Raw genomic sequence first — 72089 nt, 5'->3', positions numbered from 1 at the left:
TTATGTACTGTACATAATTGCATGTGCTATTCATTTATACAACTGGCAGTGTGGTGGGTTTGTTTACATCAGCAGCACCACAAACTCCTGAGTGATGCATTCCGCTATGACATTACGAAGGCTCTGATGTCACTGGACAATGAGAATGTTTTAGCTCCATTATAACCTTATGGGACCCCTTACGTATATGCAGGCTGTCTTTGACCAAATATGGCTATGGCATGCAGGACTGTATACAAGTATCAAATGTTTTCTTCCATTTTCCTTTTAGGCTATTTTTCTCTTCCAATATATCCTTTTCCCTTTTTTTCTACAACTTTTATGTATTATTTGGATAACTTAAAAGCCTGTTTATCAAATATGAATGAGATTCTGAGGTGATATGCACTAATAAATTTTAATAAAATGTTTATGTTGAATAATTTCAATTATAGGATTCATAACTAAATACAAAGGATACCAAAAAACATTAATACGAGGTCAGACAATTAAGTGCGCGAACTTGTTGCAACAATGTTGCTAACATTTTTTGATATCAGAGGGATTATTCATTATGAAGTTGTACCAACTGGTCAAACAGTTAACCAAGTTTGCTATGTGAAAGTGCTAAAAAGGCTGTGTGAAAAAGTTAGACAACGTGAACTTTTCACCAACAATTCATGGCTCTTGCATCACAACAATGCACCTGCTCATACAGCGCTGTCCATGGGGAGTTTTTAGCCAGTATACAAATAACTATTGGAATACCCTCTCTGGTCACCTGATCTGGCCCCTAATGATTTCTTTCTTTGCCCAAAGATAAAGGTAATATTGAAAGGGAGATATTTTGATGACATTCAGGATATCAAGGGTAATATGATGACAGCTCTGATGGCCAGTCCAGAAAAAGAGTTCCAAAATTGCTTTGAAGGGTGGACTAGGCACTGGCATCAGTGCATAGCTTCCCAAGGGGAGTACTTCGAAGGTGACCATAGTGATAATCAGCAATGAGGTACGTAGCACTTTTTCTAGGATGAGTTCACGATCTTAAAATTGTAAGAACTCGTACACATTTTAAGAAGGAAAAAATTATTAAAATTGTAATACTCAGGCTCATCTGCGTCAAACCCTGGAAGGAGAAGAACCTAGAAAGTCAGACACAAAGTACGTTATGGGCCAGATCTGGAAGGTGCCCAGCTCATATCCACTTAGGTCCCATTTGCTATGACAGTCACACAACACAAGCCATTTTGCACAATGGCTACCTCTGCTCTACCGTGAAGCTTAATAGTGTTAGATGTTTATAAGGATCACAAGACTTAAATATTTTCATTTCCATTAGAGAAAAAATTGGATCATATAAAGGTGAAAATAAGAGTTCCATAAAATAATTGTTCTGGTTGTTGCCCATTTTTAACAGAATTAGTTATGAACTTGTATACACTGTTTTACATACTTTTTCTGCTTATTATTAGATGATACAAACTGTTCTGTGCCACTAAGTAGTCTTCTAAAACATGATGCTTTTTAATAGCTGGAGAGCATTTCACCCCATGAATATATCATGATTTATGTTACCATTATTGAACATTTGGATTGTCTGAGCATTCTGGAAAAGGGTCTCAGAGAATATGTCCACCTCCACCTCTTTCTCGTGTTTACCAGGGGCCTCAGCGGATCACTTTCCGAAGTAAACTTTACTGCCAGGAACACTGAAGGCCTTGAACGTTTTGTCAAATCTTTCTCTGCCACACCCACGGTTTCCAGGTCCCTCTTTCCCCCTAACTACTCTGATGGGAAGGTTTTATGAGATCCCATTGAATTCCCCTTGTCACCTGCTCTTCCTTACAAGGAGGACAGCACAAGCCAGCTCTTGCCAAGAAAGTGCCTCCATGGGGCTGGCACAGCCTTCTCCAGCACTGACACTCCATGAAACAATGACCAGCTCTTCAGTAGAGATTTCCCAAGGAGCTTCCAAAACGTCCTTCTAAGAGTGATATTAAGGCAGCCCTCAGAGGCACATGGCCTCCGACAGAGCCCAGAGCAACTAGAGTGGTGACTGACTGGAGCAGCATCAAAGGGAGAAAGTGGGAAGTGCCCAGCATCAGCTGGCAAGTGCCTGAGCAGAAGATTTGCATTGTTGGTGGCATATGCGACTCAGGGAGGAGGTGGGAAAAGCACAACTTTAATGTCCCAACATCCCAGAGGACTAAAAACTGTAATTGACGGAAATGTAAGAAAACAGTCCAACGTAGACCTAACCAGCTATGGATATTGTGAAACATATCAGTCTTATTAGTACAAATATCACCATTTTTTATTAAAATAAAAACGATTAAAAACATGCAGGTCCCTATCTGCTCTCATATATAAGGTCGGACAATTAAGTTTGCAAACTCATCCTAGAAAAAGTGTTACATAACTCACTGCTGAATATCACTATGGTCACCTTCAAAATACTCCCCTTGGAAGCTATGCACCGACGCCAGCACCTAGTCCACCCTTCAAAGCAATTTTGGAACTCTTTTTCTGGAATGGCCACCACAGCTATCGTCATATTACCCTTGCCAAAAAGGGGAAGGCAGGTAGGCTTCAATCCTAAAGGGATAGGAAAGAAAAGAAGTAGGCAGCTGGCATCTTTCATGCCTTGTTGGGATATTATTGAATTGCAAGGGTTTAGGGCTCGGGGGTAATGCAGTGCCCAAAGCCCCTCTCCTTGTGTCCTGGTTCCCATTTCTGATGCCAGTACTGACTCAGCAGATTGGCAGATCCGGTGTTGGCTTGGATTACTCTATCTTCCCCCAGGTCACTGGCAGTTGGTGGGCAAACCTCCTCAGCAGCGTGGGTGATGAAACCTTTCACACCAGCAGGAGAATGGGACTGTGAACCCTCAAGCCCCACCCACCTTCCTTCCTCTCGGGGGGCTAAAAGTCTGGCACGAGGAAGCACCAACAGCCACTAGCTGGGCAGCCTTCCTGGGAAGATGCAGCTGCTCCTACTGCTGCTGGCCTTTCTCCTGCCCTCCAGGGCTGGGGCAGGTGAGTAGCCCAACCCCATCCCACATGCGCTAGAGTGTGACGGCTGAGGGACTCTCTAACTCTGTGTCATTGGGCACATTATTGAATCCACAGTTCCTCATCTACAAAACAGGAATAATAGCAAGCCTACCGCGTAGAGTTAAATTAGTTAGTGTCCATGAAATTGGGGATTGCACCTGGCCTGTACATAGTACAAGCTCTATAACTGTGCTCTGTGAATTCATTCTGCAGCTCATGTGTCAGAGCCTAAGAGACAAAGATACAGTTCCAGCAGCTCATGTCTAGATACTTAAAAACCGCTCCCATGCTGGCCATGAGCTGGACTCAGAGGGATCAGGGAAGCTCCCTGAGGAAGACAAAGTACCAGGGAACTTCAGGGAGAAACCACTCCAGAGGTTCCAGATCTGGACAGCAGAGATCTCTCCACAACGTGAGGTTAAGCTGGCCTTGCCTGCAGCAAGGGGTGTTCTCCTTTTGGGGAGGTGGGAGCGAGCTGAGGTCACAGTGGGGAGCCAGCAGTGTTTCCTTGAAAACCTTGGAGCCCTCTCCCACAATGTGGTACCCTGCAGACCCCAATTCTCAGGGCAAATACTCCTTCCCCGGCATCACCTCTCCAGCCTCCACATCTGCTAGCTTTTCTGGAGCCACCAACTGTGAGGTCAGCAAGCGCAGAGATAAGTGCTGAATTCTTCCTTCCAGGGGAGATCATCGGAGGCCGAGAGGCCAGGCCCCATTCCCACCCCTACATGGCATTTCTTCTGACCCAAACACCAAAAGGTCCGAGCGCGTGTGGGGGGTTCCTGGTGCGAGAAGACTTTGTGATGACAGCAGCTCACTGCTTGGGCAGGTGAGGAACTAAGGAGCTTCTGGGCTATCCATGAGGCAGGCCCGGAAAGTTAACGAGAGCATCTGTCTGAAAGCAGGTGTCCAGCAATAAAGGGTTGAAGAGACTGGGTAAGGCCTGGGGGGCAGAGAACAGGCCAGAGTAAATGAGGACTGAAGGAGGAGATGGAAGTCACGCGTTGGGGATCAAAATATGAATTCAAGCTAATTCTCAATGTATTCTATAGGAAGCAAAACTTAAGGTCACTGTGTCCCCCACCATCCCCAGCTCATCCCCAGGGCTTTGGAGAAGCATAGAGCAGAGAGAAGTCATTTCCCTCAGGTGCAGTCTTGCTGCCCCTGAATGTCCACCTGCACTGCAGAGCTGGTGGACCTCAGCTCCCGCAGCTCATACCTACCTCTAGGCCACCATTCCTTTGCAGCCCTATACATGTCATCCTGGGGGCTCACAACATCAGGAGACGGGAAAGGACCCAGCAGAGGATATCTGTGCTCAGAGCCATCGCCCATCCTGGTTATAATGACGATAACAACCTGAATGACATCATGTTACTGCAGGTACCATGTGCCTGACCCTCTGGTCTCCAGCTGAGCTGGCTCCCCTCTTGTTCTGTGACCATGGAGGAGGAAGGAGGGGCAGAGTCCCAGAGGGTGGTGGGGGACGTGCAGTGAGTGCTGCACAGACACTCCTTGACTACTTGCTCTCTTCGTGCCAGCTGAAAAATAGAGCCAGGCGGAATCGATTCGTGAGGCCAGTGGCTCTGCCTCGGAGACAGGCCATGCTGCGTGCTGGGAGCATGTGCACTGTGGCCGGCTGGGGCCAGGTCAGCCTAAACAGGGGAACAGACACACTCCGGGATGTACGGCTGCGCGTGCAGCGAGATCAGCAGTGCAGCGGTCGCTTCAGGTTCTACACTGGCCGAACGCAGATCTGTGTAGGGGACCAGAGGGAGAAGAAGTCTGCCTTCGTGGTAAGACCACGGAATCTGCCAATGGGCCCGAGACAGAGGAGCGTGGGCAGAACAGGGCAGTGGGAACAGACTGCATCCCCACGAGAATCCCAACAGCCTCAAACTGGGAGCCAGATCAGAGTATTGTGGGGGCTTTTGCCTACCAATTTGTTCCGGGGCAATGGTACACAGGACAAATGAGTATATATATATATATATATATATATATATATATATATATATATATATATATATATATAACATACATATATATATATATTTGTATTCAGAGTTTACCTTTGTCATGTTAAAGTATTAGGTTAGTACAAAAGTAATTGTGGCTTTTGCAATTATTTTTAACCTTTTAAACCGCAATTACTTTAGCACTAACCTAATACCTTTACTTCAGTTGAGCTAGAAACAGTAACCATAGCCAGGGTTCAAGCCAAACCAATTAAAGATCCAGAAGCTTGACTTCTGCAACCCCAACTACCTCCCATCTCACACACACCCAACAACTGAAGGAGCCCACCCACCCTGCCTCTCTGAGCTTCAGGCCTTAGGGCAGCAGCACTGGGGAGGCCTGGAGCAAGTGTCCTTCCTCTCATCACCCACAGGGAGACTCCGGAGGCCCTCTGGTGTGTAACAATGTGGCCCAGGGTATTGTCTCCTATGGAAGTGGCATCGGGACGCCTCCAGCAGTCTTCACCAGAATTACAAGTTTCCTTCCCTGGATAAATAGAACAATGAGGCGCTTCCAGCAGCAGGGGATCAAACTGAGACGTCCCTCCTGTGACTGACTCTTCTGTGGGATTGACGCCAGCTCCAGCGTGGTTCCCAGAGCCATAATAAATGTCCATGCTTAGAGTGTATGTAACCTATTTCTCATGTGTTCTTTAAACATCATTCATTACATAATGAATGTATCCAGGACTGAGTCTGAGCTACTACAGGGAAATGGGGTCTTTCCCCCAGACAAATGAACTTCCCCACACACCACCCTGGGGGATAGGATGAGCTACTTCCCTCCTCCAACACATCCATTCCCCATCTCCCCTTCTACCATGTCCTCAGGGTGTGATGGAAGGACAGGGTGTGATGTCTTCCAAGGGCAAGGCTCTCTGCTCTCCTACCATACCCTACCAGAGACTCCCCTACAGATATTGAAGTACACTTTAAAACGCTGTGCCACTGGTATGTGTAGGACAGGCAGACCAAAGGGATTAAATTGAAATTCCATACAAGGTTCAATTTAATATACGGCAAAAGTGGTGTCTCAAATCACTGGGAAACAATGAACTTTTCATACATGGTATTAAAATACCTAGATAGATTTGGGGGGGCCGGGGGAAGGTAAAATTGGATCCAGTCCTCACATTCTAATCCAAAATACGTAACTCTCAAATAGACCACAGATGTAAGTGCAAAAAATGAAACCATGCAAGTCCTAGAAGAAAGAAAAAGATCTCTTTGCTTTAAAAATAGCTAATAAACACCCATGTTCACAGCAGCACTATTCGCAGTGGCCAAGAGATGGAAGCAACCCAAGTCTCCATCAACAGCCAGAGTCCTTCCCGCAAACTCTCATGCCTCCCAATGCCCACTGTAGTATAGACCAGTGTCCTCATTTTCAATCTGACAATGGTCTGCTTCCTGTTTTGATACTCTAAAGTTACATAAACTCCACCCACAACATTGCCTAAATTAACAAGAGTCTTACTCCAAAGACTCGCCCATGACTGTCTACCAATATCACATTTAAAAAACAAAATTACTGAAGTCACAGAACTTAAAATCACACTTGAAACACCTTCCTAAGGCAACTGTACAGAATCAGCTGGGAGGTTCTACCTCCATCAAAATGTTATTTATTCCTTGCAATGTGGCTCTGACCATCTGAACTTTTGCAGTTTCCATACTCTAAATGGAATAATCACTGAACACATATCAAATCCAACTGGCTACATACAGAAATGCCTTGGTAAATTTGACCACTATTTTACGGGTATTTCTTGTCAGAAAGCCATTTGCCTAATATTCAGTGTAAGCCATGTATTAACAATGCATCTTTGACAATGCTCAGTCATGCTGTCTATATTTGCTACCACCTAGCCATAGGAATTATCTATTGCTTGCATGTTCTTGGGATAACAGTATCATTATTAAATGTTTGCATTAGCAAATAGAAAGAATACTTGATATAACAATGTGGTGTGTAACAATGTGGGGCAGGAGGGAAGGTGGAAGAGCCCCCACCCAGCCCTTCCTCTCTGTGACATGTACTTAGAGTCCCAGAGCACCACCCAGTCTCAGGACTCAGTCCCCAGGAAACACCCAGAGCAGACCATCTCACGTCCATGTCTTTCCCTGCCAGTCAGCACTTGCAAGGCAGCTCTCTGCCTCCAGCTGCCCTGCTGGAAGGGTTTCCACAGACCTCCTGGTGCTCACCTCCAGAAGATGATTCTTTAATGACCAGCCCCCATCAGGCTCACCACCTCCCACAAGCTTGCCTGAACTCATCCTCTTCCCCCAACCTCCAGGATGAAGCCGAGGTACCTCCTACATTCTCCTGAATGTGTTCAGATGGGATACAGGGGACTGTGCATTCCTCCTCTACCCTTTCTACAAAACTCACTGTCATGGAAAGAATGGTAGATGCAGGGGAAACATAAGCAGCAACGGTGATGGTTGCAAAACAATGGGAATGGACTTAATGCCACCAAACTGTACACTTAAAAATGGTTAGTAATTTTATGTTGTATATATTTTACCATAATTTAATAAGTCCTTTTTAAATATCCCTTGTGATATAAAAAGTCCAAATTTTTAATGATAGTAGATGTTATTTGAAGGAAGTGGGCAGCAGCCTCCTCTGCCCATCTCCAGCATTGTTGGAGCTGCTTTTCTCTTTTGAGCACTCTGTTTCCAGGTCACCACCACATCTGGCTAATGTCACAAACCTCAGAAATAGTTCCATCTTAGCCTTTCCTTCCTGTGAACATGACACTGAAATAATTACAAATTGTAAATTCATTAATGATAACCTCACCAGAGCATTCAAGCTTCTCTACTGGCACAATGGCTAAGCCCAGGCATAGCTGCCTTCTGCCCTTGGTCAGAGCAGCAAAGTCAAGATCAGCTATTAATAGATGTGGATCAGGTGAGACAGGGGAAGAGAGAAGCAGGAGAGCAGAGAAAAGCAACTGCCTGCCAATATTATCTGGACCCCTGGGGAACCCTGGGACAATGAGGGCCTGAGCCATGTGTGAGGTGGAAGTGTATCCCAAGGTAGTGTATCCCAATAGCACAGAGGAAAATGATCTATCAGAAAAATGTGACAACACTACCAAATGTACAACAAATCAGCTACAGAAATTGTGAGAACTCTCATGGTTCTATGCAACAATATGCACTCAAATGATAAACACCTGCTTTGGGCCAAAGTTATATTCTTTCACATTTGGTTTTCTATGCTTCCAAAACTTCATAAATCTTGTTTAATAGGTACTTAATAACCTTGCTTTTTTTTTTATTTCCATTTGCCTGACATATCCTCATCCTTTCATTTTCAGTCTGTGTGTATCTTTTGATCTGAAAAGGGTATCTCATAGACAGTGTATGTATGGGTCTTGTTTTCTTATCCATTCATCTACCCTACATCTTTTGATTGGAGCATTTAATCCATTCACATTTAAAGTGACTATTGATAAGTACGTATTTATTGCCAATTTATTATTCATACTTATGTTTCTTTTCTTCTTCTGAAAGAAGTCCCTTTAACATTTCTTGTGATAATGCTTTAGTGGTGATAAACTCCTTTAGTTTTTTTCTTGTCTGGGAAGCTCTTTATCTCTCCTTCAATTTTAAATGATAGCCTTGCTGGGTAGAGTAATCTTGGTTGTAGGTGTTTGCTTTTGATCACTTTGAATATCTACTGCCAATCCCTTCTGGCCTGAAACATTTCTGTTGAGAAATAAGCTGACAGTCTTATGGGAGCTCCCTTGTAGGTAACTAACTGCCTTTCTCTTGCTGCTTGTAAGATTCTCTCTTTGTCTTTAACCTTTGAAATTTTAATTATGATGTGTCTTGGTGTGGCCCTGTTTGGGTTCATCTTGTTTGAGACTCTTCATGCTTCCAGAACTTTAATGTCTTTTTCCCACACCAGATTAGGGAAGTTTTCTGTCATTATTTCTTCAAATGGGTTCTCAATCCCTTGCTCTCTCTCTTCTAGTTCTGGTACCCCTATGATGAGAATATTGTCATACTTGACATTGTTTCAGAGGTCCCATAAACTGTCCTTGGTTTTTTTGTTTTGATTTTTTTTTTATTCTTTTATCTTTTTGCTGTACTGATAGGGTGTTTTCTGTTACCTTATCTTCCAAATGCCTGGTTCAGTCCTCTGCTTTATCTAATCCGTTGTTGATTACTTCTAGTGTATTCTTCAAGTCAGTTATTGTATTCTTCATTTCTGACTGGTTCTTTTTTATGGTTTCTCTGTCCTTTTGTATGCTTACTATCTCTTAAAGTTCTTACCAAGTTCCTTGAGCATCCTTATAACCAATATTTTGAAATCTGTATCTGGTAGATTGCTTGCTTCCATTTAATTTAGTTCTTTTTCTGGAGTTTTCTACCGGTCTTTTACTTGGGACATTTTTTATCTTTTCATTTTGGCTGCCTCCCTGCGTTTGTTTCTATGTATTAGGCAGATCTGCTATGTCTCCCAGTCTTGGCAGGGTGGCCATACCACATGTTGTATGTGTCCTGTGAGGCCCACTGGTGCATTATCCCTGATCACCTGAGCTGGGTGCTCTAGGAGTGTCCCTTGCATAGGCGTGTGTGCCCTCTTGTAGTTAACTCTTGATTGCTGTTGGGTGGGAATGACCCTCAAGCTGACTGGCTGTTATGATTGGCCATGCCCACAGTGTATGAAGTGCTGTTTGGGGACTGACACATGGAGTGAGATTCACCCCCAATAGGCTCTGGTGCCTGCCAAGACACCTTTGGGTGAGCCACTTATGGAGCCAATCAGGTGGTTCTCTGTTGCAGTCTGAAGCTGGCCACTGGGTGTGTTGGTTCTGGAGCCTCCTGGGAGGGGCTCCAATGCAGGCCAAGGTCAGCTGCTGCCTGTGACCAGCCCAGGGCTACCTGGTAGGAGCTACGGTTGGTACCTGCTTGTGCCTGGGCCCTGGAGGCACATCAGAGAGGCCACACTGTGAACCAAGGCCGGCTCTCACCACCAGGCTGGGGCAGTTCAGCAAAATATTCAGGGCACCCTGAAGCCTGTTGCCACCTGCTGGATACACATAAGACTCAGTCAATAAAAGAGCCTTGAACACTATTCAAGGTGGTAAGAGCAGGGTCTCAGCGAGTCACCAGTGTGGGAAGAGTAGTATTCACCATTTTAATGCAGATTCAGATTTAGTGCCAGTGTTGAGCCTGGGCCACTCAGCAAAAGGAACAGGGCACACCAAAGACACCCACCATCTGCCTGAGACCTGCAGACCTTTGAGAGTTATTTAAGAAAGACTGAAGCATGTGCCAATGATGGCTTCCTGCTTCTACAAGACCTCCAGCAGTGTGCAAGTTGGGTGGGACTGGGTCCCAGGGAGTCAATAGGGTAGAGGAAGCAGAGTTCACCAGCTTCAGATTTGGCCATGTGGGGGAGGGCTCAACACAGGGACAACAGCGGCTGTCCCTCCAGGCCTCGCTCTGAAGCCACAAAACTCAGTTTCTCCCTATATGTCTCTGGTGCCTCCCAAGCCATTGTCCCCCTGCCCAGGGTGAGTGTCTTTGAGCGATGAGTCTCTGCACTGACGCTTTGGGTTTCCAGCAGATTTCTGTCTCATCTGGATGGATGGAATCCCCAATGATTTTCACCCCCAGATGTTGTAGCGGGCTGCTCTTTCTGGTACTGGAACACTGGGTTAAGGAACCCCCTGTGGGGCTGGGACCCCTCACTCCTCAGGAGGGACCTCCACAGCCAAGATATTCATCTTGATTCTCAACCACCACACACAGGTGTGGAGCCACCCATTCCATGTTCCTGCCCCTCCTACCAGTCTTCCCGGTGCTTCTTTTTTATACCCTTAGTTATAGGAGTTCTGTTCTGCTAGACATCAGATCAGATGGTTCTCCATATTGATTTTTCTATAATTAAGTTGTAATTTTGATGTGGTCATGGAAGGTGATGAGCATAGCATTTACCTACTCTGCCACTGATCGGAACTCCAACCCTAAAGATTCCAACACATAAACTTTAGCATTTCAGTGACTAACACAATAGAAGTCTATCTCTCAGTCACACACAGTCCGAAGTGAGTTCTACTGGTGAGTACTGCCCCCTTTTATTTTCAAGTGTCCCAGTTTGGACAATAAACCTCAGGGTCAGCCCATGTGAAGGGACCCAGACTCAGTCCCCTGAAATGGTTTCCAAGTCCCCCAGGCTCATCTGTGTCAAATCCTGGAAGGGGAAGAACCTAGATGGTAAAGCACAGGAATATGTTATGGGCCAGATTTGGAAGGTACCCGGCTCATATCCACTTACATCCCATTTGCTACGACAATCACACAGACATACCTCACCTCAAATGAAGCTGGATAATAGTTTACCTATGTCCCTTGGAAGAAAAGAAAACTTTTTTGCTCAACTGCTACCTCTGCTCTACCATAATGGTTAATAGCATTAGTTGTTTCTAAGAATCACAAGCCTTAAATATTTTTCTTTCCATAAAACTAATACATTTCCAGTAGAGAAAAACTTGGATCATATAAAGGTGAAAATAGGAGTCCCATAAAGTAATTGTTCTGGTTGTTGTCCTTTTTTAACAGAATTAGTATCAACTTGTATACACCGTTTTACATTCTACTTTTTCCACTTAATATTAGATGATATAAACTGTTCTGTGTCACTAAGTAGTCTTCTAAAACATGATACCTTTTAATAGCTGAATAGCATTTCACCCCATGAATATATCATGATTTATGTTACCATTGTTGAACATTTGGATTGTCTGAGCATTTTGGAAGAGGGTCTCAGAGAATATGTCCACCTCCATCTCTTTCTCATGTTTATCAGGGGCCCCTGCTGATCACTTTCAAAAGTAAACTTTACTGCCAGGAACACTGAGGGCCTTGAACGTTTTGTCAAATCTTTCTCTGCCACACCCACGGTTTCCAGGTCCCTCTTTCCCCCTAACTACTCTGATGGGAAGGTTTTATGAGATCCCATTGAATTCCCCTTGTCACCTGCTCTTCCTTACAAGGAGGACAGCACAAGCCAGCTCTTGCCAAGAAAGTGCCTCCATGGGGCTGGCACAGCCTTCTCCAGCACTGACACTCCATGAAACAATGACCAGTTCTTCAGTAGAGATTTCCCAAGGAGCTTCCAAAACGTCCTTCTAAGAGTGATATTAAGGCAGCCCTCAGAGGCACATGGCCTCCGACAGAGCCAAGAGCGACTAGAGTGGTGACTGACTGGAGCAGCATCAAAGGGAGAAAGTGGGAAGTGCCCAGCATCAGCTGGCAAGTGCCTGAGCAGAAGATTTGCATTGTTGGTGGCATATGCGACTCAGGGAGGAGGTGGGAAAAGCACAACTTTAATGTCCCAACATCCCAGAGGACTAAAAACTGTAACTGACGGAAATGTAAGAAAACAGTCCAACATAGACCTAACCAGCTATGGATATTGTGAAACATATCACAGTCTTATTAGTACAAATATCACCATTTTTTATTAAAATAAAAACATTAAAATCATACAGGTCCCTATCTGCTCTCATATATTTCCCCTGTCCATCCAAATACTCTCTCTATTCCCACTATCTGGTAAACAGACTTTAAAAAAAAATTTTATTGCAAATACGTGTATACAGACATGAAAAGTGCACAAAACATAAATGTACAGTTAAACAATAATTATAAAGCCAGCACTATGATTTATGTCAAGAAATAGAGCATGGTCAACATTCCAGAAATCCCCCATCATGTTTGATCTTCCTGGTCAAAATGCCCTCTCTGCGCTCCAATCCCAGAGTTAACTACAATTGTAACGTTTGTGATAACCACTTCCTTGCTTTCCATCAGACTTTTACCACCTATGTATGCATTTCTATCCAATATACTTCTTTTTGCTTGTTTTCAACTTTATATAAAGAGAATCCTACTGAATGTAGTCTTCTTAGGTTCTTTCTCTCAACATCATGTTTGTGAGATTCATTTGTGTAGCTGCATGTATATTCATTTTCATTGTCATGCAACATTCCATTATATGACAATTTGACTATCCATGCTGCTGGTGATGGACCTTCCAGGTGTTTCCAGTTTGGGACTGTTATGAATAATGCTGCTGTGACATTCTTCGACATGTATCTGATGGAAATTTGCATGTTTCTCTAGGGTATAAACCTAGAGTGGAGAAAGGACCCCCGGTAACTGTAATTGGTATCTCACTGTGATTCATATGGGTGGTTCTATCCACTAAGAGTAACAACCAAATTTCATATTTTACTGGCCACTTTAATATTCTCTTTTGAAATGAGCCTGTTCAAGTCTTTTGCAAATTATTCTATTATTATCGTTCTCCTACTGATTTATAGTTCTTTACATAATATGAATTTAAGTCCTTCGTTAGTTATGTGTGGTACAAACATCTTTGTCCCCTCTGCAAGTTTTTTTGTTTCTCTCAATTTTAATGTTTCAAATTTATCAATCTTTTTCTTTACGTTTAGTGTTTTTACGTATAGTGTTTAACATCTTTACCTATCATGAAGATATTATTACATTATATTTTCAAAACGTTATTCACACTTGGATCCATAATCCACCTAAAATAGATAAAGGTCAAGTTTTGTTGTTGTTGTTTTCCACATAGAAAATATGTCCCTACAGGACACCATTGTCCTAGCACTATTTATGGGGGAGAAAAAAGAAAATATTCTTTTCCCCTCTCTCTGCCATGAAACCTCCATCATAAATCAAGCCTCCATATATGTGTGCATCAGTGTTCAAATGTGTGTAGGACCGAAATTTTTGTCTCATTAGTCTTTGTCTCCATGGCACCATCAATACCGCACTATATTCATTACTTTGGCTTTATTTGCTAAAGCAAGACCTCCCATCTTATTCTCATTCCTTAAGAGTGTCTTGACTATTGTTGGCCATTTGTTTTTCCACATATATTTAGAATCAATTAAGTTCTATAAATTACCTCTTGGGGGAGCGGCTGGATGGCTCAGTTAGTTAGAACGTGGGCTCTGAACAGAGTTGCCGGTTCGATTCCCAAATGGGCCAGTGAGCTGCACCCTCCACAACTAGATTGAAGACAATGAGCTGCCACTGAGCCGCTGGAGAGGTGGCAGGATGGCTCAGTTGGTTAGAGCGGGAGCTCTCAACAACAAGGTTGCCAGTTCAATTCCCGCTGACTGGACTTGGAGCTGAGCTGTGCCCCCCACAACTAGATTGAAGGACAACTACTTGAAGCTGATGGGCCCTAGAGAAACACACTGTTCCCCAATATTCCCCAATAAAATTTATTTTTTAAAAAACCCTCTTGGGTGCAACGAATCTATAGATCACTTCTTAGAGAATTGACATTTTTTAAAAATGTTTTGTTGTCTAATCTACGAACATGCAATATCTCTGAGTGTAGGTCTTCCTAAGTGTCTCCTAATACAACTTTATAATTTTCACCAAAGAGGTCCTGCAGATCTACTTTTAGCTTTATGTTTAGTTATTTGATAATGTTCATGACATTTAAATATTCACTTTTTCAAATTTTCATTTTCTAACATAATTTCTATATATAGAGAGAGAAAAAAATAAGATTAATCTTAAATTGATTTTGTGTCGAGCAAATTTGTTAAACTATCTTAATAATTATAATTATTTATCTGTGATTTTTTTGCCATTCTCTATGTACACTACCATATTCTTAAATAATGACAGTTTGTCTCCCTTCCTGTCCTTACACTTTTCACTTCTATTTCCTGGATAACTGCACTCAATAAAATCTATAGCATACTGTTGAAGAGAAATGATGCTTATGACTAAGCAGTTGTCTTTGTATTGTTTTGCTCTGAAACAAAAACTATTTAGCATTTCACCATTAAGTGTAATGATTGCTGTGGCGTTTTGTGGATATCTTTAATGAGATTAAGGACATTCTTTTACATTCCCAGATTGTTAAGAATTTTTTTAATAAATTAGGGTGAATTTCAGCAAACGGTTTTGTTTTGCTTCAGTAATCATATGGTGTTACTTCTTTCATCAATGTGATGTGTTACAGCAATTTAGTGTCACATGAAAAGTCACCCATACTTAGGATGAACCCAAATTTGTCATGATATAATGTCTTCTTATTTATTGATTTGGTTCACATCAATATTTAAATGATCCTGGCCTGTAATATTCCTTTCCATATTGTCTTCATTGGATTTCGCATTGAGGTTTTGCTAGTCTCATAAAGAAGATGGGTAGCATCTACTTTCCAGAAGGAATTGTGTAGCATTCTTTGAATATTTCGTAGAGATTTCCTGTGAAGCATTGTGAGCCTGGGGTTGTACTTGATGGAATATTTCTGATACTGAATCAATTTATTTAATCTTTGTAGGAAAATTCAAACTTCTTGAGTATGTGTCATTAAGTTACATTTTCTAGGGATTTGTCAATTTTATGTTGATTTTCAAACTTATTGGCTTTCCATTGACATAAAATAGCATAGATATGATTTATACCTGTAAATATAGATACATATATCTCCCAGATACAAACCCTTAGTTGTTCCAAATATCTTCTCCCACACTCTGGCTTTACTTTTCACTGTCTTAATAGTGTTTTTGATAATCAGAATTTCTGAATTTTTACGTATATCGATTTATCTATTTTTCCTTTATAATTATTCATGATGAGTGCTTTTGATGTCTTGTTGAAAATGTTTTTCTTACTTTTAGTTCATAAAGAAATTCTCCTGTCTTATCTTATAAAAGTTTTCTTTTTTTAACCTTTAAATTAGTTAACTTGAGGTAGAGTTAAATAATCAAGATTCATCTTTTCCCCTATATGCCCAACAAAATTTCCAATACATTATTTTCATCATATAAATCACTTTGAACTCATTTTTTATTTCCATGATTTTGACTTTGACTCATGATTTATTTAACAGTTTATTTCTTCAATTTTAAAAGTATAGGGATTTTCCTGCTCAGATTCTAGTTAGAAGTTTCTAGTTTAAATTCATTGTGGCCCACTACAAATGATGTATAATTTTAATCCTCTAAACATTTTTAAGACCTAACCTATGGCCTAATCTATAGTCACTTTTTGGAAATATGCTACATGTGCTTGTAAAATATATAATCTGCATTTGTTGAGCAAAGTAAACTATGTATATGGTTCTTTTCCTTAGCTGTTCATAACTTCTATATCACTACTAATCAATTGATAAGATGTGATTTAGAATCTTCCCAAATGACTGTGAAGTTGTTTCTTCCTGCATAGCATTCACTCATTGCTGCTATTGAGAATTCAGCCTTTGATCACAGTTCATTTGAAAGTAATCTTTCTTTCTCTAGTAATCTCCCTTTCCTAACATTTCTGCCATTTCTTTATGACATTGGTTTCTAGGTATGCATTTTCTTTTATTAGTCTACATAAATTTTATTTATCTTTTTTAACCTCTGATGGGATGTTTTCAACTGGTTTTGAAAGCTCTCAGCTATGATCTCATTATCGCTTTTCCTAGTCTCTATCTTTTCTTCCAGAACTCCAATTGAACATATGTTCAAAATTCTAATTCTACTATTTTCTAAATTTTTATTTTTATACTCCTCTGTGCTCCATTCTTGACACAATTTTCTGAATTACTCTGGGTTGGAAATCCTCTTTTCTTCACTGTCTAATCTGTGATTAACTCTCTCCACTGTGACTTTAACTGTGGTCATTACATTGGTCACTTTTGCAAGTTGTATTTAGTTCCTTTTCAAATGGCATGTCACCTTTTCTAAGTTTCATGTGCCCTGCATCCCTTTTAAAGCTTGTTTTTATTTCAGCATAATGGTTTTGTAATCTGTATTAAATTATTCTATTATCACAATAAAGTTTTTTTCCTCTGTTCTTGTTGACTATTATTTCTTAGTCATGGTGTCTTCTTTCTTTCTTTGCTTGTTGATCGTGTTTGTATTTGACTCTACACTTGTCATTATTACACTTGAAAAATAATTTGCAGGTGTGATTTAAATTCGGAATTAAGTGACTTTCCCCGAGATTTGCGTTTGATTCTGCAAGCTACTTTGGGACACATCCATAACCACATTAGTGCAAATTCAAGGTTTGGCGTTCCATGAACAGTCCAAGTAATTCTCACCTTCGTGAATTACTCGCAAGGACTAGCCCCTTACTCTTGTTGCTTTCAGGCTGCACACTTTTCAGGTCCCAGCTTCCTGTGGGGAGGACCTCTGACTGGATCTGCTTAGGTGGGTCTTGGTCTTTGATTTCCATTCCCCTCAGCTGATATGGTCTTCAAACCAGAGGCTCAGATTTTGTGCGTTCAACAAATTCCCTCAGAAAAATAGTAGCTATTAATAACAACAGAACTCCCATTATTCCTTTACTTTCGTCTCATAATCACTCCTGCATTGGCATTTCTTCAAAGCTATGAAGGCTTTGAAAGTTTTTAGGCGGTTTAAACAGCTTTATTTTGGTTGTTTTTAGTGGGAAGGTTGACATGAAATCCTAGGTCACCGTTAGTAAATCATTCCCCAGATCTCTATTCAGATCATTGGGTGCGTACAATTTACTCCCCTTTTCACATGTGCAGGCTGTTCTTTCTTTATGGTTTTAAATTAGACTTACTGTTTTTAAAACAAAATTAAATACTGAAAAGCATTTAAGTAACAATAAATAAAAATCACCCCAAAGGCTAAGACACTAATAAAGCTGTAATACCATTTTCTTTTTCCTCCTTTTTCTGCATATTACTTTTGATGAGAAAACAAATTTTTCATGAGATTACAATTTTAGACCGTATTTTAGAGAAGGGAATAAACTTTTCACAGCTCTGCAAATAAGTGAAAGTCTGTGTATATTTATATATAAGGAGAGGAGCCTTGACTTTCAGAAGAATTTCAAGTGGGGCTATTACAATCCTAAAAAAAATTGAAAATTATATTAGTTTACAATTCTGATATTTTGGCAAAAATTATACTGAATCATAATGTTTTCCTGAGCTAAAAGAAGCTTCTCAGTAGTGTTAAGTGTTCCTCAGAAATCACGGTGTTATTCTGCAGTACTGAGTCGGGCCTTACACTCAACATTGAATGTGTGGTTCCAGTTCTTTGGATTTATGTATTAAGGGTAGCACAGCAAAGATGTATCTCCTTCTTATAAGCTCCTGCCCCTGGGCAGAGAATGGAGATTTTCTGATTGGTCTCTTTTCTCCTGGATGAAACAGGGTCTTAGATGTTTTCCAGTCAGGCTCTAACTGCTCTCACAAAATCATGACACTGGGCTGTTTTTCGCGTGCAGGGAACCTCTGGAGCGCGAAAGGAAGTAGGAAGCAGGCAAACAGAAGTCTGCAATTGCAACTGTGTTATGAGCTTCACTGAGCATTTCTCTGGGTTCACGTGGCCTGAGAAAGTTAAAATCAATTGCAGAGCCTTGTTCTTTCATTTTCCTTACCTGCTAGCCCCCTCCACCCACTCAGGAGACAGAGAGCTATTCAATCTGCCTTGACAACTTCTTGAAAGACGTGGGAGCAGACAGGGTCTCAGCAGAGTGGCCAGGTGCCAAAAGGGGAAGGCAGGTAGGCTTCAATCCTAAAGGGATAGGAAAGAAAAGAAGTAGGCAGCTGGCATCTTTCATGCCTTGTTGGGATATTATTGAATTGCAAGGGTTTAGGGCTCGGGGGTAATGCAGTGCCCAAAGCCCCTCTCCTTGTGTCCTGGTTCCCATTTCTGATGCCAGTACTGACTCAGCAGATTGGCAGATCCGGTGTTGGCTTGGATTACTCTATCTTCCCCCAGGTCACTGGCAGTTGGTGGGCAAACCTCCTCGGCAGCGTGGGTGATGAAACCTATCACACCAGCAGGAGAATGGGACTGTGAACCCTCAAGCCCCACCCCACCTTCCTTCCTCTCGGGGGGCTAAAAGTCTGGCACGAGGAAGCACCAACAGCCACTAGCTGGGCAGCCTTCCCGGGAAGATGCAGCTGCTCCTACTGCTGCTGGCCTTTCTCCTGCCCTCCAGGGCTGGGGCAGGTGAGTAGCCCAACCCCATCCCATATGCGCTAGAGTGTGACGGCTGAGGGACTCTCTAACTCTGTGTCATTGGGCACATTATTTGAATCCACAGTTCCTCATCTACAAAACAGGAATAATAGCAAAGCCTACCGCGTAGAGTTAAATTAGTTAGTGTCCATGAAATTGGGGATTGCACCTGGCCTGTACATAGTACAAGCTCTATAACTGTGCTCTGTGAATTCATTCTGCAGCTCATGTGTCAGAGCCTAAGAGACAAGGATACAGTTCCATCAGCTCATGTCTAGATACTTAAAAACCGCTCCCATGCTGGCCATGAGCTGGACTCAGAGGGATCAGGGAAGCTCCCTGAGGAAGACAAAGTACCAGGGAACTTCAGGGAGAAACCACTCCAGAGGTTCCAGATCTGGACAGCAGAGATCTCTCCACAACGTGAGGTTTTAAGCTGGCCTTGCCTGCAGCAAGGGGTGTTCTCCTTTTGGGGAGGTGGGAGCGAGCTGAGGTCGCAGTGGGGAGCCAGCAGTGTTTCCTTGAAAACCTTGGAGCCCTCTCCCATAATGTGGTACCCTGCAGACCCCAATTCTCAGGGCAAATACTCCTTCCCCGGCATCACCTCTCCAGCCTCCACATCTGCTAGCTTTTCTGGAGCCACCAACTGTGAGGTCAGCAAGCGCAGAGATAAGTGCTGAATTCTTCCTTCCAGGGGAGATCATCGGAGGCCGAGAGGCCAGGCCCCATTCCCACCCCTACATGGCATTTCTTCTGACCGAAACACCAAGAGGTCCAAGCACGTGTGGGGGGTTCCTGGTGCGAGAAGACTTTGTGATGACAGCAGCTCGCTGCTTGGGCAGGTGAGGAACTAAGGAGTTTCTGGGCTATCCATGAGGCAGGCCTGGAAAGTTAACGAGAGCATCTGTCTGAAAGCAGGTGTCTAGCAATAAAGGGTTGAAGAGACTGGGTAAGGCCTGAGGGGCAGAGAACAGGCCAGAGTAAATGAGGACTGAAGGAGGAGATGGAAGTCACGCGTTGGGGATCAAAATATGAATTCAAGCTAATTCTCAATGTATTCTATAGGAAGCAAAACTTAAGGTCACTGTGTCCCCCACCATCCCCAGCTCATCCCCAGGGCTTTGGAGAAGCATAGAGCAGAGAGAAGTCATTTCCCTCCACTTCAGTCTTGCTGTCCTAGGCTGTCCACCTATACTGCAGACCTTAGCTCCTGTGGCTCATACCTAGGCCACCATTCCTTTGCAGCCCTATGCGTGTCATTCTGGGGGCTCACAACATCAGGAGACGGGAAAGGACCCAGCAGAGAATATCTGTGCTCAGAGCCATCACCCATCCTGGTTATAATCAGCAGAACAACCTGAATGACATCATGTTACTGCAGGTACCATGTGCCTGACCCTCTGGTCTCCAGCTGAGCTGGCTCCCCTCTTGTCCTGTGACCATGGAGGAGGAAGGAGGGGCAGAGTCCCAGAGGGTGGAGGGGGGGTCGTGCAGTGAGTGCGGCACAGACAGTCCCTAACTACTTGCTCTCTTCTCGCCAGCTGGAAAATAGAGCCAGGCGGAATCGATTCGTGAGGCCAGTGGATCTCCCTCAGAGTATGGCCAGGCTGTGTGCTGGGGCTGTGTGCACTGTGGCCGGCTGGGGCCTGGTCAGCCTAAACAGGAGAACAGACACACTCCGGGATGTACGGCTGCGCGTGCAGAGAGATCAGGAGTGCAACGGTCGCTTTGATGTCTACAACGGCCGAAGGCAGATCTGTGTAGGGGACAAAAGGCAGAGCAGCACCACCTTCCGGGTAAGGTCACGGGCATTGCCAATGGGCCTGAGATGGGGGGCCTGGGCAAAACTGGGCAATGGGAACAGACAATGGGAATGGGACAGACAACAGGCAATGGGAACTGAGGCCTCCCCATGACCTCAGTCTGGGAGCCAGATCAGAGTATGGTGAGGGTCTTTTTCCATCAACGTGGTCTCTGGTGGAATGTAAGGAACACAAGACACACGAGATACATATATATGCAGAGTTTACCCTTGGCAGGCTCAAGTACCTTCACTTTGGTTGAGCTAGAAACAGTAACCATAGCCAGGGTTCAAGCCGAACCAATTAAATATCCAGAAGCTTGACTTCTGCAACCCCAACTACCTCCCATCTCACACACACCCAACAACTGAAGGAGCCCACACACCCTGCCTCTCTGAGCTTCAGGCCTTAGGGCAGCAGCACTGGGGAGGCCTGGAGCAACTGTCCTTCCTCTCATCACCCACAGGGGGACACTGGAGGCCCTCTGGTGTGTAACAATGTGGCCCAGGGTATTGTCTCCTATGGAAGTGTCTTCGGGACGCCTCCAGCAGTCTTCACCAGGGTTGCACGCTTCCTTCCCTGGATAAATAGAACAATGAGGCGCTTCCAGCAGCGGGGGATCAAACTGAGACACCCCTCCTGTGACTGACTCTTCTGTGGGATTGACGCCAGCTCCAGCGTGGTTCCCAGAGCCATAATAAATGTCCATGCTTAGAGTGTATGTAACCTATTTCTCATGTGTTCTTTAAACATCATTCATTACATAATGAATGTGTCCAGGACTGAGTCTGAGCTACTACAGGGAAATGGGGTCTTTCCCCCAGACAAATGAACTTCCCCACACACCACCCTGGGGGATAGGATGAGCTACTTCCCTCCTCCAACACATCCATTCCCCATCTCCCCTTCTACCATGTCCTCAGGGTGTGATGGAAGGACAGATGTCTCCCAAGGGCAAGGCTCTCTGCTCTCCTACCATACCCTACCAGAGACTCCCCTACAGATATTGAAGTACACTTTAAAACGCTGTGCCACTGGTATGTGTAGGACAGGCAGACCAAAGGGATTAAATTGAAATTCCATACAAGGTTCAATTTAAAATACAGCAAAGGTGGTGTCTCAAATCACTGGGAAACAATGAACTTTTCATACATGGTATTAAAATACCTAGATAGATTTGGGGGGGCCGGGGGAAGGTAAAATTGGATCCAGTCCTCACACCCTAATCCAAAATATGTAACTCTCAAATAGACCAGAGATGTAAGTGCAAAAAATGAAACCATGCAAGTCCTAGAAGAAAGAAAAAGATCTGCTTGCTTAAAAATAGGTAATGAACACCCATGTTCACCCATGTTCAATAGCTAATGAACACCCACTATTCGCAGTAGCCAAGAGATGGAAGCAACCCACGTCTCCATCGACAGCCAGAGTCCTTTCCCCAAACTCTCATGCCTCCCAACGCCCACTGTAGTATAGACCAGTGTCCTCATTTTCAATCTGACAATGGTCTGCTTCCTGTTTTGATACTCTAAAGTTACATAAACTCCACCCACAACATTGACTAAATTAACAAGACTTTTACCCCAAAGACTAGCCCATGACTGTCTATACAACTATCACATTTAAAAAACATAATTACTGAAGTCACAGAACTTAAAATCACACTTGAAACACCTTCCTAAGGCAACTGTACAGAATCAGCTGGGAGGTTCTACCTCCATCAAAATATTATTTATTCCTTGCAATGTGACTCTGACCATCTGAACTTTTGCAGTTTCCATACTCTAAATGGAATAATCACTGAACACATATCAAATCCAACTGGCTATATACAGAAATGCCTTGGTAAATCTGACCACTATTTTATGGGTATTTCTTGTCAGAAAGTTATTTGCCTAATATTCAGTGTAAGCTATGTATTAACAATGCATCTTTGACAATGCTCAGTCATGCTGTCTATATTTGCTAGCACCTACCCATAGGAATTATCTATTGCTTGCATGTTCTTGGGATAACAGTGTCATTATTAAATGTTTGCATTAGCAAATAGAAAGAATACTTGATAGAACAATGTGGTGTAACAATGTGGGGCAGGAGGGAGGGTGAAAGCCCCCACCCAGCCCTTCCTCTCTGTGACATGTACTTAGAGTCCCAGAGCACCGCCCAGTCTCAGGACTCAGTCCCCAGGAAACACCCAGAGCAGACCATCTCACGTCCATGTCTTTCCCTGCCAGTCAGCACTTGCAAGGCAGCTCTCTGCCTCCAGCTGCCCTGCTGGAAGGGTTTCCACAGACCTCCTGGTGCTCACCTCCAGAAGATAATTCCCTCCATGACCACCCCAGAGCCAGCCCCACCACTTCCACTTCCCACAGCTCTGCAGTCCTCTTTACTAAGTAAACCTCAGCAGCAGTGCTTTGGCAAGAAAGTGTTTTCAAGGCACAGAGAAACTAGTGCAAAAGTACACCATTCCTCCCACATTCTTTCTCCTGGTGCAGACTCTGCATTACAGGCCCTACTGACTTGACTGGAAAGTCATAAAACCATAACAAGCTCATGCTCAGTAACCTCACAGGGAACCTCCCTCCCCACCTAATGGCTAAGGCAGACTTCAGTCTCCAGAGGCTACTGCCTCTGTCCCCCTGCAGAGCGTCCAGGTCGGGAGAAACCAGACACCAGCCATTCTTCATAACTACAGCAGAATCACAAAGTGATCGATGGTGACCTTGATAATGGTGTGTGACTTTGTCTGGGAAAAGGGTGACTGCCCAGGAAAGCCATCTGAACGTAGAATAGGACAACAGGGAGTGGCAGAGGCCAGCCCCACTAGTTCATAGAAAACATCTCTATTATAGAAATGTGTAAAAACCATCAGAAGTGCATGAAATCTGCTAAATAAATTACGAATGATTTCAAGATTTTAGGCAGTTAAATTAAGAACAATTAAGAACTCAGTTAGCCTGAGACCCTATCACGGTTACTTTATCAAGTTTCCACTGAACTTTCAGAAGTATAATTTTCCAAGGTTACAGTATGATCCACTGTATTGATATACAGCAAATTATTAAACCATTTTGACAATCCAGAAATTTTACAGTGCTTGTTTTACAGAAGCTGCTATTACAACTTTCACAATTAGAATGGGTTTCAGAGGCAGCCACCCACTAATATGGCCTGAATAACCCCTACCTCCTGGTGTTCATTCAGACTAAAAAGTGAAGGTTTGGCTGCATGACAGTCGTCACTGAGACCCCAAATTCCCAGGGCAAGTAGAGACCGGAATGATTAGGGAAGGTCGTGATGAACTGCATGCAGCCTCTTCACATTTTTCTACTACGATCAGATGTCACCCATGTTTCCTACAACTGTCACTGAGGGGAAACCACCAGCAGCAAATCCCTATGCGCAGAGCCATCCCATATCCTGATGCAGACAAAAGACAGGGACCAGAGGAGAGACAACCAAGATGGAGCAGTAGCTAAATGCTGTGTTTACCTTCTCTCACAACCACATCAAAATTACAACTAATCTACAAAACAACCCTTATTGAGAATCGCCTAAAATCAAGTTGAAGTGGAGCCTTTCAACTAAGAACTTGCAGAAGAATCCACCTCTAGACTAGTAAGAATTTCAGAGACGTAGAAGGTCAGAGAGGCTGTTCCCACACCTGCGTGTGACCATTAAAGATCGGGAGAGCTATTTCGGCTGTGGGGGTCCCCTCCCCATCCCTTAGAGGAGCAAGAGATTCCAGCCTAGAGTCCCAGTGCCAGGGAGAGAAGTCCCCATAATTTCTGGTTGTGAAAACCAGCAGAGATTGTGACTGAGTGAGACTGAGAGCACTCCCAGGCGCTCCTCTTAAAGGGACTGCACGTGGACTTACCCACCAATGGAATCACTTGTTCTGAGCTTCAGCAATGGGGTAGCAGCTAGAAAGGCAGCAGGAACATATGGTGGGGAATGAGTTGTCTGGCTTGGGATGGGAGCAGGAGAGAAGGCTTTCCCCTGGATGGAGGAACTGCTGGAGGCCATTGTTTCTTTGCCCTCCTCCTTCCCGGCATGCAAACACAGACGGCAGCCATTTCTTAGTCTCCGTCTTTAGTTCACCCAGCCCTGGTGATTCGAGACCTGGCCCCTCCAAACTTTTGGGCACACCCGGGCTGCTTTCAGTGGCTTTTTTGTGCAAACCACCTGCCTTGGCTCAAGCTGCAGACTTTCCTAGGATCTCTCAAAGGTTCACAGAACCCAGACAAGCAGTATCAGGCTTGAGTGTGTCCTGTACCTCTGGCTGAGCAGCCCTAAGCCAGCACTAGCGGCAGCTAGCCTTGGTTCACGGCTTGGCCTCTCAAGGCGCTTCCAAGCACAGCACAGGCAGCAGCCATCTGCGGACTTCTTTCTGGCTCCTGCCAGGTGGCCCCGGGAGGGGCACGGGCTGTGGCTGAATTAGACCTAGGCAGATCACCTCCAAAGTGGGCCTGAGGCTGGCGCCCCCTGTGGCCAGCTTCAAAACAAGCTGGAGCTTCACCCAATCGCCTCCAAGTATGACACACACATGGGGCTGATAGAGCAGGCACCAGAGTCCTGCTGAGGCATATCCTGCTCGATAGGATCAGCCCCTGCACAACTCTTCCACTGTAGTCAAGGCCAGTCCTCACAACGAGTGAGCCCAAGGGTTACTCTCTCACACTGATGTGCAATTATCAACCAAGGCTCAACTACAAGAGGAGGTCACACACAACCCACACAAGAGATGCACCTGGAGCATATGGCTCAGGTGACCAGAAAGACTGCGCCACTGAAACCTACAGCACACGTACTACATAAGGCCATTCTACTAAGACCAGAAGACATAGCAGGCCTACCTAATGCATAGAAACAAACATAGGGAGGCAGCCAAAATGGGGAGACAAAGAAATATGTCCCAAATAAAAGAACAGAACAAAGCTCTAGCAAAAGCACTAAGTGAAGTGGAGATAAGCCATCTATCAGATGCAGAGTTCCAAACAGTGGTTATAAGAATGCTCAATGATCTCAGGGAGAACTTCAACAGAGAGATAGGAAGCATAAAAATGGAGATGGGAACCATAGAAAAAGAACTGGTCAGAAATAAAGGATACAATAATGGAAACGAAGAATATATTACAGGGAATCAACAGTAGATTAGGTGAAGCAGTGATCCAACCAGCAATGTAGAAGATAAGACAGCAGAAAACACCCAACCAGAACAGCAAAAAGAAAAAAGAATCCAAAAAATTGAGGAGAATTTAAGGGACCTCTTGGTGTACCAACATTTGCATTACAGGGGTACCAAAAGGAGAAGAGAGAGAGCAAGGAATTGAAAACCTATTTGAAGAAATAATGATAGAAACTTCCCTAACCTGGTAAAGGAAATGGACACAAGCCCTGGAAGCACAAAGTCCCAAACAAGATAAACCCAAAAAGGCGCACACCAAGACACATCATAATTAAAATGCCAAAGTTTAAATAAAAAGAGAGAATCTTAAAAGCAGCAAGAGAAAAGCAGTTGGTTACCTACAAGGGAACCACCATAAGACTGTCAACTGATTTCTCGACAGAAACTTTGCAGGCAAGAAGTGAGTGGCAGGAAATATTCCAAGTAATGAAAATCAACAATATACAACCAAGATTGCTCTACTCAGCGAGGCTGTCATTTAGAATTGAAGGACAGATACGGAGCTTCCCAGACAAGAAAAAGCTCAAGGAGTTCATCACCACCAAATCAGTATTACAAGGAATCTTAGAGAAACTTCTTTAAGATGGGATGGGGGTTAAGGATAGGTGAAAGGGGAAGGGATTAAGAAGCACAAATTGGTTGTTATACAGTAGTCATGGGGATGTAGGGTATAGCATAAGGAATATAGTCAATCATTTTGTAATAGCTAGGTATGGTACCAGGTAGGTACTAGATCTATCAGGGTGATAGATGGGAATGGGGCTAGGAGCAAGGTGAAAAAGGTGAAGGCATTAAGAAATACAAATTGATAGTTAATACAGTATGGGGAATATAATCAACAATGTTTTAAAGATCATGTAAGATGCCAGATGGGCACAGGAGTTATCAGGGATATCACGTCATAGACTGTGTAGATGCCTGACCAATGCGCTATACACCTGAAGCTGAAGTAGAATAATATTGACTATCAACTATAACTAAATATATAGGTATATATAGTCACGGGATGTGGAGTACAACATAGGGAAGATAGTCGATGGTATTGTAACAGCTATGTGAGATGTCAGAGAAGTAGTAGCTTGAGGAGTGCGTTATCACTTTGTGAGGGGTTTAAATGTCTAACTATTATGTTACTTTGTACACTTGAAACTAATAAAAATAAATAATTTATTTTAAAAAGACAGGGACCAGATACAACTTAAGTGCCTCATGCCTTCCTTTTAGTTCAGCAGCTGATCAGACGCCAGCTCCAGCTTCTCTTCCAGCCTGAATCATCTGCTGAGTCCCAGGTCACAAAGGGGCTGGTATAGGTTCTACAGGAGGGCTCAGTAAACATAGCTCCTCCCTGGTGCTAGGACCCAACAGAGCAAGAAATCATTTGTTACCTCTTGCCTCTTCCAGCCATCTGAACACGAGGCCGAACAACTTCTCCTTTGAGGTCCTTCGTCTAGCACCAAAGTTAGGACTAGGTGATACAGAGGATAATGTGCAGGGAGGCAGGCTGGGGATACCTGGATGATGGCAACTATCCGGACACAGTCCAGGAGGTGGAAATGGAGGTACAGCAGGAGCACAGAGCATCAGTACTACAACAGTTCTGACCAGTTGTGTGTAGGAAGTTGCATGTAGGAAATCCAGAGAAGGCTGTTGCAAGGGAAAGGTGACAGACGTATGCCAGCAGTGACCCAGAGGCAAAAGAGTCTTAGGGGCATCTGGGAAGGTTATGCCCACAGTCCACAGTACTGATTTACCAGGGTCCACAGGGTCTCCCATCCAGTCTATGGGCCTTGCTCCTGACGCTTCGGGAAGGCAGTGGAGAGCTGGAGAGCAGTCAGGACCACGGACGCCCAAATGCTGATGGCCTCTCTCTCTCTCTCTCTCTCTCTCTCTCTCTCTCTCTCTCACACACACACACACACACACACACACACACACACACGGCATTTCCTTTCAGACAACAAAGAGTCGCAGCAGAGAGGAGTGAAGAAACAACAGTCTGCATAGAGGGGAAAGTGGAGGATGTGAGCTGGGTCCTGCCTCTCTCTGTTCCATGTAGAGACTAGAGACCCTTCTGGGTGAGGCCCAGGACGGTGTCCGATATGTCAGTGTCAATGAGAAACCTCTTCAGTCTGCACCAGGATCAATCTCAAGCATTGCTCCATGGGTACAAGAATAACTTAATTAAGCTGTATAACCCTGCATCCATCTGATGCTCACTCTATGGATTACCCACACTTGGAGTTTCCTTAATAAACCACATCTTAGATGAAAAGGAGCTAACTTTTCTTTCCCCCTAAATAAAAATGCACTTGTTAGTTACCTCTCGACCCTGAGCAGGCTCTGACTGCTCCTTATCCTCCAGCTTCTTCCATATCCTCAGGCAGCCCACCCCCCACCCCACCACTCAAACACATGCTCAGGGGTCATGCCAGGTGAGCAGTGTGAGGAAGCCCAGCTGAACAGAGGCAATGAGCTGGTGTAAGGGACACCCTTAGAGACCACTCACCCCACCAGGATCCCGTGCCTTAGGGAATCACCCACATATCTCTGGCTCAGGTTCTCACAGCCAGCTGTTGCATACTCTGTGGGCGACAACTGGGCTCCTCCTTGTGGTGCCAAAACCCCTGGCAGATAGACTCTCAACTGGGCTCTGAGCTGGGTCCTGGAGGACAAGGTGGGAGCATTTGCCCCAACCTCAGGGTCCACTCACTGCCTGATCATGCAACAGCCACAGGACATTTTAGCCCATCCCTTCTGGTCACAGTTGGCAGTTTGGCCCTGCTCCTGCCATCCATCGATACGTAAATGGTTGGTGAGGATCAGTCAACTGCTGGCATGGTGCATGGCCCTGGAGATACAATGGTGAGAATGACAAATGCCTAATGACCCAGGATCAGAGTGACTTTAGTCTGCAGTCCATGTATCTCTGTGCTTTGTTCTCAGAGTGACACATGTCTGAGTGAAAATCAATAAGAATGGAAGAGTGTCCATTTCAAACATAAACACCACAACTGCCATTGTTTACCACAACACACTCTGCTGGCATCATTTTGCCTGATCTTAGAAAATACAGATGAATAGAGTTAAAGGAAGCTTGTGTATCATTGTGCCCCATGGTTTCAAATCCTGGAGCATCATAGAAGAAAAGAGGGAAGGGATCAAAACGCCCACTCCACCATGTTAAATCAGAATTGTCCATCTATTTTAAACATTTGGTATGGGTGAAATTATTTCCTGTGGAAAAAAATCCCAGTACTATAAAGAAAAAATATAAACACATAGTAACATAGACTGTCTTGTTCCTTTGAGAAGATTGAGGACCACACAGTAAATTCAAGCACATTTTGCTGTCAACCCTGCTCTGAGAACTCCTCTTCTCACCTCTGCTTATCTTTCAAGTACTCTCTTTAACATCTCACCTCCACATCCTCCCCAATCTCCATATAAGGCCCAGAAAGGGAGGTGACCAGCATAGCCACTCAGCGAGTACTCCACAGGAACAGAGGTGATGCTGTATCCACCAGGGCAGGGCTTCTCCATACAGATTTTACTCCGCACATTTTCTTCTCTACAAAACCTCTGGCCGCATGGCCGTACAGGCTGCTCTGACTTCTACTGGAAAGGATGTCCCACGTGGAACCACGAGGTCCATCCCACCCATGAGGTCCATCCCATGTCCTGTCTATAAACTTAAATCAACCCCACTGGGGCTTCCATACGTCTGTATTTCTCAATTAAGTGATAGAATCTAAGTTACCTGAGTATTTTCTGGGTTCCCTCTATTAGTGTGGCAGCCAGTTATTCAACTACCCAGTTCTGGAACTGCAAGGAGAAAATCTCACCCAGATCCACCTGTCCTTAATTTAGGACAGCTATTATGCATACCATCTTTTTAGCCCAACTGTACTCTCTTCCAAGCTAAACACCTGGTTCCTTATTCATTCCTAAGGAAATGAGATCCCTTCAACTCCCAGGATCCTCTCTAGTGGAAATTCTCCTCAGAGGCCAAAGAGGGGAAATCCAGTGGCCAGATTCTCTTGGTTTCTCTCCATTGTGCTGAGCTATGAAGGAAACTGGCATACTTGGAGAAGACCCCAATCTCCACCCTTGAGGCTCAGGCCTAGGAAGTTGTTTTCAGGGAGGGAAAGTAGCCAGTATTTCCACTGCATCCGCCATTCCTCTCAGCACACTGAGTGAGAAGAAAGGCAGGAAACAACACCCAGGTTGGGGCAGTCTCCCATAACTGAGACTATTTCTTCTTTCCATGGAAATAAAAGCAGACACTTTCAACTCTCAACCAGGGATGGAGGGTGATGAGGTGCAGACATTTTGCCTACATGACAGTCTTCAATGATGCCCCATGATAAATTAGAAATTAAAAAAAAAAAAAAAAACTAAAAATAAATTAAAAATAAAAAAGTAAATTTACAGGTAACTAAAAAATAACCAATGTTTTAGACACAAACTCTAAATAATCCTAGGGTAAAAAAAGAAAATCATAAACATTTAGAAATGTTTTGAAATTAATAATAAAAGCATGTCATCTCAAAACCAAATAAATAGAGCTGTGCCTAGAGGGGAACTGACATTCTTAAATTTCATTTATTAGAAAAAAGGAAAAGCTGACAAGTCAATATGATCTCATGACTTCTATCCAAGATGTTAGAAATAGTACACTATTAAAACCAAAGAAAGGGAAGGTGAGAACAAAGTCTATTAAAATAGAAACAAATGCGCGAACAAAGCTAAAAGTTAGGTAATTGAAAAGACTATTAAAGCTTATAAAGCTATAGCAAGACTGATAGGGTTGCCAGGTTTAGTAAATAAAAATACAGGATTCCAGTTAAATTTGAAGGTCAGATAAAAAAATGTTAGTATAAATATTAGGCATCTTATATTTTATTTGACAACCCTTAAACTGATTAAGGAAAAAAAGAGAAAAAAAATTACCAGAATCAACAATGGAAAAAGAAATATCATTATACATTTTACAAATATTTTTAAAAGTTTTTATTATATTATGAAAAAACTTTTTGATAATTAACTTTAAATTCTAGATTAGAAAACTGATTAGTTCTTAAAAAACATAACTCACCAAAACTGACACAAGAAAATTTGAAAATATGAGTAGCCCAATATCTGTTAAGGGATAGAATCTGCAATTTAAAACCTCCTCCAAAGGAAACTCCAGAAGTTAATATAGAAGACTATCTTCATGACTTTTAGGTGTGCAAGAATTTTCTTAAATAAGGCACAAAAACCACTAATCATAAAGGAAAATACCTTAAAATTAAGAGTGTTTGTTCATCAAAAGACAAGCGGGTGAGAAGACAAACCACTAAGTGGGAAAAAATATTTGCAATGCATATATTGACAAAGGACTCATATCCAGAATATATAAAGAACTTCTACAAACCAGTAAGATAAATACAGGCAATGTAATTTTTTAAATAAGCAAACTCTCACATTCTTTGCAAACCAGGATATTAAAATGGCCAATAAGCATATAAAACATTTTTCAACAGTATTAGTTCAAGGAAATGCAAATTAAAAATTGCAATAAGATACCACTACACAGCCACTGGAGTGGCTAAAATGAGAAGTTCTGACAATATCAAGTGTTAACAAGGTATACCAACATTACCAAAACTTTCATACACTACTGATGGAAGTGATATAAACACTTTGTGGGGGGGAAAAAAACGTTTTTCTCAACTTATGCTTATATTGAGTACAACAATTCCATTTTTAGATATACATTCAACAGAAATTCATACATATGTGTACCAAAGGTATGAATACAAAAGTTCATAGCAGATCTATTCTCAATAGCAAAAACAATGGAAATAACAAATTCCAATATCCAATAGAATGGATACAGAAGTTGTAGAACAATCACAATGGAACATTAATCATCAGTAAGAATGAAGGAACACCATTCCACACAACCACTTGGAGGAGTCTTTAAAAACATAACTTGAAGAAGCCAGACACAAAAGGGTACATAGTGATTGATTCTATTTATATAAAGTTTTTTAAAACAAACTGGCAAAATTAATCTAAGGTGATGGAAGTTACAAAAAAGGGTACATTTAGGGAAAAGAAAGGTAGAGTCTGAGAGGGGGACAAAAGAGCTTTTGGGGTGCTGGCAACAGTCAATTTTCATGCAAGTACCATACTGCTTAGATTACTATAGCTTTGTACTATAACTTGAAATCAGGAATTGTGGTGCCTCTAACTTTGTTCTTTCTCAGAATTTCTTTAGCTATTTGGGGTCTTTTGTGGTTCCATACAAATTTAGGATTGTTTGTTCCATTTCTGTGAAAAATTGCCATTGGAATTTTAGTAGGGATTGCATTGACTCTATAGATGGCTTTGGATAGTACTGCCATTTTAACAATATTAAATCTTCCAATCCATGAACATGGGATAACTTTCCATTTGTTTGTGTCTTCTTCAGTTTCTTTCATTTAAGTCTAGTAGTTTTCCTTGTATGGATATTTCAATTCCCTGGTTAAATTTATTCCTAAGTCTCTTATTGTTTTTGATGCTATTGTGAATGGGATAATTTTCTCTATTTCTTTTTCAGATATTTCACTGTTAGTGTATAGAAATTTCTGTATGTTCATTTTTATGTCCTACAAATTCGCTGAATTTGTTGGTTGGCTCCAACTGTTTTTTCACTGAATCTTTACGGTTTTCTATATATAAGTGCATATCATCTGCAAATGACAACAATTTTATTTCTTCCTCTCTGATTTAGATGCCTTTTATTTCTTTCTCTTGCCCGATTGCTCTAGCTAGTACAAGATGTATATATTTTGGTATGTTTGTGTCATTCTTCAGCAAAAATTCTACTTTAAAAAAGTCTGAAAATACCATATGTTAGTGCAAATATAAAGCAACAAGAAGACTTATAAGCTGCTGGTGAGAGCATAAATTGGTACAATGATTCTAGAAACAGTTCGGCATATCTTATTAAAGTTGAAAGTATACATATGGTTTGACCCAATGACTGCACTCTTAGTTACAGGTGATAATTAGATTCATGCAAATTTGCACCAGGATACATGTTCAAGAATGCTTTTACTTTTTTAGATTCTGCATATAAGTGAAATTATATGGTATTTGGCTCAATCTGTATGACTTATTTCACTTAGCATAATACCCTCTACAACCATCCATGTTGTCGCAAACAGCAATATTTCACTTTTCATGGCCGGGTAATATTCCATTGTATGTATGTATCACATCTTCTTTATCCATTTGTCTATCGATGGATACTAATGTTACCTCCATAAATAATGTTGCAATAAACACAGGGATGCATATGTCTTTTCAAATTAATGTTTTGAGTTTCTTTGGATAAATTCCTGGAACAGAAGTCTTGGATCCTTCTTTGTCCCTTGTTATAGCCTTTGTTTAAAAGTCTATTTTGTCTGATATGACTATTGCTATCCCAGCTTTTTCTCATTTCCATTTCCATTAAATATCTTTTTCCATCCCTTTACTTTATTCTGGGTGTGTCTTTTGATCTGAAGTGAATCTCTTGTAGGCAGAATCTCTTATATGCAGAACCAAAAAAAACAAAATAAACAAACTTGTAGATACAGAGAACACTTTAATGGTTGCCAGATGGAAGGAGGGGAGTTGGGAGGATAGATGAAACAGGGGAAAGGATTAATTGCCAGTTATAAAAACAGTCACGAGAACGTAAAGTACAGCATGGGGAATACAGTCAATAATATTGTAATAACTAAGTGTGCTATCAGATGGGTAACAGACTTATCAGGGTGATCACTTCATAAGTTATATAAATGCTTAATCACTATGTTGTATACTTAAAACTAATAAACATTGTATGTCAATTTTAATTGAAAAATAAAAAATTATTTTAAAAATAAATAAATATGACAAATGCTTTTACTGGTATTATACATAATAATCACAAACTAGAAAAAAGTGTCTATTATCAGTAAGTGGATAAATTGTGGTATATTCATACAATAAAAACACACAACATAAGTAAATCCCACAAACATAATTTTAAATAAAAGAAGCAAGTTACAAAAAAATACACACATATCCAATTTATATAAAATTCAAAAATAGACTAAATTAAATTATATCGTCCAGAGATACATCCACATGCAGTAAAAATATATTTACTCTTATTCAAACTCAGAAACAAAATAGATGCAAAAAATAAGGGAATAATCATGACAGAATCAGGTTAGTGGTCTCCTCTAGTGCAGATAGAAGGTTGTAACCAGGAAGCACATGGAGCTACTGGGTGCTGGCCATGTTCTTTCTTAACCTGGGTGGCAGTTACATGAGCGTCTGTTCTATAATTGCTCATTAACTGTACATGTAAGTTATAAGCTCTTCCTATTTAAGTGATCTATTTCACAGTTTAAAGAAAACAAAAAACAGGCCAAGAGGTGGAAGCAAACTAAATGTTCATTGAGAGACAAATGGATAAAGAAAATGTAATGTACACATATAAGGGAATATGATTTAGCCCTAACGAAGGAAATCCCGTCATATACTACGACATGGATGAACCCTGAGGAAAAGAGAGGTACTGCATGATTCCACTTATATGAAGTATCTAAAGTAGTCAAACTCTTAAAACAGAAAGTAGGACAGTGTTTGCCAGGGGCTGGGGGAAGGAGAAAATGGGGAGTTGTTCAATGGATATAGAGTTTCAGTTTTGCAACATGAAAAAGTTCTAGAGATTGTTGCACAACAATGGGCATATAGTTAATACTACTGTACTATACACTTAAAAAATGGTTAAGATGGCAGGTTTTTTACCACAACTTAAAAAACAAACAAACAAAAAAAAAACTCATTTATAAACTCCACACTTCTAATGCAGACAAGCCCTTCCTAAATTGGCTCCTATCTAGCTCATCTTCCACTATTCCTGCCATTTTTCTCTTAACTTTATGCTTCAATACTGAATGACTTGTAGTTCCCCAAATAGCCATCCTTTCTCTTGCCCTTTTTGTGTATGTTGCTACTTTTCTCCCCCAGAAAACCCTGTGTCAATTTGTCCAATGACAAAGTGTACACTATCCTTGAGATCTCGGCTCAATGAAGCTGTCACTGCCTCCCCAGGACAGATTTAAGAGCTTCTCTTACCATCCCACAGCACTTATATCTCTCCATTGAGGCACTTTGTTATTTGTGCTGTAATTATGAGCTTGCAGACTGTGATCTCCTTTTTATCACCAGGCTGTGGCATCTAGTAAGTGCCCGTCAAACTATTTTTTGACTCATAAAGTGAGTGAGTGGCACTTTATCTGGAAACCCAGAGCCTGAGAGGAACGGAGAAGTTCAAGATCCAGACTGATACTAGCATTGTCACTGAAAGAACTCGTGATAGAACAGAAGGCTGAGACTGGGAGAGATCGTGCCAATCATGTTTCATATGATTATCAAGGGATTCAGACTAGATTTTTTAAACGGTCATAAAATCAGGGAGGAGTTCGAGCAACTGGAAGTATGCACTGAAATAATGGCACATGAGGTCCCAGAACACAAAATGAGGATGGAATTAACCATCCCAGCCCTCAGATTCCTGAGCGTAACCCAGAGAACAGGGTGGCATTTTCACAAAAATGGGAAACCCCCGGGCTCAGAACCACCACTCCTCTGGAAACAGAGAGGAGAGCCCCAGAATCCCTCACATATTGTCATAGGACAGGGGCACGTGGGAGACTGTTCCAAATGCTGGAACAGTCCTTTGGCTTTCTAGAGTCCTGGCACACCTTAAAAGAACAGAATTCTGGTTCACAAACTCTCAGAAGAAGTAAGTGATGTTAGGGGCTAATAAACTAACTTTGTGAACTTACTATGCCTGATACTTTACCAAAAATAATAATAATAATAATAATAAAATCTCTTATTTAATCCCCACCGTCTGATGCCCATTTTACAGATGAGTGGGGAGGGGGCTAAGAGACATGACAAAACTTGCCCCAAATCACAAAGCGACTAAGGGATGATTCCAGGATTCCAATGCTGTCTGATTCCAGAGCTCGTAACTATTGATCCACCTAGCTCCCAAATGTGTGGAATAAGGCTTCTGTAAGGAAAGGATAACCCTTCCCCAAGCCTTGATAATGTGATCTTTGCATGTAATTCGCAGATATTTGCCCTGGGATATCCACTCCTCTCTTCTCTTCATGATACTCCTCTTACAAGCACTGAAAAATCAATCCTTCACAAGAGATCTTTGTGCTTAGATCCCTCCACCGTGGCAGCATCAACAGACCATCCAAATGTTCAAAACTATATCAATCACATACAGCATCTAGGAGGAGAAAGTTATTCCTGGATGGTTGTCTTAAGAGGTAAGGCATAAGGAGCAACTGAAAGGTAGAATCATTACCCAGGAAAATATTGGTTTCAGATCCTAGAGGGCTAAATGAACAGTCCTGGGTAGCACCCCCTCAATTAATTGAAATCACAGATGGGAGAGCATAAAATATGCGTTGGGGCTGGGCGCTCTGACTCTTGCCATGCTGGCTCAGAGCAGCGGCTTGACTCCATTCTTGGCAGCAACCACAAATCAAACGAGGAGCAACTGAAGGCACATATAGGCACATGAAAAGGACAGTTGGTCCAAAAGCTCACCAGATATGAGAAGATTGCCATTAATAGATTTGATTCTAAGATGCACAGAACTATCTGTTGCTGGCCTAGACGATGTGTTTTGCTGATAGAGAGACTGGCTGTATCACAAGGTTTATGAAAGAAGCATCCCAGATTTAAGGGATTTTACCCAAATCCATGGCAAATGGATGGCTTGAGGACTGCTTCGCATGACTACTGGGTAAATGGAGAGGCTGGTGAAAGGAGAAGAGACAGAACAGAGAACAACACAAAGCCAACTGTTGTCAGATCTGCAGTGAGCCTACAACAGAAGCGAGAAAGCAAAACAAGAAGCTGTCCCTGCCATCTCTCACCCCTGAGACATTGGAATTCAACGCCCCTCAACCTTTTGCTGCCCTGGCTACTTTATTCACTACCACCTTCATGCAGGAGCACAATTAAAACAAAAAGAGACCCAGGGAAGCATACTGGAGAGAGCCCGGCAGTCCCATAATTAAAGACTAAAGTACAGTGAAGATCAGAAGCAAAGCAAAAATTTCAGGTAAAGCTAAATATTAGAGAACTACAAATGGACTCCAGCTAAAGTACAGAAAAAACAAATTTTCCAGTCCCTAACCTACACAATCTCATTGGGAAGCCCTCTTTATACATAAAGCAAGTTGTCTGGTATTTAGCTACCTAAGTGCCAAAATAAAATTGGGGGATAAATACCACGAAAAAGAAATACAATGCATTGTTTCTACACTACTAAAAAAAGAAAGGGAAATATTTAGAAACTCAATCACTTACAAAAGCAGACAGAAAAAGAAGAGAAAACACAGACTATAAGGCAAGTTAGTATAACTAATTTCGAATATAACAGCAGTTAAACAAATTGTAAATGAACTCTACACATAAGTTAAAAGACAAATATCAGATTTGGTGAACAAATCCAGCTAAATATTTACTTACTCATAAGAATGTTAAAAGGTTGGCAATAAAGGGATGAAAAAAAGATACACTCAATAGTTTAGTGGTTACCAGAGGGTCAGGGGAGTGGGGGGTGGGAGATGAGGGTAAACAGGGTCAAATATATGGTGATGGAAGGAAAACTGACTCTGGTGGTGAACACACAAGGTGATATATAGCTGATGTATTACAGAATTGTACACTTGAAACCTATTGTAATTTTACTAACCATTGTCACCCAAATAAATTTTAACTAAACAAAATAAAAAGATACACTCTTTTATAATAAATATAAATAGATACAGACCAAAATAGACCTGATGAGATTATAGTAAAATCATACAATTGGGTTTTTTTTAAAGCATTGTTTGGGATATTTTCCATATATTAAGATAAAAGTTAGAAATCTCTAGGAAAACACAATTCTAAATATGCCTATATATAAAATCAATAATTTTATGTATATATACGTATATATATATATATATAAATATATATATATATTTAGAAAAGTCTCAAACCAATGATCTAAGAATCAATCTTAAGAAACTAGTAAAAGAAGATAAAATTAAACCCAAAGTAAGCAGAAGAAAGAAGATAGTAAGAACAAAAAACAGGAATTAGAAAATAGAAAAACAACAGAGAAAATCAATGAAGCCAAAGCAGGTTATTTCAGAAGATCAATACAACTGATAAATCTCTATCCAGCTGATCAGGAAAAAAAAGAGAGATAACCCAAATTACCAATATCAGCAATGAGAGAAGCAACATCACTACAGATGCTACAGATATTAAAAAGGATAATAAAGGAATATTATGAATAACTTCATGCCTGTAAATTTGGCAAATTAGGTGAAATGAACAAATTCTTTGAAGGACAAAAACTATCAAACTCACTCAATAATAAATGTGTTCTTTAGAGTCCTATATCATGTAGTCATGAATCTTCCTTCAAACAAAGCTCCAGACCCAGAAAGCTTCACTGGTGAATTTTACCAAACATTGAAGGAAAAAAATAATACCAATTCCACTAAACCTTCTTAAAAAATAGAAGAGAAGGACTCGTTTGAGCCCAGTATTACCCTGATACCAAAACCAGACAAACACATTACAACAAAAGGAAACAACAGACAAATATCCCTTGTGAACATTGTATTAATTATCTATTGCTGCATAACAATTACCCTAAAATTTAATGACGTAAAACCCACCATTTCTGTGAGTCAGGAATCCAAGTGGGATTTAGCTAAGTGTTCCTGGTTCAATTTCACCCGTGAGGCTTAGTCAAGCTGTTTACTAGAGCTGCAGTTCCACCTAAAGACTTCACTGGGGATACAGGATCCACCTGAAAGCTTATTCCTGTGGTTGCTGATGGGGCTTAGTTCCTAACAGGCTGTGGAACTGTGGGCCTCAATCAATCACCACACCCATCACGCCATGTAGGGCACTCCATAGAGTTATGTATAATATGCCAGCTTGCTTCTCCCAATGCAAAAGAGAAGCATTTTGAGAGAGGGAGGGAGAAAGCGAGGGAGGGAAGGAGAGAGGGAGGGAGGAAGTCCTGAAAATAGAAGCTACATTCTTTTGGCAACTTATTCTTGAAAGTGGCATTCTATCACTTCTACAATATTCTATTAATTAGAAGTGAGTCAGTCAGTCCAGTCCACAGTGAAGGAGATTACATAACAGCATAAGTACCAGGAGGCGGGGGTCATAGAGGGCCATCTTAGAGGCTGCCCACTGCAATAATAGATGCAAAAATTCTTTTAAAGTTTTTAGAAAATCAAATATAGCAACATAGAGAGGGATAATGTATCATGATCCAATGGAGTTTATCCTAGGATTGTAAAGTTAAACATTCAAAAACCAATTCATGTAACTCATCATGTTAACAGACTAAAAATAGAAAATATATGATCATCTCAATCAATGCAGAAAAATTCTTTAATAAAATCCAACATCCATTCATGATTTAAAAAAAAAAAACTCAGCAAACAAAGAACAGAAGGCAACTTCTTCAACCTGATAAAGAGCATCTACAAGTCCCTATACCTAACATCATAAATAATCGTAAAAGACTTAAATTTGGAAATGAAGCAAGAATGTCGTTCTCACCATTTGTATTCAACATTATACTGCTGGACCTAGCAAGTCCAGCAATAAGGCAAGAAGAAACGACAGGTATAGAAATTGGAAAGACAAAAGTAAAACTTTCTTTATTTGCAAGTAACATAATCATCTATGTAGAAAATCCTAAGGAATCTACAAAAAAAGCTATTAAAAATGAGTTTAGCAAGATTACACATTAGAAGATGAATACATAAAATTCTATTGTGTTTTTATATGCAAATAAAATCAGACATTGAATTTTAAAACATTTACGATGTTTACAAAAAAGTTACATACAAAATATATGTCCATTATATACCATTCTTGAAATGAGATAAAATTGTAGAAAAGAGATTAATAGTTGCAAGGGGGTTAGGGATGCGGTAGAGGAGCACAGTGGGGTGTGTGGTTATAAAAGAGCAGCACGAGGGTTCTTCGTGATGGGACTGCAGTACCTTGTGACTCTTGTGAATGCTACATGACCCCACACGTGATAAAATCGCATAGAACTAAATACCACACACACACACACACACACACACACACACACACACACACACTGATGAAGTCTGAAAAAGATTGGTAAATTATATCAATGTGAGTTTCCTGGTTGTAATATTATGCTATCATTTTGCAAGGTGTTACCATTGGAGGAATCTGGGTGAAGGGTACATAGGGTCTCTCTGTATTATTTCTTACAACTGTATGTAAACCTACAATTATTTCAAAGTAAAAAGTTTAATTAAAAAATAGTTCTGGTTGCTACTTGTTACCATGGCTACAGAATAATCAGCCTTTTTCTAGGAGTGTGAAGACATTTTTATTTTCAGCTTGAATTTCTGTGCACCGTCATCCTCCGGGGGGCAGGGGCGAGACTTGGAGTGGGGCTTATTACTACCACCACCCACTTTTAAGTGTTACCAGCATATCATTGAGAACTAACGTAAACCAGATGTAAATATATTCTTTCTCAATCAACTGGCCGTTCAGAAACTACCTCTTTTAGGGGTAAAAGGGACCAGATGCAGCAACTTGTCTATTACTTAAGAAGGGATATCTTGGTTTGAGATCACTGAACCCTCAAATATTTCACTAATAATGATAACTCATGAGTTTTTGTGGGATTTATTCCCACACTCTGCCCCTCTTGCATCTGATCAAACTGTCTAAAGTAGTTGCTAATTCTTGACCCCCAGATCCAAACAACATAACATCAATGTAATGGACCAGTATGATGTCCTACGAAGTAGAGAGATGATCAAGGTCCCTGCAATAGTTGTTGAAATGACCCTGAGTGATGGTATATTGGTGGCCCTGCCAAGCATTCCCCAGGACACCTGCAGGAGATCTGTTGTATTTGCTCCAGCAATAAAACTACACTGGGAAGAGCAGCTGTAATTAGTCACCACCTGATTAAATTTACAATAATCTACTGTAATTCTCCAAGATCCATCTGTCTTTTGCACAAACCAAATAGGTGAGCTGAATGGGAATGTGGTAGGAACCGTTACTCCTGCATCATTCAGGAATTGAGTGGTTGCACTCATCTCCAAATTTCTCCATGAAGATAATATTGATCTCGGTTTACTATTTTCGCAGATAGAAGCAATTCTGCTGGCTTCCACTTGTCCTTTTCTACCATAATAGACCTCACTCCATGAGTCAGGCAACCACTGTAGAAATTCTGCCAGTTTTCTATTTTGTCTATTCTACCTCTGCCTTCTGGAACTGGGGAAATAGTCAAAGGTTGGTTTGCGAATCACTATGAGAGGAACCCATGCCAAAACCCAGCTGACCACCTCTATAAGCCCATTCTCTGACGGGTGATTCACAGAGGCATTTGGGATCTTTAGAAATTAGTATGAAGTCAGAGCCAGTGCCCAGTAACCAAACAAAAACACCTACTATTTCTCAGATTTTTTTCTCTAATTTATAGTCACTCTGGGAGACGGCCACAGGTAGCCTTGGGGAAGGCAAGGAGGAAGATGTACAGTACAGATTTTTAACTATGTAGCAAGGACCTCCCTTAAGGGCACTTAGTCCTCTGCTTTCAAGAAGCTCTGGGTCAGTGAGTGAGCTCAAGTCTGGGAATTGTTGAGGTGCCTGGTGATATTCAAGACCTCTGGTCATTAGATCTAGAATGCTTCCACTTATACAAATCAATTATGGCTTTAGTAGGTGGCCCATATATTTCAGTTCTAGGGACACCATGAACAATTAGCCAAAGTCAAAGACCTCTATTTGTGAAACTACCTTGACTTCTGCCTCAACCCTGACACCCATGACTGTAACCACGCCCACCTTATCTCTGGTAGCCTGGCTTCTCCCACCCTGGGATCCTATCATCACCTTGGAACTCAGGGATCCCACTCCAGCAACAGCAGTTCCCACAGTCACTCCAGGTCTACAGCAAACGGCCACTACAGCCTCTTCAAAGATGCCAGAGCTCCCTCGCCCCAATGTATTTTTCACAGCTTTGGTTGAAGTTGTGTTCTCCGCACTCTCCTGAGACACACTTAGGGAGTGAGTACACCAGTCTCACATAATAAACCCACTCTGCCTTCTGATTTCCCTAAACATTGGATACCTTCTCCTACAGTATACCAAAGAAGGTCTGACGTCTCAACTTCACTTAGTAAAAGCCACCTTTGGGTCTATATTTCAATTCAACCAACTAGGCAAATAGTTACAGCCACTTCAGTATGCTTGCTCTAATACACTGACATTAGAATCTCTGCTTAGTTCATCCCACCATCCAGGCCCAACATTACTACGTTCCTTCTACCCTACACCAACACCTTTAAGATCCATTCTCATTCATGTTTCTGTTTATATAAATTAGCAAAAATATTGCAATTATTTTGGTATATACTGCAATTCCTCATGGGTCACACTTACTTCTGGGACTTGACCTGGTTATAGATCTAGAAGCAATAAAAGGGCAGGGGTCAGCAGTCTCCTGCAAAAGAACTACCTCAGAGGATCCCATCACAGATTCTTCAGGCCAGGGAAGACTAACCTCCTCAGACTGAGGAAGAGCGGCTGCTGTTACTGACAAAGGCAGATTGAAGGAATTTACCAGTTCAACGTTCCAGTTTCATCAGAATCTGCCCAAATAGATTCCCATCCCAATTTTCACCATCCCAATTAATACCTTAACTTTATATAAGAGACCCTGACAGCCTGGGAATTCAAAATGCATTGCAAGCCACTGACGGGATTAGACATTGGTTTGGTTTTCAGAAATCTCAGACATGAGGTTACATGAGATAAGAGTTTCTTTTATGTCAGTCATAGATTTCTATATCCTTACTTAGACCATAAGCTTAAAATGTGAAGTCCAAAGCTCATCATTTTCTTTTCCTAAGTTCTCTACTGCACTTAGAAGTAATTAACCCCATTAAACTCCTTATTTCCATTAATACAGTGTTTCCCTGAAAATAAGACCTAGCCGGATAATCAGCTCTAATGTGTCTTTTGGAGGAAAAATTAATATAAGACCCGGTCTTATTTTACTATAAGACCCGGTATAATATAATATAATAAATATAATATAATATAATATAATATAATATAATATAATATAATATAATATAATACCAGGTCTTATTTTACTATAAGACCCGGTCTTATGTGAGACCGGGTCTTATATTAATTTTTGCTCCAAAAGATGCATTAGAGCTGATTGTCTGGCTAGGTTTTATTTTCGGGGAAACACAGCATGTTCTAGGGCAGCAAATAGTTGGTCACCTAAAGACTTGCCTGTGATTACAGATATCTTCAGGTAATAATATAAGTAACAGTTAATACAATAATATAAATGACCACTTATAACTAATATTCTTAACCACTTACAACATGATAAGCAATACCTTTAAATATATTCAAATTAGAGAACCAATAGCAGATAACCCACACCGGTTAGATTCCTAAGTTTAGATTCCCTTGGACCTAAGTTTAGATTCCCTTGGACCCCATTCCAGTGCCAATATCTCTGTTTAGAGCTCAATCAGGAAAGCAGAGCCACTGTGAGTGATGAAAATAAGGAATTTATTATAACGACTGTATCTTATAAAACTGTGGGAACTGGTGAAGAAATCCTCTCTAGATCCTTCTTCTTGTTGATTTCTTCTGTTTTATTTTTACAACCAGGAAAGCAGCATGACATATGGAAAGATCACATGATTAGAGTCAAACTGATATGTGTTAGACAACTAGTTCTGATATTTATTGGCTATGAAATCTTTGTCAAGCTACCAAAGTTCTCTGAGCCTCAGTTTCCTCATCTGTCAAATAGAAACAATACTTCTCAGGATTGGTGTGAGGGTGAGTGCGATAAAGCACATACGCGTAATATGCCACTGATTAGAATATTTCATTGATGCACAATATTTCACATTTTAACCTCTTTCCAACAGGAACGAATCCTGTAATCAATGGCATGTTACTGTCTAATCGAGAACATTTTTTCCTTTCTCACTACACATAAAATAACAACAGCCCAGAGTAATATCTCAAATAATGACAAGTGCAGATATCATTTTATTATCAAACCAAATGTGACACTCCACGCATAAGTGGAAAACCCCAAAACCCCCTAGAGAATACAAGCATTCTCTTTTATACATTCCATTCCTTTCTCCATTCATTGCGCTAACCCTTCACCCCACACCCCTTATTATTCAGATTAGTGGAATGGGAAAAGTAAGAGTTTCAGAATCTGACATATTAAATTTTGGATCTTGCTGTTGTGTGACATTCCAAGCTTCAGCTGAGTGCTCCATATTTGTATATAATAATACTTACCCAGGAGGACTGTTAAAAAGATTAAGTGACATGATCTATGTAAAGTCATATGGGTGCCAAACATACTGGGGGTATTCAACATCTAATCTCCTACTGATTATTCGGATTGAAGGAAGGGCTGATCTTCTAGGTGGGGGTAGGGAGCAAACTATGGTCCTCAGGCCAAATTGGCCCACTCCCTGTTTTTATAAATTAAGTTTTATTGGAACACAGTCGTACTCATTTGTTTATTTTGTCTATGTCTGCTTTTGTGCTGTAACAGCAGAATTGAATGGCTGCCACAGAGTCAGTATGGCTCGGAAGGCTGAAAATACCTAGAAACTGGCTATTTACAGAAAGCTGTTCTAGACCCCTACAGCATCTAAAAATACCCCCACCTCCAATATGTGCTGCTATTAGGCCCCTAGAGAACTGCGTTAGATGAGAAAGACGCATTCCTCATCCTAGAAGCCAGGACTCCTGGGCTCTGACCACAGCTTCAACACCAGCAGAGCAGAGAGGACAGCTGTGAGAATTTCTGATGAGGAAGATAAGCCAGGCCAGAGTGAAAGACAAAAATGTAGTTTCTGTGGTTTCCAGCCCTCCCCCCTTTCCTCTACTTCTGGGATTATAAAAGCGGGGGCTGACAGAAGAAGCTTAGCACAGGCAGCATCGCTGGCAAAATGCAGGCCCTATTCCTTTGGTTGGTCTTTCTCTTGCCTGCTGAAGCTGGAGCTGGTAAGTCTAGGGTGTAACTCCCTGTCCTCTGGGTCCCCAGCTCCTATTCCAAACTGAGTCAAAGAAGACCCTAAAATGAGACTGCAAGAGCCCACTGTGAGTGTTCCACGGGGGACTCTCTATCTGGAAGAATTGTGCTCTTTCCCAGCAGTTAATAACAGGTTCCCAGGAACGAGAAATCTTGGGTGGAGAAAGAATCAGAAAACTGGCTTTGGAAGTACCTCTTAACCTGCTTTCCTCAAAATATCCACAATTCTGTTCCCTGGCCATTCTCTGACCTTGACTTCGTGTGGAGGAGGTTGGGATGAGAAAATGGAGAAATGTTTCAATGACAACTCAGAATCAAGACGAGCCATTGTGTTCTGAAAAGTAAGATGAGGGCTGACGGGGGGATTGGGGTAGAGAAATCCAATAAAAAGGATACTTGGAGAGGCTGAGCTACGTTAGAGGTAAGGGTGAGGATGGGGGTCCCCCGGCTTTCACCTCGTCTTCCTCATGAATGCCCAGGGCTCTGCCTGAAGGCTCAGGGAGTCTACATTTGGGAACCTGGGGTTCTCTGTTTCAGGTGAGATTATCGGTGGCGTTGAGTCCAAGCCACACTCCCGCCCCTACATGGCCCATCTGGAAATAATCGGTGAACAGGGTGTTGTTGGCAACTGTGGTGGGTTTCTGATAAGCCGAAAATTTGTGGTGACAGCTGCTCACTGTAAAGGAAGGTAAGAAAACTGACCTTGTTCTCTTTTCATGTGAGGAGTTGTAGGAACCAGAGTTATACACAACTTTGAAGTGGCCTGAGGAGAGATTTTTGTGCCCTGCTCATCTCAGATGATCAGCGATCTATCGTGGGAGGAACCAGGCGTGTTTGTTGGCCATCTCCATCTCTATCTCCAGAGGTCATCTCTGACCTTTATTAGTCCAGGTCACGGCAGGCCAACGCTGCACCTCTCATCCTGGTGCCAGCACAGCTCTCTCAGTCTGCGTCTGCCGGGGCCTGGCCTTTCCTGAAATGGTTGTGATCCCTGGGGGGGACTTCTGTCCTGAGTAAGATCTGAGTTCTTCAGGTAGCTCTGCACTGGTGAAGAGGGCCTGATGTCCCTTTGTTCACAATGGGCCCTTCTCAGGAGACCAGCACCTTTTCCTGACTCTCTTTTCCCTCTCAACAGAAAAATTACTGTCACTCTTGGAGCTCATGACATGAAACAGGAAGAATCCACATGGCAGAAGCTAGAAGTCACAAAACAAATCATTCATCCGCAATACAACTCTTTCACCAATCTCAATGATATCATGTTACTGAAGGTGCCATTCTCTTTCTTGCACTTCTCAATCCCCCCTTCTTTAGCCCTTTTCCTGACCTGTACCTTTCTCATTCTCGCTCTTCCTACCCACTTCCTCGGGGATCACCCAGCCACTCCGTGGCATCACCAGCCCATTGGGGAGAAACCCTTGGCCCTGACCAGGGAGCATCTACCACACCACAGCCCTCACGTTCCCTGGGACTGGCAGTCCATCTCCTCTCCCTCCCTCACAGCTAAAAGCGAAAGCCCAGCTGACCCATGCTGTGGGAACAGTACCCCTGCCCACCCGGTCTACTTTTATTCAACCTGGGAGAGTGTGCCGGGCCACTGGCTGGGGGAGAACAGGAGTGAAAAAGCCAGGGTCAGACACTCTGAGAGAGGTGAAGCTGAGACTCATGAATGCCAAAGCCTGCAAGCGCTTTCTGTTTTACAACCATAACCTACAAATCTGTGTGGGCAACCCCAGGAAGAGAAACTCAGCATACAAGGTACCACGCACCTATACTTCTTCCTCACGATCAGTCCCTGGGAGACAGCGTCCTCCTGGGAGGGAGTGGGGGGGTCAGGAAGTCCCCTAGTATGGTGACTGGTGTCTGCATTATTCGTTTCTAGGACTATGGGAAATGGAATCCCCCTTCTGGGTTCCATCGTCCCACACCCAAGTCCTGCCTCTACCCCTCTCATGTAGTCTGCTGTGCAGGGCTCCAGGAGAGAGAAAGGAAGAAGATGGAGGGGGACAGGATCTGGAGTGGTGGTTCTATGTCAGAGAGAGAAATAAGACGTTAAATCCCTAACTTATGACTCCATGAGGAACCAAGATCCCTGGCCTGATTCAGGGGTAACTGGGGGCTAGCCAGGGTGCTGACAGAACCAGGGTGAGGTGACAGTAGGGAGACAAGGATGGCCCCTGCTCATGATCTGCTTTCTCTGACCTACAGGGGGACTCTGGGGGCCCCCTTCTGTGTGCTGGGGTGGCGCAAGGTATTGTGTCATATGGACGTGAAGATGCAAAGCCTCCTGCTGTCTTCACTCGAATCTCCCCATATGTGCCCTGGATTAATAAAATCTTAAAGAGCAAGTAGCCACAGAAGCCTGGCCAGCCTCATGGAGAATCCCAAAGCCAGAGCTCTCCCAAGGTAGCCCCTGGGTTCCATGGGAGCCTGGCCCTAGCCTGAGTCCAGGGAGGTTCCCAGAGGCACACAAATCCCCTGCTGATTGTACCCCCAGCAAACTTCAATAAAGATGCAGCCTCCAGCGTGTGTGCATGAGACTCTTCCCTCGCCCCCAGAGCTCCCCCAGAGCTGGTCTGCTCCGCGAGAAGTCCAGGTCCTCTCTGAAGAATGGCACTGGGTTCCTTTCTTGCCAGATGAATAATCTTACCCACCAGTTTTCCTGTACATTGTATGGTGTTATGGGTTATTGAAGAAAAATATTTTCATCTATACAATAGGATTTAACATCCAGAATAATACTGGCACGGATTTACCTTCTTTCTCCCCTGTCCCCTCTTCTTCATCCTCCTCCTCCCCCACCCCTACCCCTTCTCCTCTATCTTCTCATCTTCCCTGGAACCCTGTGCCTCAGTCACTGCAATTCGGGGCACACGTGCGCCATAGCAAATTCCCCAGGACTGTTTCAGGAGACGGCCCCAAGCCTGGGCCAGTGATACCTTGTGTCCTTACACCCACCTCAGCCCCGTGATCGTCCCCCTCAGTAGTGTTCCTACAGCTAGAGCAGCACCTGACAAGTGGGAGAGAAGAACATTTCCCAAGCACAAGCACTCAGGATAGGCGGAGGGGGGAGGGCTGCCCCCCGGAAGCCCTCAGGGCGGGGCTACTGCAGCAGTCACAAGGGGGCTACATACGGGGCACGGCCATTCTAGCCCAGGACAGGGCTCTGCAAGAGCATCAGAGCCACCCAAGTTCAACATTCACCTTCCTTCAGAAATGACACAATACCTCCAAGTATTCCAGGAAAGGAACACTGAGTTGGGCCAAGTTCTCTAAAATTCCCTCCTCCAACTTACCTGCAACGCTCTGCATCTCGTACCCACCAGAATCTGAGCTGGATGAGTACACTGATAGCTGTATACACCCAAAGACAAGGGAAACAGGGCATGACCTCCAACTACGTCTCAGGAGCCTGCAGGTAAAGGGCGCCCTTACAGGTCCCACCATGGTCTCTAAGAGGCCTTAGAAGACAGGGTTGGCCCATGCAAGAAAGAGCTGCTACTGTTGGTCCGAGATCAGGGACCCAGCACCTCCACCTTCCCCACTGCCTGCCAGCCCACAGATCTGCGCTTCCAGCTTTACTACCAATCGATACAGATGTAAAATAAAGTGTAATATACAAAACTGATTGTAAATTCTGACTACGCAACAAACAAGCACATGTGCAAAAAAAAAAAGAAAAGAAAAGAAACCTGGAAGATCTCAAAAAGAAGAGAGCATATGCTGGAATCATAATAAAAGGATTTTTTTTGTCCTAACTCTTGTTTTATATTTGTATAATTAAATAAGAATTTTTCAATGTGATATACAAGAGGCAGAGACACTATGTGTAATGTTTGTCTAGGAAACCAGAGCACACACTGAATTGAAGCTAAAGCCCCATCTGCTCTTGACCCCCAGACCTTAAGGACAGCACATCCAAGGGCATCCCTTCTTCCCTGGAAGCTAGGCAACTGTGGAGATGTGGGAGAGTAGTCAGCGTGTCCTGCCAGCCTGGCCCCCAAGCAGTAGCAGGGCCAGTGGACACTGCAGGCAGCTGAGCTGAGCCTGCAGGCAGAAGTGGACCACAAGGGGTTAACAGGCACTGACTCCCGCACAGCCACCGCTGAAGACCAAACAAGCATCACATGGATCCCTAACATGGAAAAAGCAGTTGGTGGCCCAGCCACCCAGAGAAGATAAGTGCATCATCATCATCATCAGTACGGTGTCAGTTCTGCCATGCAGACGGGAGGGCCCATGGACCATGGAGTGTGTCCTCCTGACCGACACCAAGAGTGATAAGAAAGTCTCAGCATCACCTGGTCAGCAGGAGAAACCGTCCAGAGAAGAGGGCTTTGCCCAAACTCATGGGAAGAGGGCCTGTGAACAGCTGAGGGCAGCGTACAGGGAAATAAATGCTGAAGAGCCAGTTCCGCCTGTGGTCATGGTTATTGAGGCACAGGCCCAAAAACCCAACAAGCAACTGTCTGCTCCTCCCATCCCACCCCAATGTTAGGCCCTCCCCTGGGAACCTGGGGATTGTCTCTCCCCAGCAACTTTTATCCTCACATATTCACGCACTGTTCCCTGTTCCTGAGCCCACTCCATGGGCTGCTCCATCTCTAAGGTTTTTCCCTGCAATAAAGTGCCACCGAGCAGGAAACTGGCCTCACTGGAGCGAAGTAAGAAACACACCTGGGAGCAAAATTTAAGGAGACAGTCACGTAAGGAGGTACTTACACGCCCCTGAGAGTGAGTGCCTCCTCAGTGGTGGGCCCTAGATTCTTCTCTTCCTCCCCCTAGCGCCGGTCCTCACTAGCACAGTTGTGAGTAGCTGTGACTCATAGCTGTTCTCTGCCTGTAGATAGTTTAAATGAACTTAGACTCAACGTCACCATCATAAAGGACACATCTATTCCTCAACACCAAGAGCCAAGCAAACTTACCAGAGGAAAGAAAATTGAGGTCTGAAGGAAATACATTTATAAAAAGCTGGAGATGGATGACATTGCTTACTGTGCTTGGACTTACAATTCATCCAGGGGATACAAAACAAAAGTAAGGTGAGCTGCATCTCTGCCCTTGTAGGGCCACAGTCTCAATGAGTCGGCACCATATTCATGAAGCAGGTCATTTAACCAACCACACAAAATTCAACAGAAAGAACTAACTTTTATTGGTACCACTTGGTACCACTTTCCCTACATTGTCTCATTTCATTGTTATGACACCATATGCAAAAAAAAAAAAAAAAAAAAAAAAAGGAAAGCAACCTCAAGTCTCACCCCTTATACAAAACTAACTTAAAATGGATCATAAAACTATAAAACATTTAGAAACAATAGAAGAAAATCTTTGTGACCTACAGTGAGGCAAAGAGTTCTTAGACATGACACCAAAAGCACAATCCATAAAAGAAGAATTGATAAACTAGACTTACTAAACTTGAAAAACCTTAAAAAATTCTGTGAAAGACACCTGTTAAGAGAATGAAAGGACAAGCTACAGACTGAAAGAAAATATGTGTTAAGCACAAAGCTGAAAAATGACTAATATCCAGAATATATGCGGTACTGACAAAACTCAACAGTAAGACAACTGAATTAAAATATAGGCAAAATACATGAACAGACACTTCACCAAAAAGGATTTATGGATGGAAATAAACAGATGAAAAGATGTTCAACCTCGTGAGTCATTAGGAAATGCAAATTGAAAACACAATGAAATACTACCACACACATGTTAGAATTGCTAAAATTAAAAATACTGAAAATGCCAAGGGTTTGCATGGATGTGGACAAACTAGAACTCACATATATCTCTGGGGAAACTCAAAATGCTACAGCTTACTTTAAAAAATAGTTTAGGAGTTTCTCATAAAATTAAATTAAACATACGCTTACTGTATGACCCAGAATCCTACTCCTGGATGTTTACCTTACAAAACTGAAAACGTAAGTTCACATTGAAAATCTGTACACAAATGTTTACAGCAGATCTATGCCTAGTTACCAAAAACTGGAAACAGAAATGTCTTTTCTTTTTAATTAAAGTTTATTGCAGTGACAATTTTTAGTCAAGTTACATAGATTTCAGGTGTACAAAGATAAAGTTTTAGTAAAGTTACATAGATTTCAGGTGTATAATACATCATCTATATATCACATTGTGTGTTCACCACCCAGTCAGTTCTCTTTCCATCACCATATATTAGACCCCATTTACCCTCTTCTAGAGCCCTCCCTACCCCCTAACCTTCTGGCAACCTCTAAACTATTGTCTATGTCTATGAGTTTTTTGTTTCTTCATTTGTCTGTCTTGTTCTTTTGTTGTTTTTGGTTTATATACCACATGTCAGTGAAATCATATGGTTCTCTACTTTTTCTGTCTGACTTATTTCGCTTAGCATTATAATCTCAAGATCCATCCATGTTGTCACAAATGGTCCTATTTCATCTTTTCTTACTGCGGAATAGTAGTCCATTGTGTATATATACAACAACTTCTTTATCCATTCATCTATCGAAGGACATTGGTTGTTTCCATGTCTTGGCAACAGAAATTTCTTACAACAGACACTTAGATGGATAAACAATCATTAAAATGTCAGTGTTTTTACATCATGTTCATCCCTTTCCTTCCCGCTAATAGTGAATTCTAAACAAGACCCCATCCAACCTCTGTGGTACATACATGCAATGGAATACTACTCAGCAATAATAAGAAACAAACAACTGTTCATGCAACAACTTGGATGAACCTCAAGAGCATTATGTTGAGTGAAAGAAGCCAGCCTCAATAAGTTACACATTGATTCCATTTACATGGCATTCTCAAAAAGACAAAACTATAGTGGCAGACGACAGACCCTGCATGTGTTCTCTGGGCTACTCATCTGAATATTCAAGGGATGCAGCAATAAATAGTGGAAACAATTTGAACTTTACAATTAACTAAGCCTGTGTTAGAACCTACGCTCTCTAATTCGTTATTTGACTTTGTGCCTCTATAAGCCCAGTTTCCTCATCTGCAAAATAACAGTGGACTATTGTGAGAAATTTTTTATTTTTAAATTATCACGATTTCTTTTGGTGTACAGTTCTATGAACTTTAATGCAGATATACATTCATGTAACCACCACCACTATTGGGATACAAGTCTCATCACCTCTCCAAACTCCTTCATGCTATCCTTTTATAGTTATACATCTCCCCACCCTCCAACCCCTGTGAAAAAGAGCTTCAGGTGTAAGAATGGATGGAGGAAAGAAAGAATGGAAGGGAAAAGAGAAGGTTAAGGAGGGAGAGGAGAGGAAGGGCGAAGGAGAGGGTCACGGACAGGAAGCGAGGAATTTCCTTAGGGATGCATGTTTTTCTATACAATTGAGATACAAGTTTATTTACGGATCTCTCCCTGACCACATGACACATTCTCCCTATTCTTGAGCTGCAGTTCCACCCTCCACACCTCCCCAGGTGCCAACCCATTCTCTCTGAACAACCTGGCTTTTCTCCACACCAGGACAAGGGAAAGACTTGGAGCTGTCCGTGGTCCTGATTTTCTCCCTCTACCCTGTCGTGTCCAGCGCAACACGGGCAGTGAGAGAACAAGAAGGGGCAGCGAAGGGTTAAGAAAGAAACAGAAATCAAGAAAGTTATGAAACAGGGGGCCGAGGGTCTCCAAGCCTCACAGTACTGAGAGCCCCGAATCGGGCTGCCTTCTGGCTTTTATTGATGAACACACAAGGAAGTAGTATTGTTTTCTCCACGGTCTGTGAGTCTCATACATCATACCAGAGAACTGATTCAAATCAATCACCCTCGCCTGCAAACAGCCGGAATAGAAAGTCCCATGATGGCTTAACAATTATGATATGTGCCTCCCCAGAAACAAATCCTTTATGCTGAAACTTATTGTTAAGACTGGAAGGAGAACTGATGTTATCACATCATTGGCTCACTTCCCAAGCGGGTTGTGGGAAGGAATGTAGCCACATAGCCAGAAGCTCTCCTTAGCTGGGGGGAGGTGGGGGGGCTGTGCCCACCTCTATCGCCCCCCTGAGTTCTCCTGGTGGTCCCCACACGGTTCCGCCTGGCTTGGGTTGTTCCTCCCATGAGGAATCTTACCCATCATTGGCTGACCAACCATCTTTTGGGGGCCAAACAGAGAGACATGAAGTGTAAGCAGAAAGGTGAAGCGAAGTCCCTGAAAGGAACAGTCTCACAGACTCTTCTTTCTTTAGGGATAGGCACGAGGGGACAGACGGGTAGGCTGCTGCGTGACAACACTACCCTGCCCTCCCAAATATGGTTAGACAGAAGCACCACTGACAACTCCCTAAATGATACCTGGAGGGTTGGCCCTACCCTGCGACTGTGTGCTACTGTATACCTCCTGTCCACTACCATCCATCATTTGGCTGCCCACCATGAACGTGTGCTCTTTTTCCATACTTAACCTTTCCCAAAACAAAAATGCTCCCATTGAACATAAGTCTCACTATCTCTTTTACAAAGGAAAATGAGGCTTAACTCTCTGCAGAGCTGACATAACCCAATCTCATCAGTTACTCTTTTCAATTCCAAGTACGGGATCCCTAGGTGATACCCATTCCACCTCTAAATCAGTCACATTCCCAAAGTGATGCTCTATCAACCATAGACAAAACTGTAAACTTCCCCACCAACAACATACCACATATAAAATAGCAGAAGGCAGGCAGAGCAGAGAGAAAAAGGAAATCTGTTAAAATATGCAAATACACACGTGACCAAGAAAGTCACGGAAGAAAAGAGCAAGGAAGAAAACATGGGGAGATAGTGCAGTCCTCATTTCTGAAATTGGTCACCTGCCTGGAGCTGTACTGATTCCTTTCCCTGTTCTCAGCCAGTTCAGGTGAAACAAAACTTGAGTCTTAGTGGATCTGAACCTTGTGGACGCTGTGGAGCTACCTTACTAGCCCTGGATTACCTACCTCTCGATTTCTTATTACATGAGTGAGAAACAGATACCCTTCATCTGTTTACACCTCTGTTTTTCGGTCTAACTGGTTCAGGGCTACAGAACAGGACTCCTTCACCTCCAGATTCTCTTCTGTCCTGCCAAGGGTAGAATGCAGAGTACGGTTGCCAGTTTTAGCAAATAAAACCATAGTGTTCCCAGTTAAATCTGAATTTCAGATAGACAACGATTTATTTCAGCATGTCTCCTTCCATATCAGAACATACTTATACTAAAAAATGACTTGTTGTTCAATGACTTGTAACACAAATTTAACTGGGCATTCTGTATTTTAAACTGGCAACTCTAGAGAGTAAAAGAATTAGGACAGGGTCTCCTCAGACATTAGGAACATGTGTAAATTTTCTGTTCTAGACGGGATAGAGCTGAGGTCAACAGAGGGTCCAGCTAATATACACTAAGGAATGGACCACCCCGGTTACAAGCCCAAGCTAAGACTAGGGCATGGTAGAATGATTTGGGGAGGTATTTGTCCCGTGCTTCCCCATCTCTGAACTAAATGCCTTATAAATCTCCAAGAGAAATGACACTCCACCATGTTGCCCCCACTCTTCCTGGACTGCCTGCTTCTCCAAGTTATGATAGTTATGAGTTGTGTGATCTTGGTCATGTTATTGTGTATGATTCTCAATTCTACATTTGTAAAGTGATAGAATTGGTATTTCCTAACATTGTTACGGAAAAAAAAAGCCTCAGATACTGACATCTGTGTGTACATATTCTATTTCAGCAAAACAAGCTTGATTCCTAAGTAAGGGTAGGAAAACCCAAACCCCTGGGAGCAAACCATCCTTCTACGTCTACATCCCCATGGACGCGTCTCAGCTTCTCTATTTCCCTTTGGTGGAAGAGCAGAAAGGGCCCTTGATTTGGAATCTGGAAAATCTAATTATGAACTATAAGCCTTGATAGCCAGATACATAAAATTGTTATAATAATACCTACTTCCCAGGATTGTGATGAAAATATATTTAAGACAATAAATGATATGCACAGGCTCTCAAAAAATGCTAATTCCATTCCCATCTGCTCTTGTGATAATGTATATAAAGCCCTATCACAGGGTATGTTCCATTCCCCCATCTACTATCTCCTTGGACCCTCCCTTCTCCTGCCAACGAACATTTGGTTCAAAGGAAGGAGAGATCCAGATAATGTTTTTCAAATTAATCATCCTTTAAGTGGGGTGCTGCTCACATTTTAACATGGAATGGAATGGAATGGAATGGAATGAAAACTAACAGAGAGCACGGTATATCATAAGGATAAGTATTGTTTCCTGAAACCTTTGACTCATTTGTGTATGTGTATGTTTGTGCTCATGTACTCACACATACATGTGTATGTGCATTGAGTCTTTTTGCAAAATGCATTTCCTACAGTGAGCTATAGCCCTAAAAGCATGTATGCTTCTAAATGCTCAGTGTAACAAATCTCCCCCACCCATGTTTCTGATGGCCTTTAACAAACTGCCCGAACTGGAAAAGATAGGATCCCCCCATCCCCCACTCCAGACAAGGCACCATGGGGGACACTTTATCCTGGCAGCCAGGATTTCAGAGTTCAGGCCTCAGTTTCACCTTCAGCAAAACAAAAGGCAACTCTGGGGAAACTTCTGGTCAAAAAGATAGCCAGCTTAGAATGAGAGAAAAAACCTGACCACCCAGTTCCTGTGGTTACCAGCCCTGCCCTTTCCTCACTTGCTGGGAGCTATAAAGCCCAAGAGTGGAAACCAGAAGCAACACCTGCCACGGGCAGCCTCTCTGAGAAGATGCATTATCTTCCTCCCCCCCTGCTCTTCTTTCTTCTATGCTCCAGAGCTGAAGCCGGTGAGTCTCAGGGTCCTTCCCTCTGAAAGCTGCAGATCAGCTCCTAAAACAAAGTTTAGTGTGAATATAGCTGACTCTTAAACAGGAGTGCAGCCGGATCTCTCTTCAAGAGTCCAGAGTGAAGTTTCCACTTGGGATGTGTCCGCACACTCTGCAGCCCATGGTAATTCCCAGGAACGAGGAACCCCACACTGATTGGGGAAAGCCCAGAGTAGTTGGGAGGAAAAGGGGTATCTTCTCTAACATGTGTAATCATGTATATGAAGCCCTATATTCTCTTCATCTTCGGAGCTTTGGGACCACACATTACCTTGTCATTTGGCCATTTTGTGACACAGTTCATGGGCTGTGGGGAAGGTCAAGACAGGAACCCAGAGAGCTTGTCCTGCATGGTACAGAGGAGGGTTGAGGCTGGGGCAGAAGGGGAGTGGGGGAAATCTGAGGTGAAAAATGCCTGAATGACATCTGAGGCTGGTTGGCTATTGTGCCTGAAGGAAGCCATGAGAATTTATGTGGGAGGCTGTGGTTGGGGAAAGCAGTAACAGAGACACATGAGAGGGAAGATGGACAGAATACACAGTGAGGATGAGATAGATTCAAGAGAAGCCTCTCAACTTGAGCCCAGCTTGTACACTCTCTGGAGAGAGTGCCAAAGCCTGTGCTCAGGCCCTGGACTTCTCTGTTCCAGGGAAGATCATTGGGGGCACCGAGTGCAAGCCTCACTCCCGCCCCTACATGGCCCACCTGGAAATTGTCACTTCCCAGAATAACCTGATTAGCTGTGGTGGTTTCCTGATAAGACGGAACTTTGTGCTGACGGCTGCTCACTGCGCAGGAAGGTGAGGCAACAGGGTCGTATTATCTCCAAATGGGAGATAAACATCCAGGGGAGCAACCAGGGACACACCTGCAAGGGGGTCTGACTTTAAAGAGAGGCAAGACTTGGGCTTAAGGAAATTGTTCTCCTAATTGAATGGACGCTCTGATCCACAGTCACTGGGAGCTCAACTCCCAGCTCCCCTACAAAGGAGCAAGAGGCCCCATACAAGTGTCCCTCCTCTAAAAGTAGCTCCTTCTTTCCCCAACCCCAACACATAAGATGTGTGACATACTTTTCAGGGCCCCATCCAGTTCTCTGGGCCACTTCCTCTATGCCCTTTCTAAGAACACTGGCTTTAGTTCCCGGGCACCTGAACCCATCCTTTCCATGGGAGGCAGGGAATAGAGTCACCTGAGACAACAGCACCTCCCCCTTTTCTCTGGTATCTCTTGCTCCAGAGGGCGAGCCCTCATATAGGGCTTCCTGCGTTAGGAATTGCTAACCCTATGCCCTGGGTCCTCCATGGCCTGCTCAGTCCCCAGCAGTTCCTAAGGGTCTTGGAAATTATCTCTGTTCCCTGGGAAAACTCTTTCCTAAGTAAAACCTGAGTCCCCACCCACCCCCCCACCGCAAAAAAAAAAAAAAAAAAATGCCACAGTAGCCCAAAGAGGAGTGGGTAGAGTGCAGTGGCCTAGTAAGAGCCTCCAGTCCCCTTTTCTCGGAATGGGCACATCTCAGGAGACACCCCAAACCATCACTGTTTCTCTTTGACCTTCCTTCTCCCTCACACAGGTCTATAATGGTCACCCTGGGAGCCCATAACATAACAAAGAAAGAAGACACATGACAGAAGATTGAGGTCGTAAAACAATTCCCTCATCCAAACTTTGATTACATTTTTGCTCATCATGACATCATGTTACTAAAGGTAACATCTTTCTTCCCCTTCTTCACTTTCCATTCCTTTAGCCTTCTCCTTCAGGTCCCTATAGCCCTGACATTTCCCTGACCTGCCTCTGGACTGCACTCCCACACACACACACACACACACACACACACACACTCACCCTCTGGATGTGGCTCTAATGCGAAGCAATTTGCACGGTCCCTGCCTGATGGCCTCCAACTGCGTCCTAACACGTGTCTACCACTGACAGCCCGTCATTCCCTTCGCAGTTGAAGGAGAAAGCCAACCTGACCCTGGCTGTGGGGACGCTCCCCCTTCCACCTCACTTCAGCTTCATCCCACCAGGGAGAATGTGCCGGGTGGCTGGCTGGGGAATAACGGAAGTGGAGAAATTGGGCTCCAAGACTCTGCAAGAGGTGAAGCTGAGACTCATGGATCCCCAGGCCTGTAGACACTTCAACACTTTTGACCACAATCTCCAGCTGTGTGTGGGGAATCCTAAGAAGACAAAATCTGTATTTAAGGTAATCCTTAGACTAGAGTTCTTCTCCACAAATCACGGTGCAGGGTTCAGACATCTCTGGAAGGAGATGGGGTCAGAAGATTGCCAGCCATTGCCAGGGTTTAAGATCATAGGACTGAGGAAACTGGAACTGTCCGTCTGTGGATCCACTCTCCCATGGCCCTGTGTACTCTCTGACCATCCCTCTCAGTCTGCTAAATAGGACAGATGGGGTACCAAGAAGGGAAGGAAGAAGGGGCACCAGACCAGACGTATACCTCCAGGAGAAGCAGGGCTCCTGGGTATGACCCTAGGTCTGAATGGGACTCAGAGTTGGAGGCCATAGACGGGAGTGGATGACTTTCCTGGCTCACCTTCTGCTCTCTCTCTCTCTCCCCCACACCCCTGCCACAGGGAGACTCGGGGGGCCCTCTTGTGTGTGCTGGGGTGGCCCAGGGCATTGTCTCCTACAAACAGAATGAAGAACCCCCTTCTGTCTTCACCCGGCTCTCCCATTACCAGCCCTGGATCAATGAGGTCCTAAAAAAGAATTAGCCCTGGAGCCTGGGCCAGCCTGAGAGGAAATCTGAATCTGGACCTGAGTAGCGTCATTCTCCAGCCAGCCACCCGGCACACTGAGTAGGGTGTCTGTGTCCAGAGCTGCATCTGCTTCCTGCTGATCCTCCTGGTCCTAGGCCTCAAGAAGTTTCCTTCAAAAAAAAAAAAAAAAAAAAAAAAGAAGTTTCCTTCAGGTCAAAAATCTCTCAGTAAACTTCAATAAAGACTCAGCTTCCAGACATGAGTGTACATCTACTCCTTCTACTGCTCGCTTCTCATAGCACATAGCAACCTGATGTCCAGCCCAGGCAGCCATTACGTTCGGAAAGGGGTGGGTGTATGTGTGAGAGACAGAGGGACAGAGAGAGGGGGGAAATAATGAAGAAAAAATAGGGAAAGAAAGAAGAGAAAGGGACTCCCTAGACAGGCAGGATCCATCTTTCCAACTGAAACAAGAAATTACACCAGATCCTTCCTTGCCTTAATTATCAACTCTATATCAATTTTGATTTATCTTTAGTAATATTCAGAATCACTAAGAATTTTGAATTGCAAACAAGATATACAATATTTACAGCAGCCCTGACCTCTCCCACTTGATGTCAGTAGCTATGCCCCCTCTCCACAGCCAAGTCTCCAGGAATTGCTAAATGTACCCCACGGGCAGGGGATTGGTGAGGTAGGAATCACCTCAGTTGGGAACCAATGGTTTCGATACAGGATCTAGAAAAGGCAGCTGGTACCATACAGGGCCCGCCTCACAGTGCACCTCCATGAGGAAAGATCTACCATCTGTGGAGCTTTAATCTGAGACGCAGATCACCTCACTCATTGCTGCAAAACAGATACCTGGGGCAGATAAAGAGGAGGGATGGCATCACAAGCTCTGTACAAGCAACACCCAGCCACAGAGGGCTGCACCCAAACCAGCAGGAAGTCGAAAGCCTAGAGCCTGCTCAACGCAAACTCTTGCCAGTTGAGGTACTGCCTGGAGGAGAGAAAATAGGGTAGGGCAGGGACAGACACGACAGGAGCCCTGCAGCTGACAGCGCTTCTCGTTCTGAGGGCGGGGTAATCCCTTCCATCAAGTGAACGCTTTCTAAGAACTCATCTTTAAGAAATAATCAGAGATATACATGAAGATTCATGAATAAAGATTACCCTCATTATTATTAATAATAAAAAAAATGCAATCCTAGCCATGGAACAAAGTTTGAATAGTAAATTCACATGATTGAATATTTTGAATTCATTCAAAATTTATTTTCAAAAACATTTAATGGTATGGAAAAAGCCATATAATGTAATGCTTTTTAAAAGCAATATTAAAATCTCTCTATAGCAGAATCTCGATTTTGTACCTATATGTTTGATGTATGTGTAGGGGAAAAAACGAAGAGCACATCAACCAGAAAGCCCTTCCCAGACGGCTGTGGAACCACAGCACATAGCACCCAGCCCCCAGGACAGAAAGTACAGGAGAGACTCATGACTCTCCAGACCCTGTGCTGGGGGAACCACTCACGGGAGCAGCTCTAAGAGGACCCCACACTGTACACTGCCACGCCCTGCCACCCGCCCCAACGCCCTGATTCAGCCCATGGCAGTGCCCCTCACACAGGTTCCATGTGGGCCCGTAGTCAGAAAAGGTAAGAGTATCCTGTGGTAGAGACCCGACTCTGAGATCCTGGGGTTGCTGCCCATTGCTTGCTCCCACCTGGCTGGTGTTAACCACCAAAGGCAGGGACTTGCATGAGATTCGTTCCTCACAGCGCAAGAGGCTTCACCAATCCATGGAAGGCCATGTCCAGGCCTGCCCAACACATGCAGTGATCCAGCTGTGTCCCCTAAGCTAAGGGAAAGAGAAAAAAGCGAACTGCTAAAAGTCAAAGCACATTGTCTGACTACTATGTGCCAAGACACAGAGCTGTGTGTATGCAAAAGGGGAAGGATCTGTGTCAGTATAGGCGCTCTAAGGCAGGCTTCTTTTTCTTGGGAAGACCCTGGACTTTTCTCCCATTGTAAAATATCTCGTGACAGTACATCCCATCTCAGTCCCCCAAGCCAGAGAAAGATTAAGTAGAAGCTAACAGATCTCTGCCCAGGTTATGTGATTTGTGGTTAAGGCCATTATTTTCTGAGTCTATGTTTTTGATTAAATGATGAAAGGCTCTGTCTTTACTCAACCTTTCAGTACTTTCAACTTATTTGGATAGTTTAAGTGTTTGGAGTTTTTTTTTTTTTTTGGTTTGACTTTCTTACGTGGCTTTAGGGCTATCAAACACCATGGCTCCCCAAAAGGGGAGTTGGCTGTATTACTTTGGGTTCATTTCCTCATCAATTGTTGCATCATTAGGCAGGGGTAGTCAGGGAGCTAAGATCTTTGCTAGTTTTCATGATGCTTTTCCTGATGAAAATCTCTGATTTTTATCTTGCACAAGAGCTTATCTTCTCTGGGCCTGCTGGCTCTGAAAGTGCACCACAGCCAATTGCAAGTTTTCCATTGCCAAATACACCTCTGGACTGTGAAACGATCATGTCAACACATTCTTTGAGCCTTTATTCTCAAAGTCTGTCAGGTCGCAGTAGCGACAGACAGCATAAATACACAGGAGAATTTGGGAAAGTTCAATGGAGGATTTGTTTGCAAAAGGGGTAAGTTTACAGAAAACCAATAGAGGGTAGTGACACACCCCAGAGCTGGCAAGAGTGAGAAGACACCACTGTCCCTTCTGCGTCTAAGGGCCTGGGGAAGGAGTGGTGACTATACCCCAGGAAAAGGGTTGAAGCTCTGCCTCCTCTAGCTCTAGCTGTAGCTGCAGGAGCCGGGGCTATGGCAGAGGAAGGACCCACAGGCAACCGGCGGTCTGGCACAGAGAGATAGTGCGAATCAATTCCACCATCTCACTCTTCTCCTGCTGCCACCCCTGCCAGTCAGTGCTCCTTTGGCCAACCCGACTGAAAGCCAAAGACAAGTGGGACTTTGGAAGCAGCCCAGAAGGTGGGCCCCAGAGCAGAATGGGGAGTAGATCTGGAGGGGACAGTGGAGAATGACCACACGGGGCCTTTTCCTGCCTATGCCTAACCCCTCAGAGGACTTCCAGAGTCCTTTGGCCTATTCACTGTCCCGTGACTTTGGCTGAAAGTCCTAAAGCCACATGCCTTTCTATTCACAGCAGGTTCCTCAACTCTTCCTCTTCAAGGACAGAAGAAAAAGGAAAAGGTCACATCTCAAGCCTATGCTGAAGTAGTTTTTGGTGCAGGAGAGGTAACAGGCCCAGGAAGATTCTTGTGATTCACTTCTACGTGGGAGGCAGGAAAGGCTGCTTTTTCAAGGCAAGGCCCTCAAGAGAGAGACTTCTGGTCCTAGGTAGCAGAAACCACCAAGGGGGTCAGAGCTGTTACAGGAGCCAGAGAGACATCTTTTGATCGCTCAGTAACAACTAACTCCTAGCACTCCCACCATTCCATCACAGAGAGGGTACCCACTCCCATGCCAGGAAATGTGGGGTGACACTAATCAAAGCTCAGCTAACAGCTTCAAGAGAACAAAGCGTTTGACATCTCTTCTGCTTTGTGTTCGCCCTCTTTGTTCAGCAGTTTCTCTATTCCGTTACTGCCCTATCTGCATCTTAGAGAACTGTGCACCTCACATCCTCCCACATTTGATCTGACCTTCAGGGAATAGTTTTGCAATTCTTTGCCAAAGGGACCTACATAATATCCAGCACTTTTGAGGGCTCTTTTGTACAGGATCTGAGCTGAAGTAATACTTGGGGACCCAAAATGCAATAATGGTCCATTCTGTTAGAAATGGGACTTAGCAGTTGCCAAGTGACAGAGCCCTCACCTATGTCCATCTCACATGGTCATTTGGGTCCTTGACCCCAGCCCTGGTCAATTCCTGGATCCCTGAGTGCATACGTGGAATGTACAGACAGTACCTAGAAGCTGACAGGCTCTCATAATGATTCTCTGATTTTATAAAGTCAAGTCTATTTTGGTAGAAAACCTGTGTAGCTGCGTCCCCACCTCTGGCCAAAATGGTACCTCAGAAACAATGCAATATCCTAGGTGCAATGGTTTAGCTTAGCAGCCCCCTCAAAGACATAAAGCGGGTAGGGGGTGGTGCCCTGGAAAGCCAGAGCTACCACGGCAGATGACAGTGGACTGCCATAAACTTTACCAATGGTAGCCTCGATTGCTGCTGCTGTTTTGCATGTCATATCTCTGCAACCTAATAGGGCAGCAACTTAAATCAGCAGGCATGCCTGCCAAAGGGAGGAGCAGGGGTGAGGGGCCAGAGGAACAGGTGCTAGAAGCGAAAAAAAACAACTATTAATAATGACCCCCACCCAAAAAATAATAATAATGACCCCAGGACTAACTGCAACAACAGGAATTGTAGCTGTCACTATAAAGACATTTTTTTGAAATGTGATTAACATTTAAATGGGTAGATTTTGAGTAAACCTCCATAGTGCAGGTGAGCCTCATCCAACCAGTTGAAGGCCTTAAGAACAAAGACTGATGTTTCCTGAAGTAGAAGAAATCCTCAAGACTGTAACATAGAAACCCTGCCTGAGTTTCCAGCCTGCTGCCCTGTAAAATTCGGATTCAAGACTGCACCATCACGTTTGCCTGAATTTCCAGCCTACCTGCCTCTCTAGCTATACATCTGTATCTATACCTACCTATTTTGTTGTTGGTGTTGTAATTTGAAATGACCACTACCTTGAAGAATCAGCGAGAAGACGAAAAGAACTAACTGTAGAACAGATCATCTCAGAGGGAGGAGGGGAGCTGCTACTGTCAGCGTCCTGTCCGTATTCCATTGCTGCTCCCTGAAGAGGGCCTCTCACTGCAGAGGGCCTCTCACTGCAGTCGGCCACAACTCTCTCCCAAACAGCCCTCTCTGGTTGCAGGAGCACACTCAGCCAGGGCACACGGCAAACCAGAAATGCCCCCTTCAGCAGCCTCAATCCGTGACGGACAGGAACTGGTTGGTAACACTGTTCTGGTGGGACAACCCTGAGGCACATCTATCATCGTCTCCCAATCGTCCCAGGTGAGATGAAGCTCCATTGCCCACGGTGACAATCTGCTCGTTAACACACGCTGTATTCTCCTTCCTTCCTCCCTTGTTTCACTTCTCCACTCCTCTCCATTCCTTCCAGGAATCACATCACAAACAACTTGCACTCAAATCTTTGTATCAGGATCTGTTCCTGCGGGAACCCAATCTAAAATACTCCCAGGCCTCAGGATTTATTTAAAACTACTGTAATTAGCACAGTGTGATGTTGATGCAAAGGTAATCAATTAGAGCAATGAAACAGAATAGAGTCCAGAAACAGACACATTCATCCACGGACGCTTGGTTTATGGCAAAGCAGGACGTGCGGAGCAGTGGGAAAGGACAGTCATTACCGTACTTGTTGCTGGGCCAAGTGAACATCCGTGGGGAAAGATGAAATTTGACCCCCATCTCACAAACACACAAAAATCAATTCCAGGTGGTCCTCATGTGAAAGGTAAAACTACAAAACTTCTACACAATATGACAGGAGAATATCTTTATTACCTTGGGGTTTAGAAAGATTTCTCCCAAACACACAAAAATCACTAACCTTAAAGGAAGTTTCTCAACCCTGCGCTATAGACATTTTGAACTGGATAAACTGCTGTTGTCCTGGGCACTGTAGGATATTTAACAGCATCCATGGCCTCTACCCACTAGATGCTAGTAGCATCACCACCACCCCAGTTATGATGACCAAAAATGTCTCCAAAAATTGTCCCCTGGGGGTACAATTGCCAGAATTAGGGGAAAAACAGAATTTGAATCTCAGATAAATAATAACAAAAATAGTCTAAGTATGTCCCAAATATGACCTGGGAAGTACTTATATTAAATTTCTTTTCTTTGTTTATCTGGTATTCACACTTAACTTGGTGTCACGTATTTTATCTTATAACCATACCTGGGCAGCAAAATCACTCCAGTTGAGAACTACTGTGTAAAAGGAAAAATGATTTGATAAATCATTTTTGACAAGAAGGACTTCTAGTCATCAAAAGACCTCTTTAAGAGAGTGAAACGTCAAGCCACAGAGTGGGGCAAGATCCTTTTATTACATATACCAACAAAGAGTTTACATGCAGAATTTATAAATAATGCCTAGCAATCAGAAAGAAAAAAATCATACAACCCAATAAAAACACAGACAAGAGACTTCAACAGGAAAAGCCACAAAATAAAGTCACAAATGGCTAATAAACACATGAAAGCTACCAAATCTCAATAGTAATAAGGAAAATACAAATTAAAACCACAATACCATACCACTATACATTCACCAGAATGGCTAAAAAAAGACAAGACTGATAATACTAAGTATTGGGCAGGAGAGGGACAGGAACTCTCACACAAGGCAGGAGGGAGTGCTAAATCGACTCACCCACTCTGAGAAACTGAAAATGCCCATATCCTCTGACCTATCAATTTCACTCCTAGGAATATGCCCAAAAGAACGAGCGGCCTCGTGAAGCATGAACAAGAATGCTCATAACACAACCTGGTATTTGGAAACACCACGGAAGTCCATCAAGAATGAATAAATACATTTGTGGTATGGTGACACTATGTGGCCCACTAACCTCAATAAAAATTAACCACTGTTACATACACCAACACAGATGAACCTCACAAGCATGATGTTGAAAGGAGAAAAAAAGCCAGAAACAGAAGAAGACCTATTGTATTAGTGCAGAAACAGACAAAACTAATCTATGGTGTGAAAAGGCAAGAGAGCAGCTACCTTCGGTAAGGACGAGAAGGCAGCATGGTTGGGGAATGGGGGCTTCTGAAAAGCTGGTGCTGTTCTGTCCCTGACTGCTTACATGAATCTGTTCCCTCTGTGATAACTCACTGAGTTACTCTAGTGTTCCACTGCAATTAAAAGTTTGGGGTTCTTTATTAAGTTGGGTTTTAGCCCACCTAAGTTTTTTGGTTATCTCTATCTATAGAGATAACAGTTAACATCTATCTATATCTTGCTGTTCAGTAACTTCTCTTTTTTTCCCTCACCCAGCCAATTTTACTATATTTTTTAAATGGCATATTTTCACCCCTAGCAGCCTCTCTGATTATGCTGGTTGCTCACTAAGGAAGACTTTTTTTAAGTGCCTGGAAACCTTAACCCAGAAATTTTATTTCTTAATTCACAGGGTTCGTATGATTGTTGCCTTTTAATATTCTATTTTTCAATTTTTCATTACCTAATTTTCCTATCTCAGTTACCTCCCGTTTTCCTCAAGGATGATGGATTTAATTGGATGTAAACGCTATTACCAAAGAAACTACAGCTAACACCTGGCCTGGTTTGTGCTGCAGTCTATTTCCACATCCCAAAATCTTAAGTAAAGAATCACCTCTATTTTCCACTCTAATAAGGCATTTTCCACCCTTTGTTACCTCAAGTAGTACAGTTTGTATTAAATAAACAGCCTCTCTAACCTCACTTTTTACTCTTTGGAGTGGTCAGGTGATCCGCAACAGAGAGTGCTCCACGTTTTAACATGCACGTTTCACTCTCTCATCCATTCAACCTTGAGTAATAAAAGTATACTTTGCTTCTCACCACCTCACTCACTCACTCAAGAATTCCCAAAAGAATGTCAAATAGTTCTAGCAGGCCAACGAATAAGTTTCACTTACCTGAAGATGAGCTGTTTTCTAAAGCAACTTCTGAGAGTATATGGTGGCAGAAAAATCATTGAACATTTTATTCTATGTGAAAGGGATTCTGCAAATCACATGAGAATGTGATTTCCTCCCATCAGCACTATGTAAATTCGTACTTTAAGATTACTTACGTCTTCCTCACACACAGGGCCACTTCACTCTCACCTGCCTCACCACATCCTTCTTTTACTGTGGAATTATGTCCCACTGATCACCTACCTTCCCATTACGCCCCTGCTCAGGACATAAGCCCTCATAAGCTGCTCACGTGCTACTAAGGGTTTCAAATCCCGTTTAATAATTCATGACCCGGCAATGGACTAGAACCCTTTCTCTCACCTGGCTTGGCTTTTCCTGCCCAGATCTATTTGCTACACTGTTGGCCAGGGGAACACAAACCCAGGAAAAGCCTCCCGGTGGCCATTTTTACAGCCCAGTGCCAGAGGCAACAGCAACAGTCTGCAGCCCACAGCCCTCCCACTGAGTGGGCAGGAAATGGCATTTCTGGGCTAGTGGGGCCCCTGGTGGTGCAAGAACAGCTGCTGGTGCTGAACATTCCCCTTCAGCCTGACCAGACTGTCTCTCTCCCTCTGTCTCTCTCTCTGTCTCTCTCTCTTTCTCTCTCTCACACACACACACACACACATACACACACACGTGCCAGCAGTGATACAGCACATAGGAGCGCAATCCTTAGCTCATTTCTCACTAACTGCTCTGGAAACTAAAAGCAGAGAGATCTCAGGAGCACGTGGTCTTCACAGAAGGTCCAGACCGAGAGCAGAAAAAAATGGATTTGATGCCAAAGGTGAGAAAGTATCAACTCCTGAGTAAGGCCCTACTGGAAATAGATGTCTGGATAGGGGTCTCACTGGACAGGGTGGCATCTAGCAGTCTTCAGGGGAGGGGTGGGAGGAGGAGAGGAGGACTAGCGAGGCGGTGTGGGCCCAGGACAAGAGCTGGCATCTCCACAGAGGGCAAGGCTTGGGTAACACTGCTTTTATTACTACAAACCCCAGGGGGAGAGGAGACCATCTTAAAAAGGAGTGTCAGGAGCTGTTCTAGGATCCTTTATCTGTTGTGTTTCCATATTAGGATTTTGGTTGGTTCATTGGTTGGTTGATTCTATCATATTTTAATCAGAAACCATGTGAAATCATGTGAATAGCATTTAGCAAGCAACATTCCAGAGCCTGAGAGAAGTTACAACCATCTGCCCAAACAAAATGAAGCACGGGCCATTCACACAGTTAGAGGTGGCACACGGCAAGGGCAGAGGCTCCTGTCACCAGCAAACCCCCCACCCTGCCTCAATCCCCCTGAGGGGAGCAGCCAGGATCCCTCCCAGAGCCCTGGCTTCCTGTCCTGCCCAGCCGTGAAGGCCTGACCACCCAGAGGGACTGTGCTCAGCACCTTTGCTGTTTCAGGAAGCGTCTGTGAGGAAAACATTTCAGTGAATGAAGTCCCTGTAATTGCTGCAGACTTAGGAGAGACCCCTGACTTCCTGAAGGGCAAATCAGTTACACTTGTCCCTACATCAGATGTGCAGATATAAAGTTCTCGTATCTTATTGTCTGGCTCCGATTTGAATGTTGTAACTGCCAAAGTGTCAGATGGACTGCGAGAGCTGCAAAGAGTTTAACTAGTTCAGTTGTTGAAGGAGAGGCTGAGGAGGGAGAAGTTGACCCACCCACCCCAGAACCCAAAAGAAAAAGACTTCAAGGCATTTGAGGGGAAGCTGAGGACACTCCAGCAGAGCCTGCTCCCCACCAGCCTCCCTGGAGAGAAGGGAGTGGTTGCTGGGAGCGGGGCCTGCCCCGTGTACATCCCCTCTCACAAGGGGCACGAAGCTCGAAGCTTGCTCAGGCATTCCCACCTCACTTCCATGACATTGATCTGTGACATTCCACCTCCTGAATCTGTGATCTAAAGTCATCTAATGGTGCAGAATCTCTTCTCCCTTTCTCCCATCCCCCAAATTCACTGGAAGAAAAGGCAGAGCCAGGAAAGAAAGAAGGGATTGTCAATATCTAGGGTGTGGCTGAAGAGGGGAGGAGTCCCTTGACACCTCAGAGACTCAGCTGAGGTTCCACACAGGAGAATGGTGAGTGGGGACCCCTCTCCACTGCTTCTCCAGCAGTAGACACACGTCCCAAGTATGGAGAACACTGCACACCTGGCCACATTGGTTGGTTCAGAGATGGACACAAGACAAATCAGTCTAATGAGAGTCAAATGCTGAGATTTTTGCTGGGATTACAAATCAAGAATCCATCCTAGCCATAAGCGGGGAGGGGTAGACAGGGAATCCTCCTGAAAATGAAGACAAACTACATAAAAGACGAGCTGAGAACTAGAAAGATATGGATTCCTAACGACATTATTTGAGCACCTGAATCTAGCCATGCAGAAAATCAGTCAGTTTTGAAATATTACGCAAAGTATCTTCTCCTCTCAGTACTTCCTTTTCTCTCCTTTAGAACAGATAAGACAAGCCTTAGCTTTGAATCTCCAAATAACGTTTTTATTCCGTATCTAAATAATAGCTGGAAAAGTAGGAGATTCACCTGCAAGATCAAGGTTTTGTGGATAGAAGAAAATATTAGTGTTCCAACAAGCTGGATCTCTGAAGACTGAGCATAGAATTGTTCTATAATGGGAGAGTAAAAAAAAAAAGCAGGATATGACATCAGAGCAGCCGCCCATGACACAGCTTTTCCTGGGCTTGGGGGAGGAGCTAGAAGAGATCAGGAGAGAACAAAATTAGATTATAAATACTGCCTTTGTTCTCTGAGAAGGAACCCAGCTAGAGAGGTAGGGATTGATGCTCAACCCAGAGAAGCAGGAGTATGTGAAAACAGGATTGTGCCACAATTCCCAGTAGTAGCCAAGAGACTGAAAGTTTCTCAGAGAAGCCATAATTGCCCCCCAGAGCTTGTGGTGCTTTTAAAATATGTCCAGAAATTCTTTGATACTCCTCCCTTCAAAAGTTAGAGCCAAATTCCCCTCCCCTTGGACTTAATGAGTCACTTCTAACAATTATAGTAAAAGTGACTCGAAGTAACTTCTGAGACTAGGTTGGTCATCAAGGGCCTTGAGGCTTCATCCTCATTCTCCCTTTCTTAGATCACTTGCTCCGCTCCGGGGAAGCCAGCAGCCATAGTCTAAGAACACTCAAGCAGCCCTATGAAGAGTTCCAAGTGGCAAGAAACGATGTCCCCTGCCAACAGCCATGTGAGTGAGCCATCTAGGAAATGGATCCTCCAAGTCATTAGATAATTGCAGCCCTAACTGCTGTCTTAACCATGAGAGACCATGAGCCATAACCACCTAGCTAAGCTGCTCCGATTCCTAACCCACAGAAATCGTATAAGAAATATTGTTGTTTCAGTCCACTGAGTTTTGAGATCATTTGTTTACAGCAACATACAATTAACTGTGCTGGATTGCAGCAAGGTGCCTGGGCAGTAAGGACTGTGGCAGATAACCAAGAGATGAGAATGAGGGGAGACTAACCAAGGCCCACACATTCCATGCTGTTGGCCACAAGACAATCCAAGTGTTCTTGGTGCCTCAGGAAACACTGAGATCCAGGCAAAGACCATGGGTATCAAAAGCAGAAGGGATGATACCCAAAAGCAAGGGTATCAGTATCAAAAACACTATGCTCAGAGGCCTGGCCTAACCAGCTGTGCCTTGGACGAAAGCAGGCAACACCCAAAGGCCAAATGAGATGAGATTCTCCTGAGCAGGCATTGAGGACTAGATAACAGGGCCTGGACCAAGGCGGCTCCTACGCGCAAGTATCTAGCTGGGAGAAGGAAAAGAGAAGAGGGACACAGCACTCTGAAAGACTAAGAATTTACTCAGAGAAACTGAGTTAACTGAGAAATTTGAAACTAGAAATGACGAAGTTACTTACCCATAAGTTTTATGTTTATTCTATTGCCAAGGAGAAATGTTCATGAGTAACTTGTGTTCAATTATAAAAAGTAAAGTTATATTTCTGCACATCTGAGATCTGGCTATAAATTTTAAATCCACTACATGTCTATTTATTATGAAGTCTTTCAGACATACAAAAAATACAAAGAAAAACAAAATGGATGCTTATGTACCCACCACCCAGCTTAAGAAATAAGAAGTCCAAGTCTCCTGTATACACCTCCCTGGCCACACTCCCACTTTACCCCCCACAGGGAAATGCTATACTGAGTTTTCTCATTTTCACTCCTATGCATTCTTCAACTATAAATCTATTTTTCTCCTCAATAAAAAAGTATGATTTTGCCTATTTTTTTTTAATTAAACTTTATTGGGGTGACAATTATTAGTAAAGTTACATAGATTTCAGGTGTACAGTTCTGTATTACATCACCCATATATCACATTGTGTGTTCACCACCAGAGTCAGTTCTTTCCATCACCATATATTGGAGATTTGGCCTATTTTTAATCTTTAAATACATAGTATCATATTGTAAATACTTTTCTACAACTTCCTTTTTGTTTAATATTATAGTTGTGAGATTCATCCAGATTGAAATTTGTAATTCTAATACATCTAGTTAATTCAATTTCTTGGTTTACATATATTATGGTTACTGATTATTCCTATCGTCTTTTGAGCTTTCTAATTGTGTCAATTGTGTCTAAGTTTTCTTTTCTTTTTCATGGTGTTTTTTGGATGAAATTGTTTTGTTTCTCTGATTTGGAAGTGCACATTTTATTTCTAATATGCAATAGTTGCCCTTAATTTTTTAAATGTATATTTAACAATTTAATATTACTCAATATTATTATCCTTTCCCCAACAATTCAGTTCTAGTCACATACTTCTCCATTGTTGGTGACTAATATTTTAGCTGTTTTCACTTTACCCACACTTATTATTGTTGTTGCTTTATACGGTCAATATTTGTTTATAGTTACCCATTTGTTTACCATTTTGATCATTATTCTCTTGCATTTCATATCTTCCTTTTGAGATCATTTTCCTTTTTTCTGATAAAGTTTAGAAGTCTAATGATGGTAAATGCTCTCATTTTTTGCTTGTCTAAAAGTATCTTTGTTTTACCTTCATTCTTGAATGCCGGTTTGTTGATAAACAATTCTAGGTTGGCAATTGATTTCTTGGCATTTGAAGGCATTATTGTATTATTCCACTGGCTTATATTGTTGTAGTTGAAGTGTCAGTTGTCCATCTAATAGTTATTTCTTTATAGATAATCGGTTTTCTTTCCTCCTGCTTTTAATATCTTTTTTGTCTTTGTTTTTATAGTTTTATAATGATGTGACTAGGTATGGATTTTTTATTCATTCTATTTGAGATTTATTTTGCTTATTGAATCTGATTATTCATATCTTTAATTTGGGGGAAGTAATATTCTCTTCAAATATTTTGTCCCCTTCTGATTGCCAAATATAAAA

General features: G+C 43.0%; 3 protein-coding genes across 7 annotated transcripts; all 3 read left to right on the top strand.

Moving 5' to 3' along the window:
- The first annotated feature begins 2933 nt into the window (after positions 1-2933).
- LOC117024207 (cathepsin G-like) lies at positions 2934-5687 on the top strand. The gene is made up of 5 exons (XM_033109647.1): positions 2934-3017; positions 3717-3864; positions 4283-4418; positions 4577-4831; positions 5428-5687. Exons 1-5 carry the CDS (start codon positions 2963-2965, stop codon positions 5608-5610), a joined length of 777 nt encoding a protein of 258 aa, XP_032965538.1. The 5' UTR covers positions 2934-2962; the 3' UTR covers positions 5611-5687.
- A 13163-nt stretch (positions 5688-18850) lies between these two features.
- Positions 18851-47806, top strand: LOC117024202 (mast cell protease 4-like). 5 transcript variants are annotated; one of them, XM_033109635.1, is made up of 9 exons: positions 18851-19059; positions 19763-19910; positions 20314-20449; positions 20610-20864; positions 36215-36419; positions 45827-45977; positions 46425-46560; positions 46793-47047; positions 47172-47452. In XM_033109635.1, the coding sequence occupies exons 1-9, from the start codon at positions 19005-19007 to the stop codon at positions 47343-47345; spliced, it is 1515 nt and encodes a 504-aa protein (XP_032965526.1). In that variant the 5' UTR covers positions 18851-19004; the 3' UTR covers positions 47346-47452. The 5 variants fall into 5 exon arrangements, with proteins under 5 accessions (XP_032965526.1, XP_032965527.1, XP_032965529.1 ...); XM_033109636.1 differs by lacking the exon at positions 47172-47452 and adding an exon at positions 47498-47806 and having other exon boundaries at positions 18852-19059; XM_033109638.1 differs by having other exon boundaries at positions 18853-19059; positions 47260-47447.
- An 8200-nt stretch (positions 47807-56006) lies between these two features.
- LOC117023498 (chymase-like) lies at positions 56007-59045 on the top strand. The gene is made up of 5 exons (XM_033108324.1): positions 56007-56125; positions 56814-56964; positions 57738-57873; positions 58122-58376; positions 58769-59045. The coding sequence occupies exons 3-5, from the start codon at positions 57862-57864 to the stop codon at positions 58907-58909; spliced, it is 408 nt and encodes a 135-aa protein (XP_032964215.1). The 5' UTR covers positions 56007-56125; positions 56814-56964; positions 57738-57861; the 3' UTR covers positions 58910-59045.
- Positions 59046-72089: the final 13044 nt, after the last annotated feature.

This window comes from Rhinolophus ferrumequinum, chromosome 6 (assembly GCF_004115265.2).
Source record: "Rhinolophus ferrumequinum isolate MPI-CBG mRhiFer1 chromosome 6, mRhiFer1_v1.p, whole genome shotgun sequence".
In the NCBI taxonomy this organism is placed as follows: domain Eukaryota; kingdom Metazoa; phylum Chordata; class Mammalia; order Chiroptera; family Rhinolophidae; genus Rhinolophus; species Rhinolophus ferrumequinum.
This window is presented reverse-complemented; position numbering and strand designations above follow the sequence as displayed.

Excerpts from the sequence above, each read along its gene's own strand:
- LOC117024207 (XM_033109647.1), top strand. The coding sequence starts at position 2,963 with ATGCAGCTGCTCCTACTGCTGCTGGCCTTTCTCCTGCCCTCCAGGGCT. Across the intron at positions 3,865-4,282 it reads GCAGCTCACTGCTTGGGCAG|CCCTATACATGTCATCCTGG; the intron begins GTGAGGAACTAA and ends ATTCCTTTGCAG. Across the intron at positions 4,832-5,427 it reads AGAAGAAGTCTGCCTTCGTG|GGAGACTCCGGAGGCCCTCT; the intron begins GTAAGACCACGG and ends CATCACCCACAG.
- LOC117024202 (XM_033109635.1), top strand. The coding sequence starts at position 19,005 with ATGCAGCTGCTCCTACTGCTGCTGGCCTTTCTCCTGCCCTCCAGGGCT. Across the intron at positions 19,911-20,313 it reads GCAGCTCGCTGCTTGGGCAG|CCCTATGCGTGTCATTCTGG; the intron begins GTGAGGAACTAA and ends ATTCCTTTGCAG. Across the intron at positions 45,978-46,424 it reads GCTGCTCACTGTAAAGGAAG|AAAAATTACTGTCACTCTTG; the intron begins GTAAGAAAACTG and ends CCCTCTCAACAG.
- LOC117023498 (XM_033108324.1), top strand. Across the intron at positions 58,377-58,768 it reads AGACAAAATCTGTATTTAAG|GGAGACTCGGGGGGCCCTCT; the intron begins GTAATCCTTAGA and ends CCCCTGCCACAG.